Source organism: Seriola dumerili, unplaced genomic scaffold, assembly GCF_002260705.1.
Source record: "Seriola dumerili isolate Sdu_G_001 unplaced genomic scaffold, Sdu_1.0 BDQW01000230.1, whole genome shotgun sequence".
NCBI classification, from domain to species: Eukaryota; Metazoa; Chordata; class Actinopteri; order Carangiformes; family Carangidae; genus Seriola; species Seriola dumerili.
Window position 1 is genome coordinate 346276 of NW_019174485.1, and position 70893 is coordinate 417168.

General features: G+C 41.1%; 5 protein-coding genes across 8 annotated transcripts in view; 3 read left to right on the forward strand and 2 right to left on the reverse strand.

Moving 5' to 3' along the window:
* Positions 1–2287: 2287 nt before the first annotated feature.
* Positions 2288–7125, reverse strand: LOC111229293 (glutaryl-CoA dehydrogenase, mitochondrial-like). 2 transcript variants are annotated; one of them, XM_022755567.1, is made up of 12 exons: positions 7057–7125; positions 6423–6532; positions 6148–6180; positions 5876–6016; positions 5622–5684; positions 5236–5406; positions 4982–5111; positions 4276–4492; positions 4074–4177; positions 3743–3868; positions 3482–3642; positions 2288–3043 (listed from the first exon to the last, which is right to left on the reverse strand). In XM_022755567.1, the coding sequence occupies exons 2-12, from the start codon at positions 6523–6525 to the stop codon at positions 2970–2972; spliced, it is 1323 nt and encodes a 440-aa protein (XP_022611288.1). In that variant the 5' UTR covers positions 6526–6532; positions 7057–7125; the 3' UTR covers positions 2288–2969. The 2 variants fall into 2 exon arrangements, with proteins under 2 accessions (XP_022611288.1, XP_022611289.1); XM_022755568.1 differs by lacking the exon at positions 6148–6180.
* Positions 7126–9013: 1888 nt separating this feature from the next.
* Positions 9014–26951, forward strand: LOC111229302 (choline transporter-like protein 2). Of its 3 annotated transcripts, none has more exons than XM_022755582.1 (22): positions 9014–9177; positions 16054–16102; positions 16194–16267; positions 16954–17038; positions 17224–17308; positions 17393–17515; positions 17635–17695; positions 17789–17915; positions 19369–19452; positions 19776–19888; positions 20004–20135; positions 20221–20320; positions 21043–21135; positions 21300–21384; positions 21582–21844; positions 22156–22250; positions 22601–22704; positions 22787–22860; positions 23002–23072; positions 23197–23285; positions 23382–23466; positions 26064–26951. In XM_022755582.1, the coding sequence occupies exons 1-22, from the start codon at positions 9141–9143 to the stop codon at positions 26171–26173; spliced, it is 2139 nt and encodes a 712-aa protein (XP_022611303.1). In that variant the 5' UTR covers positions 9014–9140; the 3' UTR covers positions 26174–26951. The 3 variants fall into 3 exon arrangements, with proteins under 3 accessions (XP_022611303.1, XP_022611301.1, XP_022611302.1); XM_022755580.1 differs by lacking the exon at positions 26064–26951 and adding an exon at positions 23726–25204; XM_022755581.1 differs by lacking the exons at positions 9014–9177; positions 26064–26951 and adding exons at positions 13868–14003; positions 23726–25204.
* A 472-nt stretch (positions 26952–27423) lies between these two features.
* On the forward strand, positions 27424–33827 carry ccdc151 (coiled-coil domain containing 151). Its single transcript, XM_022755618.1, has 13 exons — positions 27424–27585; positions 27824–27945; positions 28100–28177; positions 28388–28579; positions 28714–28815; positions 29292–29417; positions 29873–29995; positions 30232–30381; positions 30501–30661; positions 30759–30915; positions 31052–31201; positions 32590–32677; positions 32766–33827. The coding sequence occupies exons 1-13, from the start codon at positions 27507–27509 to the stop codon at positions 32888–32890; spliced, it is 1653 nt and encodes a 550-aa protein (XP_022611339.1). The 5' UTR covers positions 27424–27506; the 3' UTR covers positions 32891–33827.
* Positions 33828–35649: 1822 nt separating this feature from the next.
* On the forward strand, positions 35650–53170 carry LOC111229425 (ral guanine nucleotide dissociation stimulator-like 1). The gene is made up of 18 exons (XM_022755753.1): positions 35650–35729; positions 36522–36777; positions 42555–42844; positions 44776–44820; positions 44969–45138; positions 45787–45941; positions 46036–46347; positions 46442–46545; positions 46778–46862; positions 48115–48189; positions 48798–48884; positions 48989–49021; positions 49159–49280; positions 49374–49469; positions 50123–50258; positions 50367–50621; positions 51307–51421; positions 52107–53170. Exons 2-18 carry the CDS (start codon positions 36589–36591, stop codon positions 52259–52261), a joined length of 2424 nt encoding a protein of 807 aa, XP_022611474.1. The 5' UTR covers positions 35650–35729; positions 36522–36588; the 3' UTR covers positions 52262–53170.
* A 10011-nt stretch (positions 53171–63181) lies between these two features.
* LOC111229386 overlaps positions 63182–70893 on the reverse strand; it is a 10102-nt gene continuing 2390 nt past the window's right edge. The window contains exon 2 of the mRNA XM_022755703.1: positions 63182–67212. Within this exon, the coding sequence (XP_022611424.1) occupies positions 64811–66676 (1866 nt within the window). The 5' untranslated portion in view covers positions 66677–67212 and the 3' untranslated portion in view covers positions 63182–64810. The remainder of the gene's footprint in view (positions 67213–70893) is intronic.

Below are 70893 nucleotides of genomic sequence, written 5' to 3' on the forward strand. Positions count from 1 at the left end.
TATTTAAGAGAAAATATTGTGCTTTATCATAAACTACATTCATTTGACAACAAACTGAAACTTGAATCAAATGTGTAAGAAGTTTAGAAATTATGATGAAATAGTACAGCAATATAAATTATACTTAAAATAAAATAAGACACCTAATGGGGCAATATGGGGCTGCACAATGGGTTTCTTCTGAATTACAACACTTTTACTTACTTTTTGGTGTCATTTTTTCTTCTACCACCAGGTTACTGCTCAGGTGAGAACATCTCTTCATTTTAACCACAGACTGTATTGAATTATATTATATACAGTTTTTGATTTATAGCAACATAATCTTAAAACGCTAAAAAATATAATGCAGTTCTTGGGACTTCGGCTTGTTTTATAAGTGAAACATAAAAAGAAAACCACGGGATTAGCCATCAAGACACAGTATGTGTTTAGCTGGCAAGTTAGCTTAAGTACAGCTACACTTAACCATCTGTACTGTCCTAATAACAGCTTTATGTCTGTAGGTAACACAATAAGCTATTTCAACGTACTGTAACTGTGCACGTTTTATATAAATATTTATATAACTATACATAACTATATATTTGTCCTGTGGTTTGCGAGTGTGAAGCTAAAGGAAATGGTACGTTTAGCAGGTTAGCTAAAGCTAAAGGTGTTGATGCTAGCTGTAAATGAAAAATGTGACGACCAGCTAATTTTGCCATATTATATTTACAAACTGTTAATTCTGTTCACTCAGATTATTTTTCCAGTAATGTTGTTCATGTGTTTCTAACAGGTGTGAATGTTTTTCTTTCTTTTTTTAAAATCCAGTTCAGATTCAGACGTGCAGAGTCAACCAGACCAAGATGGATTTCTTCTTTGAGGACCTCACATTACCGTCCACATCCCAGTCCACTCCCAAGAGCGGGCGTGAAGATACACAAATGGTAACATTTAATCATATAAAGACCCAGGTGTACCAAACATGACATTATCAAAAGTGTGAAAGCAAGATATGAGCTTGTGGGAGCACAATACTGCTGAAAAAACAAGATCCATACATTGTGTGAGCAAGTTATTATCATCTGAGAACAAGATGTGGCAGCATGACATGTACTGTTATGTTTTGTTTGAATAATAAGTAGATATGCCATGAATAATAAATGGAAAAAATTATCTTGTATTAATTTGTTCAAACAAAATATTGTGTATCCATGAAATCATACTTGTACAGTAAATGTTTATGGTTTGGCCATCTCCTTGGCAATACAGACAGAAGACACAGAGCATGACTCATCAGTGGGGAAGTCCTCAAACATGAGCATGGCTGAGATTCAAGAGGATCATACCAGGTACACAATCACCTACAGACCAATTCATGCACAGAAATAATAATTGATGTAGTTGTAGCTTCTGTTATGTTATGTGTGTTGTCCTGAGCAGCGCTGCTTGCTCACTTGCCCCAGGACAAACATCTCTGTCCTTCATTGTTCCATCAGCGTCATTTTGTTGAAGCCAAATTCTGCTTTTATGTCAACATTGGTATGCTAACATCTGATGTAGCTCAAGCATAGATTACATCAGCAGAAGAGTGCAGGAACTACTAGAAAAGATTAACGACAGCCGCACCAGCGACCAGAAAATGATGGACAGCTTTCAGGAAAAGTTAGCGGAGAAGGTACAAGACCTATTTAATGTATTTGTTTCTACTCAATATAGTGTTTTTGCCTGGTCCACTGCAATGTACATACTTACTAAACACACCTCTCATGACGGCCTGAGTGTACTTCATGTGTTCGGTATATATCCTGAACTATCTCTTACCACAAACTGTTCTGATCTGGTCAATTTTCAAATTATCTTCCTCCCCCAGGTGTCAGAGACGTGCCGGCAGATGAAGGAGCACATGTTCACAGTCTATGAGGAGAACGGTAACGAGATGCAGGTTAAGCTGCAGGAGCTGACTGAGGTGCTGGAGAGCTGCACCAAGCTCAACAATGAGCTCCTGGAGGCCAGCCAGGCTCTGACTAGTCTCAGAGAGGGTCTGACCATTAGCCAGACATCAGAATCCCTATAAACTAGTTGTTGTTCTGAATAGGTTTATGTGTTCTTGTGTTTATTATTATAATGAGCGTTCAGAATAGTTTACTATGTCTGCCAAAATGCTGCCATGGGTAACATTACTCATTTTGGTTTCCTCTTTCCTCTTCATTCTTCCTTTTTCCAAGAATACTCAGTTGTCTGTGTCTCTGTAGTTCAGGTTATAGCTCACAATTTCAGTCAAAGAATACAAAAACAGAAGCTGAATCCATGTTTTATTTATGTTCAGTTTCAGTATCTGTTGATTCAATAAATAAAACTACAAATAACAAAGACAGAATAAACCGAATTATTTGGCTCTGTGGTGTTAACATTTTATATGTTAGGTATCATCATGCCCTATTGTGTCTTTGGTATTTCAGATTGATACTGATACACCCCTCTTTAGTAACCAACATTACATCATAAAGTTTTAAGAACAGGTGATAATTTAATGTGATTACAGGTAGTAAGGTGTTTGCACATACAGCATCTTAGCTACACTTGTCTACATCTTTCCACTTATTCCAAACCATTCATTTACAAACTATTCAATTATCACAAAATAAACCAACTCATAATGCCACAACTTTTACATGCATTATGCCATACAAATGCCTGAAGTATACATCAGGCATTTTAACTGTACAAATATCTCATATCTCAGTTGGACCCAAAGCTTTGTACAATTGGCTTTACATGTACATCTTTTGAAAATACACTGTAAATGTGATGAGGTATTTGTGACGGTGGTATCCCACCAGGCAAAGCTTGTAATGTGAGGTGGTTTAATTGCACCTCAAGTTTCAACCAATATCATTATGTCCAGTCAGATGGTGTTTCTCAGAAGGTACATGAACAGTACTGTTCCACATCAAGTCCATTTCAAGGAAACTGGAAAAGCTTTACTTTCCAACAGTGAAAGACTGCAGTCCAGTGATGGCTCTGCCCAGGATCAAGGCGTGAATGTCATGAGTTCCTATATAAAAAATAAAATAAAACGTAATGAAAAAGTTACTTTCACATGTAGAGATATTTGAGTTATCAGTAAAAAAAAAAAAAAAAAATCACTATTAAAATGAAACTTTTTTCCTCAATTTACTCAATCCTCCTATATGAGTCCTCATATATGAGAATACACATTCTAAAAAGTGTTTTGACTTAAAGAAAATAGTTTATTAATATTTACTTAAACAATGTGCTTTACTTTAATTCGACTAAAACTGGACAGACTTGAGATAAACTGTGCCTCTCTACCCAACTAGTCTCAACCTGTACACTCTCTGCACTGCTGACCTCTGGTGGTGGACATACATAACAGCAGTCTCAAACCTATTTTCACAACATTACTGTCAGCTGCCGGTACTTCTGAAAATGTTTAACATGTAAGTAGATGTAGCCATTTGTGTGTGCCCACCTTCGTATGTGTTGACAGCCTCCAGGTTCATGACATGACGGATAATGTGGTACTCATCTGAGATGCCATTTCCTCCCAACATGTCTCTGGCTTGTCTGGCAATATCCAAAGCCTTGCCACAGCTATTCCTCTTCAGCAAGGAGATCATCTCTGGTGCCGCTCTATTAGGACGAGAACAATCACATTAGAGGACAATGCTTTTTTAGGAGAAGAGAGGACCAGTGGCAAACTTGAAAGAACAGACGGAAAGAGAAGACTCACTTCTTCTCATCAATAAGTCTTCCCAGGGCCAGACATGACTGCAGACCAATAGTTATCTCTGTCAGCATGTCAGCCATCTTCTTCTGCATCAGCTGGTTCCTAGCCAGTGGCACCCCAAACTGGATTCTGATTGGAGGATAGAAAGACATGTAAACTAATCCCTCTCTGAGGGAAGCTGAGGCTGGCATTACATGGGCAGACAGTATGGATATATGCAGTATGATAATGCTAACGTTAACACATTTTTTTACTGGATTCATATTTTGTTATGTCTGTCAGATCCTCTAACCTTGACCTTCGTGCACACTACAGCAGACTGAATGTCATGTACCTGTCCAGAGTGTACTGTCGGGCAGCGTGGAAGCAGAATTCAGCAGCTCCCAGAGCTCCCCAGGCAATGCCATACCGGGCATTGTTGAGACAGCCAAAGGGACCCTGGTTACAAGGGCCAACAACAAAACACAGTTACATTAATGTTGTTATATTAAAGTATTTGTTGGAGTTGAAGTTGCTATGACAGAGCAGCCACTTACAGCCAGACCAGATACGTTGGGCAGCAGGTTCTCCTGGGGAACTTCCACTTCATCCATCAGGATCATGCCAGTGGCAGACGCCCTCAGTGAGAACTTGCCCTCAATCTTGGGGGTGGAAAAACCCTTCATTCCACGCTCTAAGATGAAACCCCTCACCCTGTCATCCTCACACTTTGCCCAGACCACTGCAATGTCTGCCACGGGGGAATTTGTGATCCTAGCAGAGGAAGGAGAGTGAGGAACAAAGGAAAAAAGTCAGTCAATAAGGTTGCATGATTGCACATTTTAGTATTTAGTATTTAAGAACCTGATGCTTGGTACAGACCAAGTCTCATGTAAAGCTTCAAGTTTTTACTAACTTGATAAAAAGCTGGCCTGGCTCTAAGCTAACCCAAAAGAGAGGAGCAGTCTTTGTTTATTTTACTGCATCTATTTAGATTATTAGTCTCCAAATACCTGACCACTATTACATTTCAAACTAAAGTATGGTCTAAAACTTAAGTCGACAAAGGGACAGTCTACACTTCTCTTCATCGTCTATATATTTATGCTGAATTTCCCCTAGGGGCTGCATAAAGAAAGTAAGTTAGTGAGTGAGTGAGTGAGTGAGTGAGTACTCACTCTATCATTATCTATTGATCTATCTATCTATCTATCTATCTATCTATCTGAAAGGCCAATGCTTCTTGTATGTCTGTCCACCTACCAAGTCTTGGATCCACTGATGGAGAAGGTACCGCTGGACGGGTTGTACTTTGCCTTGGTCTCCATACTGCTGGGATCACTGCCATGGTTGGGCTCTGTCAGACCAAAGCAGCCCAAGATTTCTCCACGAGCTGCAGGGAAAAAAAAAAAAAAAAAAAAAAAAAAAAACACACACACCAGATTTCAGTAAAAGTACCTTGTGCTTCTGCTTTGCTGTTTGAAATGTCATGCCCATTTGTATAACACATTTCTTACCAAGCCTTGGCAGGTACTTCTCCTTCTGAGCCTCTGTGCCGTAAGCATTGATTGGGTGCATGACCAGTGAAGACTGGACACTCATGACTGACCGATACCCACTATCCACTCTCTCGACCTCTCTAGCAATCAGACCATATGCCACATAACTAGTGCCAGCACAGCCGTACCCTGTAGGGTAGACAGAAGGGAATTTAAGTCCAAATAATCTTACTACCCAGTGAGTAGTCTTAACATGACAAAAAAAAATCATGTGGCACTTTGACAAAGCAGATAGAAAAAAAAACATGAAGAAGATGAAGATCAAGCATTACTGAAAGCATTGTTCATTTTAGGATGGGACTATAACTTGAATAAATGATCATGTAGCTCTGTTTTTTGTTTACCTTTAATAGTTGGGCCGAGGACACCCAACTCTCCCATCTCTGAGACAATCTCACGGTGGAAATCTGTAGCATGGTGCATGTTGGGAAACAGACACTGACCGTCAAATATTGAGCAGAAACTCGATACCTTTGATAGGCAAGAACTGAAAATGTGCTATGATGAGATCTTCTCCACAATCTAGATGATATGAGATTTAATAAACACCTCATATCAGCCCTATATGCTCTGAATCATGGACATGTGTTTAGCTCACGTTCATGTCTGTTGGCCATCAGAATGCGGGGCATGAGTTTCTCTTGGCAGTAGTCGCGGAAGGAGTCCCGGATCATGGTCTCCTCCTCTGTCAGCTGACCGTCCAAGTTCAGAGCGTCCCGCCAGTTGAATGACACCTTGGCTGAGGGTCAAATCATGAACACACACACACACACACACACACACACACTGTGGTTATGTCACAGTCAGATATGGTAAGAGGTGTGAAAGAATCTGAGCAGACCAGGTTGAGCTCATTAAAACATCTCTTACCTGCCTTTGCCGGTTTTTTGACATCTTCAACATCTAAAAAGGGAAAAATATTAAAGTGTTGAGTCCTGTGTATAATTCATCCCCTTACACTAATTTAAACAACTTAACTTAGTTTTCATCTCCTGTGTGTTCTTTTTCTTTTTGGATACAAATGAAGACAGTGCTGTTTACCACATTAGGAGACTTATTTCTCTCATCAAAGACCGTACCCCCCAAACCTGATCCTACCATTCCTTCTATATATTTACAGAAGGACTGAAGAACGTCAAATGTACCTTTGTGAGCTGCAGCAGTTGTGCCCTGGGCTCTGGACGCAGTGACAGCAGCACATTTCTGGCTGTTGGAGAGCAGACGGGTGACAGCACCTCTGAGAGCCATATGTTTACTGAACATGGAGGAAAAGAAGAGGACATATATTTATTAAAGTTGTTATATTTGTAATAAAACAAAGTGTATGCACTTTTTACAGTTGATGTCACATTGTTATGTAACATTGATGCAGGTTGAGTAGCCAGACCAGTGAAAATCAAGTAAATATAAAGCACAATACAGAATTATTGACGACAAATTTATAGTACTTTTCAGGAAGCTAATAAACACATTATTTTTTGTATTGGACTATAAGTTATTATTATTATTATTATTATTATTAATATTATATTATCATCACTCCATGCAAGACAAACAGAAAGGGTTTGGGTATTGTTGTGGCACTGGGTTAGAAAATCTTAAAATCTTTTCTCAGCAACCAAACCGCAGCCTGTTAATGATGTACACATTTCAGAACAAACTCACAAACTGTCCTACGAGCAGTTTTTAAAGCAGTTAGACCAGCATTAACCTGCACGTGCAGCAATGTGAACATTTAGTGGTTTTTCTTTAGGAAACCTCGTCCTAAACGCACAATACCTTTTTTTATATCCTCTCGGTGAGTTTATCTGATGGTCCGGTGACTTTTCAGCGGTGATATGAGCTGTAAAAAAGTTGCTTAAGTAACAATTCTCGCGGTGAAACGTCACAGGGATACGTAACGCCAAACGTGGGAGCTCCTCTCCACCATGACAGTTGAGGCACAAGACGCTGCACGACTCGAAGTTGTGCAACAACTTCAAGTTATACAACTAACTTTGTCTGTCTGTGGCCGCAGGACAAGATGAATATGTTGAATACACATGGAGAGTTTGACTGTTGGGAATGTGAGAGCTTTGTTTCTGTGTCCTGTGTAGCATGTTGTTTAATTTAAACATGGGGTGTAAATGACATTTGTGAGAAATGTCCTCACTCAAAATGGCGTTCGAGGACTGCTGTGCGGCCGGGGTGTGGAGGGTGTCGGCCCACGCCTTTCAAGCTCATTGGCTGGTAAAATAAGGAGCGATGTACTGAATGTCTGAGCGCCTGTGCACAACTTTTATAAGTGACACTGCAGCTGGCAGTGGAGACACCTGACCACAGGCTTATACAACAACAACTACACCGACAATACACTGTAAAACTTAATGTGGTTAGATTGTGAGGATTTGTTTGTAGGCAATACAATTAAGGAAGAAAAAAAGCAAGAAAACTCCAGGAACTGAAAAAAAATTGGCCCCGAGCCCAAATTTTTTTAAACTGTTATTAAACTCATATTTTATTTCTAACCAGCTATTGCTGGTGTTTTTCCTGGATGAAACATTAACTAGTTAAAATTAATTATTAACATGAAATCAGCTGATTTTGTCAGGGTAGCTGTTACCAGTAGGAAGATGGGTTTGCTTGTTTGGCTGTTATTTTAGATGGGTAAAATGTTCTCATGATTTTCTTAGGAAAGCTGATAACATTTCATAACTTGAATTATTTATTACTTTTCCGGCACACCTACACATGACACTATTGCGGTCAAAGGTGGGGCAGAGCAGTTAGCTATCACAGTTCACCTTCCAGCCAGTGTTATGTAAAGATACATGTTGTCTCTCTATCTTCCAGAGGACCTTTTTTAAATTATTTTTTGCAAGAATATTATTGAGTTTTGTTTTATTTTTTCTTTCTTTCTTTGTTCTTGTACATCACAGAGTTGCAGTAATGTCTTCATGAGCAGAGTGGAGCTACACAGAAAATAGTAGACCAGCCTCCACTGAGAAATTTTGAAAATCAATGTCAGTGTAGCCTCTCATGTCAGGAGATGTAGGCTATCGCTAAAGGTTTTTTCTCAGAGAAATACTATAAAATACATAAGTTAAAGTCCTGCATTCAAACCTTTGCCTAAACCATATTTAAAGTAGCTTACAGAAAATTATCAGCAAAATGTACAAGAAGCATCAAAAATAAAAGCACTTTTTATGCAGCATTGTCATAATATTATGTCATTATTATGGGATTGTTATTATGAATACATGAAAGTATGAGCTACTACTTTATACTTTATATCTGAAAATACTGTATAGTTGAATGGAGAGTATAATATTTCCATTGAGTATATGAATTGGCATAGAATACTTAAGTGTAGTAGCTATGGATAGCGCTAAATCGAACTTGAGTATTTCTACCATGGCTATGCTCTTTGTGGACTATTTATTGGGGTGTAGTGTTATGGTAGGTTTAAATGGCCTAAATGTGTAAAAAAAATATAAATACAATAATCGTGTAAAGGAAGCAGGTCTTTTTTAAGTCTTTTCTGATGCATAATGCCCAGTATGCCCAACACGTTAGTCTTTACCAACACTTTCAACACATTCCACTGAGATAGCGGTCGGACAATTTGTTTTGGCCCGCTCAGGCGCCCTCTGATTGGCTGCGGCAGCTGTCAGTCACCAGGCCCTGCTCTCTCATTGGCTGTCTGTCCGTTAGCTTGGAATGCGCCGTGCTTCAGTTCGATTTGGGATGGTCTCTCTCACTGACTCTCTCGCTCTCTCTGTAGCAGTCGGCCACTGTTATTGATGTTTTTTCCCTCGACATTTCCATGGTAACTGTCCAGTCTAAGGTCTGATCAGCAGCGAGCAGCCGAGCAGTGTGTGAGAATGGAGCCGGAGGAAAAAAACCCGGACCCGAAATACGGTAAGAAGAGCTTTACGTGACAGTTTTCTCCACGATCTTTGATTTTTCTTTAAACGGGCGAAGAAATGGAAACAATGACTGTAATGGATGGATGGGTGTGGACCTCATGGGTCGTATGCAGATCTGGAGGCATCCTCATCCTCCAAAGCAGGCTTCTAAGGAGTCAACATCTTTAGCCTCGGGAAACGTGTATTAAATTAGCTTTTAATTATACACTTGACAATACACAATGAATGAAGGCAACGTGCTGTGCGTGGGTGGGTCTGTTTGGCTTGTTTGCCCTATGTTAACAATCTATAGCCAATTGCCAACCAAATAGCCCACAGCTCTAAATGAAACGAAAGCTGTATTAGTTATCCATTGTTGGTATATGGCTTAATTTGACTGATAAAGAAAAGTAGGTTGTCATCTTATCAAACCAAGGCTGTCTTGATTGGCTCATATTATGTTCTGCAGAAAAACACTCCAACAGGCCAGAGAGGAGGAGGAGGAGAAAACAGATGCATGAATAGTGTTTTCCTCTGGGCTAAAAAAACATTTGGATTGACAAATGTTTGTTTCATTCAAAGCTGCACATACTCACACAGATACTTGCACAAACACATGTTGTTCACACTGATTTTTTTGGATCCACATATTATGGAAAATTCATTCTCTATACAAGGCAAACTCATGACTCATCGCTGATTATTTTGTCTGTCACACATGCATTTTCTCCACCAGCACCAACTCAGCAGCCTACAGCAGCCTGCTGTGCTCCTCGTATGTCTGGGCTGTGGTTCATATAGACTGCTTAGTCATGAAGTCTTCATCATGGGTGTTATTCTTGCTTTAATACCCCATGTCAGTGTTGTTGCATGAAAGGAAGGCCATAGGCCGCTGAAATGCAAACCACAATCATCACACACACATTTCACTGAGAAGACAACACTAATGCTGAGTCAACGCTATGTCTGACTTTTGAGTTATTCCGTCTTTCATAATGTAAGATGCTCCTGACAGCCCACACCCACAATGTTAAGCACACATCCTGTTCAGTCCATCCATGGAGTTCCCACTTTGGAGCATTTCCTTGTTGCTTTCCTGTTACCACGTAAACAGTTCTTTTTCCTTGACTCCCCTCCCCCCATGAAGGCTAAAAGGTCAAAAACTGCAGCCTTTTAAACCAGAGCTAAAAGTTTATATGATGCAAACACACAATAGAAATTCCAGCTCACCAGTATTCTTAAACAGTAGCTTTTATCGGCAGAGTTTGACTGGTGAGACGTCCCTGGTCGCCTACTAATCCTACTCCTACATTTCCCACCTGTCTAGACCTGTGTGCATGCATGCAGGCAGGCTGCAGCCTGCACCGCCTGGACTGTGTTCAGCCTCGCCCGCTCTACCCACTCAGCAGACAGTGTCAAGAGGCTTCCAGTCAATATCAAGCTGGCAAACGCTCTGATGCATTACAGCACACACTGCATGTACACACACAAAGACACTACTGCTAAATGTTTCACAATGATCTCTTGTCGTTTGGAGTTTGCCTGTTGCTGATTTATCCAACCAGTGACTGGGAAGAGTAGAGAGAGACAGTGATCTGAGCCAGTGGTTGGCAGTTTTTATGTATTTAGCTATTCAGAAAGAGACTTTATTGTGTTTCTTCTTTTCCGTGCCTGTAGGTGGGCCAGTGACCTCATTAGTGGCTGTGATGGAGGAGTTTTTTTGATGCAGTGGCAGCTGCTTGATACAGTATTAGAACAGCAGTACATACAGTAGTTTCTGAAATGCTATCATATATTAATCATCTTTATCTACATGTCCTGAATAGAAATGTTAGGAATAAGAGCACAGGAGACAAAATATACTCATTGTCAATTTGTGTGCACACGCACACACACGCACGCACGCACACACACACACACACACACACACACATACACACACACACGCATGCACACACACATGCACACACAACCACAGTGGCCAGTAACCCATTAAGGTAGACAGGGAAGGGCTCATCTGATAACCCCTCTGGGCCCATTAGTGAATCAGATCAGTCATGACATCATTACTTCCTCTAACATACACACACACACACGCACACACACACACACACACACGCACACGTGACTAGAAAAACATATCTTATTGTCAGCAGAGGCAGAGATCTCATTATTCTGGTTTCAGAATTTACACTTAGGTTGTTTGTAAAGAATTGTTTTTCGTGATTTTACTAAATAGTTTCCAGTTTTGGATGAGGTTTGGCAGACGTTTTGAACTCCATAGGGAACTGAATGCAGACTGAAATTGTCTGGTAAGTCTTGTGGGCTTTCAGTATCAGGGTCTCTGGAGGGTGTGTAATGAACTCCTGTACCTAAGGGGCCCAGGTTACCCAAATGGGAAAAAACAAAACAAAACAAAAAATGTCTATAAAATGTGCAACCTTTTTTCTTTTTAAAGTTACTGCATGTACCGTAGTAGTTAATTTTATTAATTAAGCCAATTACAAAGACAAACAAGACCATTTACAAGACTTTTGGCAGCCTGTACGCAACAACAACAAATCTGCTGAAATGCTTTTCCGCACAATCGGAGATTGTTTCGTGGCACAAAACAGGCAAAGAGTTGCCTGTTGCTCCAGCACTAATGGAGCTGTGTCTCTCACAGTCACAGATGGTCCTACAAATGAAAGGCTGATGGAAAAATCACTTTCAATGTTTGTCCTTTAGAGTATAAAGACAGAGAAAATGTATACACACAAAGTGAAAGCAGGGCGTTGGAGTCAGACCAAACAGAAACAGCAAACCCTTTGGTTAACAAAGATGTGTCTGTGACTGAAATCTAAATCTCATTCAACTGTACAGGCCTGTTTTAAAACAATTGTTTCTAATTGTATGATTTTATATATTTTATACTTTAATACTAATATCATCAACTCATTTTAGCTCATCACGTGTATAAGTATCATTATGTTGAGCAATAAGAAACAAAAAATTGCAGTACAGAAACATATGTTTGAGCTTGAGTGTCTTTGTTACATAGTTTGTACATCTGAGAACACTGACAAGTTTGTTTCACAGCTGTAAAACGTCCTGCTCTGTATAGCTATAGCTTGCTCACTGTTCTTTAATAACCAAATTCAAGGGATGTTATGAAAATATTTATTTGTGCTATGTCTGCGTGGTAAAACATGAATATCGGCTTATAATCATTGTCATATTTTTAAAGGAATAATTTGATATTTATATATTATATTTTTTCTTGCAGATAATTAGTATGAACCTATTGCTACCAATCAGCTTAGCATAAAGACTGGAAACAGGAGGAAACAACTAGCAGTTAGCTAGCTAACATCCCCCTACCAGCACCTCTAAAGCTCACTGATTAGCACATAACCCCCAATCGCATGGCGAATTGTCATTTTTACACATTAGTTTTTGTACAGGTGAAACAAATGGGACATAGCCTGTTAATTAGTGAGCTTAAGAAGAGCTGGTAGGTAAATCTTGTTCTCCTGCCTGTAGCTTTATATTTATCAGATAGATATGAAGGTGGTATTGATCCTCTCAAACTCTCAAAATGTCTATTACTTTGTTCAGTGTTTTCCACACATTGATTTATTCGTGGCGGCCCACCACTGTAACACTGACCGCCACATATGTTGATATCGGTCTGAAAAGATCAGTATGTTAAGGGCTCCCATGCAGGTTACAGAAACTCGGTTTGCAAGGAGATGGCACTGTAACAAGCTTGTGTATGAGGTCAATAGTTGGTATTTCATGCATGCTGTTATCCCATCACATGGCAGCGAAGGTGGGCAGACCAGGCCACAGTCATGTGCCACCAGAGAACATGTAGGAAGGTCTTATATCTGATGTACAGTTCACTTCGTCGCCTTGTGTGTGACAACAGGCCCAATTCATCATAATCAAATCGTTGTCTGGTTGCATGAAACCATTTCAAGAGATCTTTGTCCACTGTTTAGGAAGTTTGAAAGCACTTGGAGGGGGCATGTGGTCCAAGTGCTGTAACAATCTGGAGAGTACAGGTACAGGAAGCTGAGAAAAATTTGAGAGAAGGCCTATCATCTTTTAAGAGTTAAAGAGCAAACCCTACAGTGGCAGTGTTTTATTGTACATTTTTTTTTTTTTCAAACCCCATGTTTTTTGGACATAAGACTACAGTGAGGTGAGAGCACAGGGAGAACATGCAAACTCCACACAGAAAGGCCCCAACTGGGGTTCGAACCCAGAACCTTCTTGCTGCAGTGCTAACAGCTAACCGTGCCGCTCTCTGCATGCAGTTACAAACTGTAAAACAGCTGAAACAAGGAAACAATGAACACAGTTTAGTATGTCAATATAGTGGATTGAGTTGAAGCCTATAATAACTGTTATGATGTTGGTGTTAAAGACTTTGGTTTCAGAACGTGTCACCCACCGCTGACTCAAACACTCCCTGCCGTCAGACATTTTAGTGTCATGTGTGTCTGTGTGTGTAAACACAGCCAGTTTTGGCAGCAGCAGATTCTCAGGCGCCATAAGTCTTTGTTGTGTTTGAGCTCCTCTCTCAATTCCCCCATCAATGCTGTTTTTGCTGCAATTCCCCTGACAAGCCCTGCGCAGAGAGAGGGACCAGAGAGAGGGAGTATGCTGACAGAGCTCAGAGTGCTCTGAAAGAAGGAAGTGAGGAGTTAGAGGTCGGACAGCTCAGACCTCATACGGGAAGGAAACGTATAGAAACAACTGTCATACACATCACACAGAGAGGAATCTATAAACGCGTTCATGACCGAAAGTCTGAGAGAAATAAGGACAGAATGACAAAATACGAAAGACAAGGTACTGTAAAGGTCACTGCAGCAGGATTTATTATAAACTGGAGGTTGATTTGTTGTTGAGTGTCTTGTGTACGACCGCCGCCTCTCAGATAGAGTTGACAAATAGCTCATCTTTTGCTAATTGTGATGGTTAATGGACCGACAAACTGTTCTTTAAAATACAAAGTGACACCTTTCAGTTGTGTCTGCAGAGGGTGTGTGTGTGTCCTGTGTATGTGTGTGTTAGCAGTGTGTGAAGCACTGTATATGATGCATACTGAATGTGATCACATAGGCAGTGACAACAAGTAGCTGGGCTCGCCTCTAGCTTTATATCTGTAGCAGAGCATTTACAGAAGAGTTAAATGCCACTTAATGATGTGAATTGTCATGAAGGCTGTGGCAAGCAGTTACAGTAATGTGACAGGATGTGTAAGAGCTCTGAGTCTGGCAACTGGTTTTCTAATGGAAGGATGTTGTTCGAGGAGACTGTGTTTACACGCAGCTGAATTCTTCACCAAGCTGATTTCCTGTTTAAAACATATTTCAAGGTGAAATTTAGAAGCCTGAAAATTACAGATGAATACATCCATGCTCAGTGTTCTTGTTCCTGTTCTTGTCGTTGCTAAAGTTGACTCAAAGTGTTAGCTCATGATGATCTCACCACAGACAGAGTGGGCTTGGTTGATGTTTCTCCTCTGCCGCGTCTGAGGTGTTTCCATGGCGGCTAGCGATGTCCACAGGGAGCTCACTGTCGCTAGGGAGCCATTTTGTAGGTTGCCGGGCATGACAGTCAGGCAGAAGAATCCTTTTGTCCTGTCTCTGTCAATACATGAGCTTACACCTGATGTATATTGTATATATGTGTGTCTCAAGTACACTCTCTCGTTTCTGAGTACACAAGTACATTCAGCTCTCCACTAAGTCAAGAAATGATTTGTAACTGTGTCTTATCTTAGTCACTAACGTGCTGAAACTGATGAATAATTTGCTTCCACTTTTGATTTTACAGAAGCAATTCGACTGTGCAACTAATTGCAATAGCATCCATGACATATTGCGCACTTCAAATGTACAGTGACAGTAAACCTAGCTAAACTAATGCAGGTTAATGCAGCATTCCTGCAATAAATCGTCCTTCATGAAGGTTCAGCTGCTCAGTTTTTGTTGAAACTGTGTTAGGGAGGTGTTGATTCAACTGTGTGATCATTGTGGAGGCTGTAGTTGAATCAGCACCACTTTAACACAGTTCCAACAAAAACCGCACATTGAAATCACCATGAGGGTGTTCATCTTAACCACCCAGCCACTAGACGCTCCACTGTTAAACTATGTTAGTGAACCATGAAGAGATGTTTGCCGTGAGAGGAGCCTTTAAGTTTTCGTACTGCTGAGGAATGAAAGTACAATTACTGTTTAACAGTGATGATGGGACTGTACATAGAGATGTTGGCAGTGAGTTAAACCCAATGGGTGATGTCATTAAATTGCTTGTTTTTGTCAATTCAGCAAAGCCAAAGATATTCAGTCTATTATTACATAAGACAATGAATTCTAATAAAGATGGAACTAAGGAATGATTATTATTTTTGTTGGAAAAATGTCTTTCTGTATGAAAATCATGAATCCATCAGAATAGTTGGCAATTATTTATTATTAATCAATTCATTGACTAATTGTAATTTTTACACATTTACAATTACTGTTGTAGTGTCCTCTCCATTTTAGCATATTTTTAGTTTCACTATGATGACAGTGACTGATGGTCACAGAGAAAGTATATACTGGCCAACAGGGACAAAATGTGACAACAGAAAGCTGACATAGCCCGTCAATAATTCAGAATTGCTGTGTATCGACTTTGAGTGGAATTGTATCATAATGATATAATCATACATCTTTAGCAGTTTCTAAAATCTAGTCATTCAAATTATTGATTCCAAGAAAATTACAAACTAACAAAATGAGTTATCTGTTTTAGAGCTTCATGAGAGTGAGACTGAAGTTAGAAGTCTAAAATTCAGTTTATAGGAAGCGGCAATAACAATCCTGTTGTCTCTTTATATCCCCAGGGGAGTCCAGAAAGTTTGATCCAAACTTCAAAGGGCCGATCCACAACAGGTGAGACATCTGTTTTAATCACTGATCATCATTTCTTTTCTTTCTATAATACAAGACAACAATAACAATATTCTGCCTCTCCTCTGCTCAGGGGCTGCACAGACATCCTCTGCTGTATTCTCTTCATCTTAGCCTTGTTGGGCTACTTCGCTGTGGGTATCCTCGGTAAGACTGAGCGTGCATCCCTACGATATTAGTACTATTTCATCGCTTAGACACTAGCATGCTTGATCGCATGAATTTAGAGGAAGCCTGTTTTTATTATTGTTTATAATTATGTATTTAAGACCAATCACTATTAAAATATGTCACACATCTCATCTTCAGTACATCAGGGTTTATTCACCAAACATTTCCAAACATTTTCATCTATCTTGCCTTTGTCATGGCAGTATTAGGTTGTTTCCAGTTTCCTTCTTTACTCTTATTAGATACATAATTTCCAAGAGAAATATAAATCCCCATCAGCACTAAATATACAGCATAAATTTACGAGAAAATTAGTATTATAAAAGCAGTGATCATTGAGTGTGTGTGTGTGCGTGCGTGTGTGTGTGTGCCTGCGTGCGTGAGTTGTTTACATCCTCGAGACATAATGCTTTGTCTATCTGCTCCTGAGGATGGCAAACGTTCTTCCACGTCCTTGGCACAGCACGAACACAGTCTGCCTTTAGGGGATGGGGTTTGATTTTAAATATACAAACTTGCAAATTTGTCAGAAAACAGTCTATTTAATAGATTAATTAACAGAAGATCTGACGCACCAATGGTGATAATAAGCATGAATATATATTGTCATTTCATTCAATATCCACATTTGTCCTGAGTGATTTTTATACTTCTCCATCCAGCCTGGTCTCAGGGTGACCCCAGGAAAGTGATCTATCCCACAGACAGCAGGGGGGAGTTCTGTGGACAAGCTGGAACACATCTGGAGTGAGTTTCATGGCAACATGAATGGTCTAATAGTGTAAATGTACCAATTTAGGTGTATCTTATCTTGTGTTCCTTGCAGATAAATATTATTGTAATCTGATGCCCCTCATTTGGGTCTTAGAGACATTCATTTATTATGTTGGCCTAATAATAGCTTTCTTTCACTGATGTTCCTGTTTCAACAGGAAGAAGCCTCTTCTGTTCTACTTCAACATACTGAAATGTGCCAGTCCTCTGGTTCTGCTGGAGTTTCAGTGTCCCACCACACAGGTCAGAAACAGGATCTGCTAATCTATCAGACTATATATATATCTAACAGTGTCATTAATTGTCATGATTATATGTCGTGTCCAGTTATGTGTGGAAAGATGTCCTGACAGACATCTTACCTTGGTGAAAGTTATCAAGTTGGGCAGCAAAGAAGACCGTGAATACTACAAACAATACTGCAAGGAGGGAGTGGACTTTGCCAAAATGGTAAATAATTTGATTATTCACGTTATTCATATTCAATACATGTTTAACGATTCTGTAAAACACACGATATGACAAGAAAAAATCAAAAACTACATTCAAGGCTGTTTTACATTACTCAGAATACTCCTGAGATCCTGAGAGATGGCTTGTGTCCTGCCATGTTGATGCCCAGTAAAGCCTGTAAGTGAGACGCTTGTTCAAGATTTCCCTGTGCTCACTTTTCACCCACCCACATAGAACCACATCCATACTGATCATCTCCTCCCTCCACAGTCACGCGTCGCTGCCTTCCTGCCTTGGGAACGATGAAAGGTGGGGTGGTGGTGGTAGGCAATGAAACCAGTTTTGATGCCGGAGAGGGTCACAATATCAACGCCACTGAGGTGCTGGAGGCATCAAAGTAGGTCCTATTCACTGTATGGAAACATATACATACATATACAGTACCAGTCAAAAGTTTGGTACACACTCGTGTAGTGAGTGGTACTGCACATATATGTTGTTTTTAGCCTAATGCTAGCTCACACTATGTAGCAGCAAATACAACTGTTTTATTTAGCAGACTATTTACAACATTAGGCAAACTGTAAGGACAGATAACATTTGGCTGTTGGAACAGTTTAATTTAGGATTTTTATTAGGGGTGGGTTTAACTCTAAACTCTAACCGTTTTTCCAGTTTCCCTCCCAAAGCATCTTTCAAATGTTTTCCTCATTGCATAAAATGATTTAGTTTTTTTGTCTTCTAAATCCTAAGAAGTCAAATGCATCACAGTGAAAAAATGCTTTATGTAAAACACATTTAAAATATTTAGGCAGGAAAGTTGGAAGTTGGCACATTGAGATATATTGATTAAATATTAGTAATTTAAAGTAAAATTTTCAAATTCAACCATATAGCAACTTTTCTGACCTTAACTCATTATTGAATTAACAACTTTTTCTGTCTAGTTAAAGTAAATTCCTTTTGGTCTTAGAGTGTTGGTCTGACTAAAGACATCAGTTTGTACTCTGAACTGTAAAGGTGGACACTTTCAAATGCAGAGAAAATGCTGTTTAGATGGGTAAATGATCTAGTTCTTGCCGGACATTCACGTCATGCTGAATTGTCATGCTGAATTGTGTCAGCAGACAGCTGGTATATCACATCACCACCATAACTCCCTGCACTGATTTGACAGCCTATTTAAAGGCCTTTATGCTCTCATTTACTTTCTACACTAGTGTGTGCTTGCTACAGCCTGCGTCTGCCTTGGTTCTGCTCAGTTTGAATTCAGCCCGGAGGGTCTTTATGTCAGTGTTTTATATCAGCGTTATTCCCACTGGGGACTGCTCCCTGCATGTTATTTATCAAGATGATGAGTATGCCTACTGTTGTTATGCTATATTCTCACAGCAGGCAGTATCACAGGGCTTGACAGTAGAGCTACACCACCAACTCAAATTATGTCATCTTAAGTTGCAATGTGCCTTGACCAGCCCAATGTAAAAGTTATTCTACATTTGATATTCATATTTTGAATGTTAGCCTTAGCTAGGAGCTAGCTGATAAAGGCTGGTGCTCAGTGTGTTTAGTTTACAATGTTTTCAGTTCATCTTGCTAACTACAGAGTCATCAGTTGCTCCACTGATGTTATACACACACACACACACACACACAAACACACACAGATTTTTCGCGCTACATTAATTATTCAACTAACAGTATTATCTAATAATGTGTTCAGTTATAGGCCTTTTTTTTCTGTTAAACTGTTGAAACATTTAGTCAGTTTCCCAGGTCTATAAATGGCAAATATTGAATTAATTTTAGACTCTTGTGGTTGGAGTTCATTTCATTTCCTTTTCTTACAGGAAGTCAAATGTTGTTGTTGAAGCTCGACAGGTGGCCATGAGAATTTTTGAAGACTACACTCAATCCTGGCATTGGATATTGCTGTAAGTCTGCCCACTCTGCACTGGTTACAGTCACACAGTGTTACTTAATTAATTTTCAAGTACAATTTTTTGATGAGAAGATATCGGTTTGTTGTCACTAGAAAGGATAAGTCACCTCTGCACTTGTCTTAACACAAACGATTATCATGGCTGAAATGTTCTCATCATTGTGTGTGAAAAACATCTGAAAGTTCAAGACTGACCTTCACTTAAAAACCACAAATGATGCACGACCATAACAGAAAGATCACAGGTTAAAATGCTGTAAGGCTCCTGTCAAACTGTCAATATGTTAAAATGTTTGATGTGTGCACCCTCTGTAGTGGTCTGGTGATAGCCATGGTGGTCAGCTTGATTTTCATCGTCCTGCTACGGTTCCTGGCTGGTGTCATGGTCTGGGTCATGATTGTTTTGGTTATTCTAGTCATAGGATATGGTAAGTCTTCAGCCTTTAAAAAATAATAAAGTTGCTATTCAAGACAATATTTTTTACTCCTTTTATGAAATGAAATTAAAAAGAAGATTAATAAATATTTAAACAATGTTTTTAGGTATTTTCCACTGTTACATGGAATTTGCCAGTCTGAAGGGAGAGCCTGGCGCTGACGTCACCATCCGTGACCTGGGCCTGCAGACGGACTTCTCTGTCTACCTGCAGATCAGGCAGACTTGGCTGGCCTTCAGTAAGCACAAACATGCTTTCACTCAGTAATCAAACTCTGTATTTACTGTCCATATGTCCTGTTAATCTGTTTCATTCACTTGCAGTGATCATCCTCGCTATTGTGGAATTCATCATCATCCTACTACTCATCTTCCTCAGGAAGAGAATCCTAATCGCCATCGCTCTCATCAAAGAGGCCAGCAGGTCAGTCTCAGTTGGGAATTTATTCAAGTTGTACATTTTGCAGCATCGTTTTCATATGTTTTCTGAGATGAAGTGGAAAATTGACTGGACCAGCTCACTTATTTTAAAGCTGCACCAACAAATATCCATCCAACAATGAATCATTTAACTGTGTGTTGTGTGATGAGAGTCACTCATTGTGACGAACTCTGAGAAAAGTATCATCCAGTTCTTCAGTTCCCCTCATCTCTACGAAGCGATTTAGTGTCTTTCAGCTCATTGTTTTGGTTTCCCAGCCCACAACTTTACTGTTTTGGTTCAGTCTCACAGCTCTCATCAGTCTTGTGTCCTGCCACAGGAGGCAGCGGTTTTCACTTGTCCACTGTACTCCACCTGTCCAGCACCAAATAGCAGACAGACACAGTTCTTAGCAGATCACTTAAAGAACCAGATATTTCCTTCTGTACATGGTGGAGACCAAAACAGAGCTAAAAGGAGGTGAATATTAGACTTCATCAGGTGGCCTGAAACACAAAGTCTCCTGGATTTGTAAAGAAGCAGCTGTTAAACACAACAACACGAGGTTGTGTTTGAGGCTAGCTCTGCCGACCCCAGCAGGCCAAACAAAATCAGTTAATGCTGCTTTAATTTGATTACATTTATTTTCATTACAGCAGAGAATTATATATATAATATATCTAAGCTTGTTAACAAAACAATTCGACCATTGTTTTCTTTTCCAGAGCCGTTGGGCATGTGATGTCATCTCTGTTCTACCCACTGCTGACCTTTGCCCTGCTGGCCGTGGTGATTGCCTACTGGGCCATCACTGCTGTGTATCCTTTCACTTCTCAGATGATTATCAAAGATGATTACAAAATAAATCTTTTACTTTACAATTATTCCCAGTGTAGCAGGTGTAGCATTTCCATATGAATAGATGATCGTGACCTTTTGAAAGATGTCCTCCCCTTGTTGTCTCCTTGACAGCTCTGACCAGTTTCTTGTCCACCTCTAATGAGCAGGTGTACAAAGTGTTCAACAACTCTGAGTGCGAGTACTCACGAGAGACATGCGACCCCAAGGTATGTCTCTAAATGTCAAAGTCCCATTAAATGTAGTGTTAGAAGATGTGTGTGGGATGGTAGAATTTCAGAATCTGCCAAAGAGCCAAACACGCAGTCTCTTAATATATGTCACATTTTAGGAAGAAGCAGTTTTATGCTGTTTACCTGGATAGCATTGCAGTTTTCATCACAGTTTACCTTCTCTCTTTCTCCAGACGTTCAACACCTCCAACGCCTCAGCTCAGTGTCCAGATGCAGAGTGCCTGTTTGCCTTCTACGGTGGTGAGACCGTCTACCACAAATATCTCATCCTCTTCCAGTTCTACAACGTCTTCCTGTTCTTCTGGTGCGCCAACTTTGTGACGGCACTGGGCCAGGTCACTCTGTCGGGGGCCTTCGCCTCATATTACTGGGCCTTCAAGAAGCCTGATGATATTCCCGCCTACCCCATCTTCTCCTCGCTGGGACGCGCCCTCAGGTTAGAAGATGGATTTGTAATTTATTTGTGAAAAGTCTGTGCACATGCATGTACAGTGCATGTATGTAGTTGTAGTTGTGTATCAACTCAGTGCTTTTCTAGCTATATAAAAACGGCAAGTGATATTTTTGGACCCTAATGGTGTTCTCTATTGCAAAGTCAGAATGGTGTTGACTCTGAATTTTTGGTTTGGGTTAATCTCTCTCCGTGTACGACAGATGGGAAGGTCAGTAGGTGGGTTTGCCTGCCTGTGTGATGGGAGAAGAGTGTTTGATGCTCACAGTCGGCCTCTGTTTCATCCTTTTGTATAGATACCACACAGGCTCCCTGGCTTTTGGCTCTCTGATCTTGTCTGTGGTTCAGGTCATCAGGGTCATTCTGGAGTATCTGGATCACAAGTTGAAAGGTCAGATGATTTAACATCAGAAGAAGACGACTCACTAAATATTGACTGACTGCATACCTTCACCATTGTCCTATATTCATCAGTAATTATGGTTATATCCATTTAGGATTTTGTTGTTACTTTTGACTCCTGGTTTTGGATGCATGCACCTCTCATACAGTGAACCTCCTCACGCTTCTATTCCACTGTATTTTCTGATGTATTTATAGCAACAGGGAAACTTTCATGGCATCACAGGTCCTTGTAACTTGGTTTAACCGAAATACGACCTGAACATAGCCAATAGTCAGATTATTCTTTAGTTTATGGTTGTAAACACATGCAGTGATAACATGGCTCTCATCCTCCAGGTGCTCAGAACAAATTTGCTAAATTCCTGCTAAGCTGCATGAAGTGCTGCTTCTGGTGTCTGGAGAAATGTATCAAGTTCCTTAACAGGAATGCCTACATCATGGTGAGTCCTTGCAACTGGATACAGCAGCATGATCGATGTTCTGTGTGGTCGGATTTTAAAAAGGCTTTTTTTTCTTCTCTAGATTGCCATCTATGGAAAAAGTTTCTGTCCCTCAGCTAGAAATGCCTTTTTCCTTCTCATGAGGAACATCATCAGGTGGGATTTCATTACATTAATATCAACAATGTTTAATTCTATAAGCTTTACACTACAGCTTTTATTCACTATTTAAGCTACTCTTAGCCTCGTTTCATTTGATTCACTCTCACATTCTGCTCTGTGCCCATTTCAACTCAGGGTGGCTGTTTTAGACAAAGTGACTGACTTCCTGCTGTTTCTTGGGAAGCTCCTCATTGTTGGCATTGTTGGTAAGGGAGGTTTTACTTACATTTTATTTTTAGACCCAAGGTATCTATTTTGTAAACCAGTGGAGAGTGATCAGTCTGGCTTTCTAGTTTAAATCCACAAATCCTCATTATTTTCTCTGTACAGGGATCTTCTCTTTCTTCTTCTTCTCTGGAAGAATCAAAGCAGTAGAGGATGCTGCTCCATCTCTGAACTATTATTGGGTGCCAATACTGGTAAGAAACATATAATAACATTATAGTTGTATGATTTAATCCTAAATTTTGAGCTCACCTCAGCACAGGTTGACATATGTGTTTTTCGTCACCCAGACATTGGTAGTGGGATCTTACCTCATCGCCCATGGTTTCTTCAGTGTGTACGCCATGTGTGTGGACACGCTCTTCCTCTGCTTCTGTGAGTAACATTGCCTTCATTTGTTAGCAAGATCTCCTGCAGATCGTCTCTCTTCTTCAAGGTCTCAAGCTGAGCTGCTGGTTTCTTCTTCTTCCTGCCATGTTTCTGACTCTTCTTCTTCTCTTTGTCTCGTTTCTCCCATTAATTTCACTTTACTTTTATTTTCACACATTCCCTTTATTTCATGTTTTCATTTCCCCCCTAATTTTCCATTAACCCAATCAAACACACTGCAAACGCATCCCCACACACTCAAAAGGTGAGGACTTGGAAAGAAACGACGGCTCGTCTGACAGGCCTTACTTCATGTCCCCCGAGCTGCACGAGATCCTCTCCAAAACAAAACGGCCGGAGGAGGAAGATCGCGACGGTGTTGAGCAGGCGAATTCCGCAAAGCAAGTGGACGAGGTGAAACTGGAGGAGGAAACACCTCTTCAGCAGCAAGAAGACGGAGAGATCCAACTGAAACAGCAGGTGGTGCTCAAGCAGGACAACGAAGAGGAGCAGCCGCTGCAGTCCAAGACAGACGCCGAAGAGCCAAAAGAGGAGAAGAGCGAGGAAGTCGATCAGGCAGACGAGGAGGCTGAAAAGAAAGAAGACGCCGAGGTGAAAGAAGCAGCGGAACAGCAGGAGGTAAAACAGGAAGAAGAAAAGGCGGAGGAGGCGTCCCCACCAGCTGTGGAGGCTGAGAAAGAGGAGACTGGTGAAAAGGAAGAGGAAACAGAGGAATCGAAGGAAGAAAACCCTCCCGCTGCACCACAGGAGTAAATGTCATGGTAAAACAAAAGTGAGGCTTGGTAAACCTCATAAAGCATAAAGAATGAAAGAACTGTCCCTACAACTTTGTGATATGGACCTGATAAATGTACGGCATACAACAAGCTAAAATTTCAGACGGCCTTGCTATGTGAGCGGTGTGACGTCCGGCTGGAGAAGGTTGTGAAGGTCGAAGCAGGTCAAAAGCCCAGTGCATCTCTGTAGCTTGAAAAAAACGCTCTCTTGTGTTGGTTTTAGAACAGTGTTGGTTTTTATATCGTGAAGATCTGTAGAACATTGTGAGTGCTGAACCTGTGCCTGATTACTGTCACTAATATTTGTTGTCTTAATCCTGTTGACAAATGCACTACAGAACCACTTGAGTACTGTACACAGTCGGAACAAACACTTCTCAGTCAATGGTGAACCTCTTTCACTGTTTACAATAATACCAGCTGACGCCAAAATGTTACAGACATGTTTGATATACTGTATGGATACTGGATCCTTTTCCCCCATGGAACGTGTATATACACAGTAGTGTATGTCTATGATGTATTTTTTGGCTTCAGTCTTGTAGAGATCCTCGCCAAGATGGGATCCCATGTATTGTATTGCCACCTACTTGCCTTGGTATTTCAGACTGACTGGCGTAAGTGCTGTGACTGTGTCTCCATGATGCAGCCATCGTGACCTCTCAGACTCTGCGGACTCCACCATTGTTTACTGACTCCAACTACCTTTCTCTGTCCCTGTCCTCTTTCTCTCTCTCTCGCTCTCTCTCGCTCTCTCTCTCTCTCTCTCTCTCTCTCTCTCTCTCTCTCTCTAAGTGCTGCATGGTGTTGACATGGCCTTCTGAATGCTCGCAACTAACATCTTCTCTGGATGCTTTTGTACCTTTTTTCTTGTTTGCCACTTTGTGAAAGTTGATTTTCCACTGAAAACAATGATGATGACATTCCATATTTATTGGCTGTAAATCTTAATTAAAGGTGATTGTATTTAATCATAGTAGTTCTGTTATGGGTAAATATGTGTGCATCATATGGTGGTTTGGCGTTCGGAAGCAGGTGAGTTTTCATGTCCAACAGAATCAGACAGGACTGATTTTGTCTTAAAGGGGCACTCCAACAATTTTGCAAGAGTCATGACTGAAGTACTGCTCAGTGAAACAGTTGTATATGTCTAATGGGGAGGAGCGCTCTGAAAATGTTTAATGAAACATCTGCTACAAACTGAAGGCTTGGAATTTACAAACAAAGGGACTGAGTTGCAGTATGGGAAGTGTAGTACTCTGGCTTTGTGCAACTTGACCCGTGTTAGGGACAATAATCAGGATATCTGAGCTTCTACAGAAAAAATAAACAATTTTTGGAACAGAATTTTTTTTTCCTTTTTTTTAACCAATCTCATGACCCCTCAAATATTTCTTTGCACCCTTTTCGGGGTCCAAACCCCAAGGGAACATCTGATTTAGAGCATTCTTTATTTTCTTTAAAGACTAACTTAACACCACATGATTGGTGTTTATCTTCTGGTTGTTTATCTTCTCACCATGCTGCAGTGATGCAGAGGCATACTCCAGGACCCTGTGACATCACTGTTGTATGTGGTTACAAGTGCAACAGAAGACACTTCTGACCACACCCAACAGGCTTTTTTAGTGTTAAGTTACTCCAATCGTCTCTGTAGTGCAGTTGTAAAACTGCCGGAGTGCCCCTTTCATTATAAAGTAGCTAAAAGACAAAATGGATCACAGACAGTGCATAAATACAAGCATGGTTAAATTACAGTTCAGTGTTACCATGTGTGTCCCTCAACTACATCTGTCCGTGTCACAGTGGAAGACCTAGAGCGGAACGATGGATCAGCAGAGAGGCCATATTTCATGTCGCAGAACCTGCTCACCCTACTGAAGAAGTCCAATGAAGAGGCCAAACCTATAGATTAAGTCACAGCTTTCTGTGTGTGTGTGTGTGTGTGTGCGTGCGTGCGTGCGTGCGTGCGTGCGGGGGTGCATGCGTGTGTGGTGAAAAGCAGAAGAAAAGGAGGAACTTTGTGCCATTTCCTGTGCCACATTATGTAGGTACAGAATTATTGTGTCTTGCTGTCAAATGGGATTCATTTATTGTGTCTGTACATTATTGATCGTTTGGTATGTTGTTATAAACTCTTAAAGTCATTGTCTCCCAATACCCGCCCAACAAGTGTGACTTCATCACAGAAGGAATTTAGGAGCTTGAGTTACAGACTATAGTAGATAACTTTCTGTAAAAAGTCCTGTTTTTCTTTTTCATCATACACTTTGGTCTTTGTTGTCTCTCTGTTCATGTGTTTTCTGTCATGCATTTTATTATGGAAGCTTTGGAGGGTCCAGGATCTTTCAATGATATGTCCAGTTTTTAACAGATGTAACCTGATACACGAGTAAAGCTGTGCTTTATCAGTTTAACTAAACATATTGCACTGTTTGAAATTAACTCACCAAAGCAAAGTTGCTAAATTGCAGGCAATTAAAAACTTAGTATATTTCTTAAAGCCTTTAGAGATTACATATGTAACATAACTTGAACTTGCAGTGCTTATTTTTATATGGCTTGTGTTCTTTTTTGTTCATAATCTCCACTTGATATAAAACATAGCCAGGATTAATGTATACATTTTAAGTCTGTAAAGTTTTACACTGCCTCTCACTTTGTTGTAAACTAATAAAAGTTTGTGTTACCATACCAGTGTTCAAAGAAAAAAAGACAATTGCTTCTTAGGTTTCTTTGGGTAAAGTAACATGTTAATTGTTTGCTTTTAGCACTCATGCTCATTTAAGGGAAAAATATTTGCTAATCCTGAAAAATAACATTTAAATATAAAATTATGTTATATGAATATAGATATAAAACTCTGTAAAGTGGTCATAATCGAGCAAAATATAGGCCTCAGCCTATAGCTTCCTGTATCTGTCTATATGGATCCCATTATAACTTACCTGTTAGTTTTTAACATGAAATGAAAGAAAGAAACTGTTAACTGGTGAATTTAGTAACTAAGAATAGACATATAGCCCTAAGTTACTGCTATAGTGTTTTCTACTTTTCACATAAACGCATCATTTTTCATGAAAACTTAAAGGTTACTGTTGCACCGGTGACTGTAGAGCTCCACCCACAGGGTTAAAGTGTACAGGTTGCTAAGCAACTACTGGAGTTCTACCTTCAGGTTGAGCTATCGCTGACTGTGGGTTTTATTTTCTTTTTTAAATGTGTAACTTTCAACAGTAAAAGAAAAAAATGCCGCTCAGTAGAAACGCAATTAAACCTCCGCTGCATGACCAAATAACGGAGATGCAGCGTAAAATCCAACTGCTTGGTAAGTTTGTTTCAAAATAGTCTGAGCGTCGATATCAGTTTATGCTAAAGGACATGTGCTCTGCTACAGTTAGCTAGCTGTTACGTTTAGGTTAATTTTATCACATTTCGTGTGACAATGTGTCCTGCCACCTTAACTTATCCCATGACTAAATCCAACAGAAACAGCACTTGGTTAATTGTATTAGTAGTAAATAATGAGACATATTATTGGTGTAACAATTAAACGTGTCCGCCAGAGGGCGACCGAGCTGCATACTATGAGAGCTCTCAGTCCACCATCAAGAAGAACAGAGAGTCCATCCTCCAGCTGAGGCAGGAGAACAAGAGGCTGTACAGAAAACTGGCAGAGGCTAATGCTGTAAGTTTAGTATATCCACACTGAATTGAGGTTAATTTTTCAGCTCTTTGTTTGTTTTGTTTTTTTTGTTCTCATTTATTTATAGCAACAACTAAACAGATCATAGCTTTCTCAGCAGTTACACTGTAATTCACTTTGGTGTATTGCCTCCTAGGGTGATGAACATATCATCAAAGTGGCCTTTCATAACAGAGGCATGGAGAAGGATGCCTACCGCAACATGTCAGGGAAGGTGAGAGGAAGGAGAATAAATATAAAAGACAACAAAATGTTTTCGGTATTACTGTCCTTACACCTTAGCCTGTGATGATAACTATGTAAAAACAAAATTTAAAATCTAATATGTCCTCAGAAAAGAGTTCTCAAACTAGTTTCTAACTTGTTCAACTCAATCTGTTTCTCTCTCCCTGTCTGTATGTCTGCCTCTAACACTTTTTCTCAGGTGGCCCTGACAACACTGGACCAAAGGGTGCTGTCAAAGATGAAGCGCCTGAATGCCCTAAAACACACCACCCAGACCTACCAACGGCGCCTTGAAGACCTTAAGATGGAGTACCAGAGAAAGAAACCAGAGGGCTGCAGTGGAGCACAGTCTGCTGATGCGCGCACTCGTAGAAAAGAGGAAGATGCCATAGTATTTACCTCTCACTGTAGAGATATTCAAAGCACAAAAAATGCTAATTTTCTGTCTTCTTGGTGACAGATGAATCCACACAGAGATAAAAAATCTTTGTAAACAATGCTGTGTCTGTGTGTGTGTGTCTTCAGAATCTGCGGGCACTGGAGAACAGTCTGGAGAAGACCCAGTTTAAGTGCAAGGAGGCTGAGAACATCATGACTAACTATCTGAAACTCAAAAGTCACCTGCAGGTTTGTCCAACATGCACATTTTTAATCTGAAAAAAATTGTTTTGCATCACACAAACTTATCCTCACTTGCTGGAAATGTTGCTGGAGTACTATTGGCGCTTTGCTGTTTTTGTGCATTATGTGGGAATATGTATCTGTGATTTGTAGATGTCGAGTGAGACATCCACAGTGGAATATTACTTCCTGTCCCAAGCTCACTTTACCTCTGTTTGCACTTAACTTGAGCTCTTGTATTCAAGAATTTATGTCAACAGATACTGTAGTTTCTTGAATACTTAAATGTCACACTTAAATTTCTTATGCTTATTTTTCAATATTTATACATTTTGCTGTTATGTTAACACATTAATAGCTTAGGCTTTAATTACAAAATCTTTTCTATTCTCACACATCTCCTCCTTCTCTCCTTCCCTCCTATACACATTTTCTGTCCTTTTCTCTGTCCGTCCCTCACTTTTCCACGTTCACCACTTCAGGAGGAGAGTCTGACTTTCCAAGGCCAGCTGGACAGTATGGAAGCAGAAATCCTGAACCACAGACAGGAGCTTCACACCCTGCAGGTCATGAACAATGATGCCCAGCTCTCTAAAGAGGTTGCTAAGGTGAGCCATAACTTACTCTACAAGTTGTACAAAATGCATGTTTCCAGTAAAGGCATCAGAGGGATGATTCGCTCACCATTGCTGTCATCACCACTGTCATAAGTAATATTGTATAATTTTTCTGTGTTCATTCACCTGTGTACTTTTAAGTTCACATACATTACAATATCCAATCGCTATGGATTGTTCAAACAACAATTTTTCTCCAAATCAATGTTGCTCCCTCTTCTGTCTTTTTTTTCTTCAAAATAAGAGCACAGCTAAAGACATGATGTTGGGTAAATGTGCAGTGTGAGGCATCATTCTTGTGTATTGTATTCTATTGTGTATCCTATACTTATGAATTATAGTCATCACTAATGCACTGCTATCTTACTGTGCTGGTTTTACTTCTCTCCTTCCCTTGTTTCCCTCACTCCGTGCCCATCACTCCTTCCCTTTCTTCCTCCTGCTAGGCCGAGTTACAGCAGCAGGAGGAACAACTCTACAAGGAGCGCAAAGAGAGAGAGCGTATTATTGCCAGCTACAGGAAAAAGGTTGAGGAGCGCAAGGCCCAGGCTGAAAAAGTTGATAGAAGGGTAAGATACACATGATATTACGTACTGTGCAATATGTGCAATTTAAGAATATTATTCTGGTGTATGCTTTTATTTTGAGGTTGTTCCCTCTTTTGGTTACATACTTGGTCACCAGCCATGTACACTTGTGATTAAACATGCAAATATCTGAATGACCACAGACAGGCCTACAACACTCATTACATGTGTGGTGAACATGAGTAATTTGGATTGGTTGTAAACTTTGCTACCTGCAGATCCAGAGAGCAAATATGCAGCCAGATGAGCTGAGCAGTGAGGCCCAGCGCAGCACCACCAGGATGGCAGGTGAAGAGGAGAAGGCCGTCTCCACTTTTGAAGAGGCCTTCCGCCGCATCAAGGAGGCCACTGGAGTCACAGATATACAGGTATGGATGTGGACACATAAAGATTTACTATATCTATTGTGTAATGCTTTTCATTGATACTTTTAAGACGTTACTATCAGTGTTTACATAATACATTCTTTCATGTACTCTGCATATAGGAGATAGTGGAGCGCTTTATCTCACAAAAGGAGACACACCAACATCTGGAGAAGCTGAAGGGAGAGAATGAGAATGTCATGCAGCAGCTGAAGGAGCAGAGGGAGCTCCTGAACCAACAGTTTCAGGATATGAAATATTCTGGAGAGGCCAAACTCTCCAGGTGAGACAGCGAGACAGTAGTAGAGGAAGGTGTCATGTATGCAGCTGTGCGATACTTATTCTCTCTCTGTCACTGTCTTTTTCTGTCGCTTCAAAAGTGACCAACAGATCCTGGAAGAGTGTGAGCAGCAACTGCAGGCTCAGCAGCAGAGGTGCGATGCAGCTAAAGAGCGCCTGGATTGGCTGGTTAAAACCCTCAGGACTATTCGAGCTGGAGTGGAGCACCTGGCAAACAAACTTCCACACATCGCACTGGTAAATATGACTTATACTATCATGACTATATTCTTTTCCCCCATTTTGATAACTGGTTGTTATTCCTTTCTTCTCAAAATTCCTGGTGCCAATCAAGCTTATGTCACATGCTCACTATTCTTCCATTTCTCTCCAGAGTGAGGACATAGTGGCTGATGTGTCTCCAGACTCAGATGAGTTTGTGTTGGAGCTGATGACCCAGTGCGAGCTGAAGTTGCAGTTACTGCAGGAGGAGCTTCAAGGCAAAGATCTGGCTGCTATTATGAAGGAGATGGAGAAAGAGGAGGTGAGAGTCAGTTGGCATCACACTGGTTTGAAGTACAGGTTCAGGGACTGGAGATTATGTCAAAAACTGGTTTGCATTTTGCACAGGTAGTCCTCATACACTTTTGCAGAATGTCTTTGCGTAGTTTTAGCAACAGGTGTGTGGGCGATGCGTAGGCACATCATTAGATGAATCACAACGTACACACTGTTCTCATTAGCAGAGAATGTTGGCACAAGGACTGTTTGAGTCAGCACCATCAGACCTGCAGCAAACACTGTCATTACTGCTACTGTAGCTACAGTAGGAAGGTCATCACATCCTGGTGGACAAGTGTCCATTTTCACAACATCTGAAACTAATTTAAATTAGATTATGAATTAGTTTTAATTGGTTAATCAATCCAGCCCTTGTCTGCCATTTGTTTGAGTACAGTTTTGCCTTAATTTAAGCAGTTATATCATTAGGAATTATTGTTATATAATGCTGGGAAGTACTGATAAAATGTGATAAAATGATAAATAATTCTAGGCCATATCAGCCCTACTGGTTTTCCCTCATACTGTCATGTATTGGCTGGTATAACTGTGAAATTGTATTAGTTTACATTCTGTGTGGTTTAAAAATGGTCTTAAAAATTGCAGAAACCACAGCTTCAACTTCCAGTGGTAAATGCAGTTCTGGAAAATGTTGGGGCTCTTGTTTAAACCTGCATTACACAGTGCAACGCATGAACACAGCATGGCTGAGCATGTATGCATGCATGCTGCTGTGCTTGCATAGTTTATCTGAATGGAAAAGCAGCCGTCAGAGCAAGCTCAAGTGTTTGTTCTTGATTACTAACGCTCAGCTGAACCTTCTCTGTTTGAGAACATGGGATATCAGAGTTTACCATAGCAAACACGCACCATAGCAAACAGTCTGTAGGCCACTTACTAATGACATTGGCTATTTTACTCTCAGGTCCATTTTAAGAGGCATAATCTGTATAACTGACGCAACTCTGAGCTGATAATTTGAAAATCAGCACGCCTTGTTTGCTTGACGGTTGCTGTTGGGCATTGCTTGGTTGTCATGGTCTTGTACGTCTATCATTAAGGAAAACCTGAAGTCTAGAAAAGACTGACCTTCTGGTTGTAGAAACCAAAATCACTCCAGGACTCAATGCTAATTATTATCATGATAACTCATCATAATAGTTGAATACAAATATGTAAATTTACTTAAAAACAGTGGTTAATGGTTTTTTGAACAGAACCTATAGATTTAAAAATTGAGCTGTATTAATAAATTCAGTTGCTATCGACAGATTCAGACACATCAGCCATGGTACGCTGTAAAATGTAGAAAATCCTTGTGTCACTGGTGCTAATCATTCATCATTGCACTCTGTGTGTTACTCTGAGCAGTTCTACATCAGGATTGAGAGGAAACTGCCTACTTGCAACACCCGAGTCAAGCTCCCTGAGGACCAAGGACTGGACCTCTTCAACGATGGTGAGTTCTGAACCACTGACATACACACACACACACACACACGCAATCTACATCTCTCTTTTTTAAATTGTCACTGTTTGTGTCCCAGAGGTTGAGAGCGAAGAGGACGAGGTTGACATCATCTCACGGGAGGAACTGAAGCGCCAGTCTCAGCTGATCATTGACTCTAAGTCCAAGAAGAAGCCTTGGAAGAAGAAGAAGGGCAAGTTCTGATCCAGCACCAGAGTCTCAATACTTTGAAGAAATAAGGAACAAAAACTGATTTAAGTGTAAAATTAGCTTATGTTGAGGAGAAAGAACTTATAATGACTTTCCCTGGTCTCACATTGCTATTTTAACCAATTAATGTTTCATGTCTACAGTTCCAGTAGCTTAATGCTGGTTATTAGTGGATTTGTTGTGACAGCAATAATGTTCTCTGTCAGGTGTCACTGTTGCACCAACACTCATCACTCCACCTCTTTTTCACTGTTCAGAGTTAACACCCTGCAGCCTCACGGAAAACCAATAAAATCAATCAGAACAATGCTCTAACTTTTTTTTGATAACTCTGTTTTTATGATACACAGCTGTGCAGTGTGTAGGAGAGATGACTAATCTAGTTTTTCTCTTTAAATATAGTGGATTTATCTTAAAGACATGATGCACTGTAGCCTGCACTGAAAATCCAACACCTGTGACAAACCCAGGTGAATCGCGTCAAAACTAAAGACACTCATGTTTTGTCTGGAATGTAACATAGGATTCAAAGCTGCACGTGAAGCCACCCCTGTGTGTAGACATGTAGCATTAACACCTGAACTATCTCTGCTATGTTCAGTATCTCACTAATGATTCTGCCTCTGCTCAAATGCTCTGCGGTTGTTAGAGCCAGCTCTTGGATGTTAGGTGGAGTGTCTTGTTCTATGAGTTTCTTGCACAACAATAAATATTCATACCTGAATGTCATAGAATGGTGTTCTCTCTCTGTAACCATCTGACAGCTCTGACTGAGTTACACAATGTAACCACAACTCTTGGCTGTGAACAAAAACTCTTTGACTGATTGATTGGAGCACAAGAATTAGGTGCTTCTTTGTGTGTGTACAGTACTAGGAGAGGTGAAAATACAGGCAGCTGTGCTTGTAGTATGTGCTCATATGCAGCTGGATTCATGTCACATTCATTCCCAATATTGGGGTTTTTATGCTGTTCTTGACAGATGGCTCTTTCTTTTTTTTGCTATAGGCTATAATACATTTTCAGTAGTGAACTTTTACCACCCTTTCATCTTCAGGAAATCGATACAGCAGCACTTTACAAATATGATGTTTCGAATGTGAATACAGAGGCACATTTGTGATTTGGGGGGTATATAAATGAAATTGCCTTGACTTACACAGCAGTTGTCTAAGCCTATAGTGGCCCATGTTTCACATATTTATATTCCACTGCTCCCACCCCAAATAATTGCAATTATTCAGTCAATGTTCAACCATTAACCAGTTTATTGTTGCGTATACATAAATAAAACTCACTGAAACCCTTTAGTTATTTAGACTAGTGGTTCTCAACTATTTTGCTGTGTGACCCTTTCAAATGAAGTGACCCTACATCATGTGTTTTCTTTATTTCTAAACAGCTCAGTATGAACTTGGCCTAATGATGGCTATGTTAGAAGATAGAGGTGTGTAAGTAGGTCAGGTTGTTTTGGGTTTTTTTTTTTCTTATGGGAGTTGCATCCATAACAATTCCACTGTCTGTTTGATGGACACACACACACACACCCACACACATTGCCATAGGTGTGTCAGAACACTGCCATGGTATTATATGATGGGTGTGGCATGTAAAATAAAATAAAGAAATTTGAAATGTTGATTAATATGGGTTTTATGACCAACTCTAAAGCTTTGTAGTATATTCTACAAGCTTTTTATTCTACATGTTCTTCAGGGTTAGAAGTCGGTGCATTCAGTGGGTTGTTTCAGAGTTATGAGTGGAACAAGACAACAATGCGTTGACATAAAATTTTTTATTTTTGAATACTTACATGGGCTATTTTTAAAAGCAAGGACTCCGGTATTATTACTTGAGTAAAAAATTGACTGAACAACTTTCACTTGTGTAGGAGTAATTTTTGTCCAGGAGTATTTATACATATCCACCTGTTTACTCATTATGTAAATAGTACATATAGCCTACCTTATTTTTAAAATATACTTAACATACTATAAAATTAAAAAATTAAAATTAAATTGAACATGTTTAAACAAAAGATTTTTTGGAAAGATCCTCCATGATATTGGACACCGACTGGCTCATAAACAGGTTTAATATATCGGCAGTCAATCAATACATCCGCGCGTATCGACCAATCATCGAGAGGAGGCGGGGCTGCGCTTCCTGGCACAGAGTTTGAATCGCTGCCAGCAGCGTGACAGCGTTTCCGTAACATCTCTCAATCAAACATGTCTGTGCGCTCTGTGTAGCCTTTACATCGTGACACTGTCATGGCTTTATTACGTTCACCTTGTCTGAAGAGTAAACTGTGACCCACTCGCAGGTAAGACGCATTTAAGATCTTATCAACAAACTGAATATCATCAGCCTGTCGAATTCAAATCAGTATATATACTGAAAAATGAATGGATTATTTTGAATGTGCATTTTCTTTAAGCAGAATCAAACCATCCTGATGTAGCCTGTCCTGCAGTGTTTGTATCTATGGTCCAGGTGAAAATGAGGGCAGTGTCTTATTCCAGTGAGGAGGTTGTGGCCTGGAACAATGAGATGTAAAATACAATCAAAACTGCATGTAATTATATATCTCAGAGTACAGCCAAACAGGGAGGAGGCCAGCCCAACACACACACACACACACACATACAAACATGCGCAGAGCATCACCCACCCACAAACACAAAGAACAATCCGTCCTCTGATAAATACCAGAGTCTTCATCCAAGTTTCACACTGTCTCTGCATGATTAGTCCAGCTGGAGAGACACAGCTCTGAACGTGGCCTTCATCAGGATTCATGAGATGCTGATTCAGGAGAAGCAAAATTACAGTTAAGTGATTATTTTCTTTACTTTTGTGGGTGTTTAATTTTATTAAAACAATTGTTTGAATGCTACGATATCCTGATTTTTCTGGTAAAAGAAACACTGGTAGGCCTACACCATAGTTATGATTGGTTGTGCTTTGTATATGTAAATGAATAATGTGAATTTTATACCTATAAGAAGTATTTTATGGTTATTGACCGTAAAGTTACAGACTCTTTCCTTGCAGTCTTCATGTTTTCCTTAAGTGATTAACATGCCACTTTAGCATACAAAATGTGCCAGTGCTGTCAATTCAGTAAAAGCAAAGCTGACATTTATATGCTCTATACGGTGTGTTTTTTATATTTGTTTGTGGCACAGATTGTTGCCAGCTATAAAGTTGTTCCAATTCAAGAGACAATTCCTCAGTTCATTAAGACAAAATAGGATTTTATAGGTTATAGGTTGTAGCTCCTGTCTGTAGTTAAGGGGTTTTACATGCAGCTTTTTTCTTATGAAGAGAATTATCTGAATTCAAATTGTTTATGTTATCTGTGCTGCTGGTAATTGGCTGAGCCATTTGCCCTGTTTCTAACCCAGCATGGTTAATCTAATTGTGATTTCATACTCATGTTTAACTGCCACTGACCCAGTTTTTTAGAGCTGGTCTGTGTTTAATGAAACCAGGGGGTTTTATAATGTAAGTTGCTAACGCTTTCAGCTGACCTGGACACTACTCTGATGTTTGGAAATAAAGAAAATGATAGTGCGAGGGACTGTGGCTGACTGTACTCACGCTCTCCTCCCTGACACAGATGAGGCAGCAGGTGTGGGAGAGATCTGACGAGGTGTGTGGGCCTGTAGCGTGACACAGAGCTGGAGATGAGGACCATTCTCGCTGTGTGTGGAGGCGGTGATGGTGGGGAGTCCCGCGGCCTCCGCAGCAGGATGGGCAGAATGAGGAAGCTGCTGTGGCTGAGGCCGAATCAGTGCGTGGACGTCCACATGGACACGGAGCCCGGCGTGTGGCTGAGGAGCTTCCAGATGTTAGACACTGATGCGCAATATGAGGTGAGTTATGACAAAACTACACAGGCTTTCAAACATCATCCAGAGAGGACTTCCTTCATCTGACATTGTTAACTGACATTCATTTTGTTGCATTTTACAAATTCTCTCGTCTCAACATCTTAATTAAGTTCAGTGATTTCTTACATCAGGGTTGTCAGAATATCATACATGGAAATAACAAAAAGAGGTCAGAGCATCAATATACTCATCTCCACTGTAAACACCCAGGTTTTTCCAAGCCTTTGGTCAAACAGGTCTGTAGAGGTCATCATGGAAACATAGAAATATTAACGTTTCTGGGGTATTCCACTTAGCACTAGGAGATATTGCAGTATAATATGATATGATATGATATGATATGATATAGAACATCCACTGGGAATTTGGTTATTAGAATTTCAAGATTTATATGTTAGTTAATGGATTAAATTAGTTAACGGATTCAAATGTCTGAGCCTGTTTGACTACTAGAGTTCAGTGAAAAGATCAAGTCACACCTTTGACTGGTAGTAATGAATCACTGACCTAAACGGCTGTAACAAACAATCATTTTCATTAGTGATTCATCTACAGATTTCTCCTCTTAATTAATGGATCTATAAAATTTCAGGAAATATTGAGAAATGTCCATATTGATGTGGACAAACAATCCAAAACCCCAAAGGATGTTGTTGAATTTGTTGATTGTGAATCAATTAATCAACTAATCATTCCAGCTCTACACCAATATTTGCATTTTCCTTGATAATTGATTTAAGAGATTAATCAGTTGTCAAATAGTGTTGTGTGTTACAAACCGTTCCAACATCAACACCAGTAACATGTGTTGGCATCCTACAAGTGCTACCCTTTAATCTCCCATCAGCCCCTTTAGTATAGAGGTAATGTTATTTTGAATTGTTGATATGGCTCTTTTCATTTGAATTAACTGTTTCCTAGATGAAGTTTACCATTAGATTTAGTTTCCTCTGTCATTTACAAGTCAGGAATCTATCACTATGAGGGCTGATTTGGCTGCTGATGCACTCACTGTATCTGTATCTGTATCTGTGATGGAACAGTCATATATTCAGTTGCTGTTTACACTGGGTTTTTCTCTGGGGACTTCCACCATTGTTCCCATTATGCTGAACATGTTTTCACTTGAGGCGTCATTCACAGCAGGAGCTATATTCTCGTCACTGAGAAGGAACTGCAGTGGACAGATCATATTCCTGTGGGTGTACTGTACATTTTCAGCTAAAAGCCGTGTGAAGTTTTGAGGAAGTTACTTCAACCAGCATATTTCGGCATCATCGTGTTTTGGCTCATTGCCTGCCTGCCACCTCATCACCCATTCATGTGTCTAATTAGTACTAATTGTGGGTCTCTCCTGGCACTGATTCTCTGCTCCTTTGTTCGGCCTCTGTAGAAAGGCCGGGTGGCATGGACAAACAGGGGAGAATGATGGTAGATTTTCAGTTCAGAGAGAAGGAGAGAAACTCATTAGAGAAACAAAAAGCTCATTCTTCTCTTTTGAGCTACAAAGGCAGTGGACGGCCTGATTAAAGACATCCCATTTTTTCTGCTTGTCAGTTTTACTATAATTTTTTGCTTCTAGTCAATTTAATGTAGGAAATTTTTCAGTCCCACCAAAAGCTCTTAGTTTACACATTTTTCCAGATACGTGCTTCGTTGAAGCCACAATGTTGACGTCGCTTTTTAGGAGCACGGCAGACCGGTTTCATGTGGTATGTCCCCACTACTCCCCGGTCACCATAGGCAGGGACATAAGCTAGAAGCTGTTGAGAAAAACTGTCCCGACTGGATTCTTTTAGATTCAGAGGCATTGGCATGCACTGTTCGTAGCTTCTAGTTGACAAAAATATCTCCATGAGAATCTTGCATTCAATCTCTTCCTGCAAAATTATCTGTGGTGATCTTGAAAAGTTGAAAATAAACATTTCCTGATAGAAAGTGTAGCTTGTTTAAAGCTGTCGGGCCTGTTCTTGATCCAGATAGACAACCTGAGCAAATTGGATTCTTTGAAAGATATCTCTTTAATGTTTGGCCACCAGATGTCACAATATTGTCTCTGCCAAAGTTTAGAAACAACATGTCCACAGTGAATTGAATAGAAAATCTATGACAGTCATGAGCTGGACCTAAAGTTGGGATACAACCACACTAGTAGTGGTGTCTTAGATTCGGTGTTTTAGTAGAAATTTCTATAAACGTATTCACATAATTCACCTTCACACATGGATGTTAATCCATCCACCTATTAGCTATACTGCTTATCCTTTGAGGGGGAGCTGGACCCAATCCCAGCTGACAAGCAAGAGGGGGGTGCACCCTGGACAGGTTGCCAGTCTATGACAAGCTAGACAAACAGCCATTCATATTCAAATTCACATGTATGGACAATGTAGAGTCACCAGTTAACCAGTTAACCTAACCTGCATGTTTTTGGACTGTGGGAGGAAGTTGGAGTCCCTAGACGAAACCCACGCAGGCACAGGGAGAACATGCAAACTCCAAGTCAGACAGCAGGTCCAAAACCAGAACTTTCTTGCAAACCACTGCACAACCGTGCCGCCCACATGGATGTTAATGCGCCATGAAAATAATAATAATTCATTATGTAATATGTGTCTTATACCAACACTCATAAGGCATAAGGTAGACAGTCAAGCCTCAGAATAATATCTCTTTTCTCTTTTTTGGATGAAAGGTTTCAAAGTCTTACAAAGGGTTATAATACGTGGGTTTGTGACTGCACATCTTCTGCTTCAAGAGAAGTGAATGAGTGTATTCATATTCTGCAGTCATACTGTCGGCCTCTAGCTGAGGCAGGATATGAACCATTATGGGGTTTTGTTGATCCTGACACCAGAGCCCACAGCCTTCATCTCTAACTGGGAATACTGGCTGTCCCAGGTCCACAGTCACGACACTGTTGGATGTCTTATCAATGACAAAACATCATATATATTTACATTTACACTAACTTTTACTACTGCACTGTACTCTTGAAGCTTTACGTTTCTTTAAGTAATATTATTTCAAATGAAGGACTTCTCTTCTACTGTTTGAGTAGTTTTTGCAATGGGAAATAGTTTAAAGGGTTTGAATACTTTTCCACCACTGAGCTCATAGGTTGACCCCATGTGTACGCTACTACCACCAGCTGTACTGTAAATAGCTGCTGAAACAGATAGAATAGTACTGATAACTGTAATATTAATTAAAGTAATAGGGACAAGCTATTAGGTAGCCCTCTAACTTTTTATTCGATTTAGTTTTGTTTTTACTTGCAACAATGTCAGCAGTAACAATGGCATTTATTTCCAGTCAGAGCCTCATATTTAAAATCTGCATAATATAATCTAAAACCATGTATCCTTTTATTGTCATTGGTCCATATTATTAGCCCCGCCCATACTTGACTCATTAGCCACGCCAAGTGAAGTGCTGCTCATTCCCTGTCCCTTCTCCGCTGTCAAACTGGTTCGTCCACTGCCTGTGTTCAACTCCTGTGCCTGGACATAATTCATCTTCACATTTTATCGCCTTCTCAAAAATGAGAGTGTCCGAAATAATTCAGACTGAAGTGAGCTGTCGGAGGACGCAGCTGAGTCCTTGACCACCGCGGTGCTGTTACCACAGCAACAGCAGCAGGAGTTTGGGATTTATTCACTCACAAGAGCGAGATAAACATGGGAAAATGGCATTTATCGATGGTAGGTTTAATGACGTAAAACTTTTTATTTGTTTTTCGGGTTTACACTAGTAGTAAACCTAATTATTTTCTCTCTGGCCACCAGCACAAACACAACGATAACATGACTATGAGTGGAGGCTGTGTAGATCCACCAGTCTCATTGTGTTTGGCAGCTAGCACACTGGTTTTTGTCTTGAGTTTCTGTCATGTGATATCAGGTGTTTTCAAGCATAGGCTGCTTCTTTTGTTAGATGTGTGCCAGATAACTCAGAGAGTATGAACACATGCTTTTTTACCAGTCCAGTCATAGAGCCTCATTCCAGGGCTGTGAATACTTGTTGAAGATGGACTGACAACCAGGTATTCTGCTCAGCGTCGGGCTTCATTTTCATAACAACTCTCCTCAGTCTGGGTCCTGTGCTTTGTACTTTCACTATTATTAGGCACACCTAGCTTTTACAGTCTAATTCAACAGCCCGACAATAAATCCTACCTTCACAACTGTACACATCTGTTGCAAGTCTTAATCTAGGCTAAATTTGAATCAGAACACTTTATTGATCCCCAGGGGGAAATTAGTTAAATGATTGATATTATTATTTCTCTGTTTTGATTAGGACTATCAGTTGTCTCCTGAATGAGTTGTAACCTGAATGACTTCTGCAGTCAGCACATTCAGAGTACAGGTGTAACGTATTATTTTTATAAATTTTCTTGAACCAACATCCACTAACTTGTCACATGACGTTACAGTAAAAAAACAATCTTGTATTAGTGGGGTTTAATTGAATATTATTGTTCATTTCTTTTTTTCTTTTTTTTTATGGGACCCCAAGGTCATTATTTTTTATTTTCCCTTTTATTGGTGAAATAGTGTGACAAAAGATGACATATATATGACTAATATAAGATGACATAGTAGACAAATGCTAACATATAACATTGGTGGAATAGTGTGACAAGCCAAAAAAAGAAAAAAAAACACATGAGATGACAGAAGATAGGACAAGTGCTAACATATAAGATCAATAATAGGCAAGCATACAGACAATACTATGAGGCTATTCATGTTTTCTCGGTCCTCGTGTTAAATGATTGCAAAAAAATCAACATTTGCCACACTATCAGATATTAGATATTATTCATGTTGTTGTTTGCAAATGTCAGGATTTTGTCCAGTAAAACACAGCATAAAATTATTTCAATTTCACTCTTTGATAAATAAAATGTTCTTTATCAAATAAAACACTCTGATGCAGAGCTAATTTTCCAATAATTGTTGTGATATTATAGTTGTCCATATCCTTGACACTTGCATGCCTTCACTTCTCCCCTTCAAGACCAGTTCAGAGCCAACAAAGACCTCCTGATCTCTCGTCACCACCTACCATTGCTTCTCTACAGTTTGTAACATGTGATGATATTTGAGGAGAAATGTGATGCTGTTGTTATCCTTAAAAACAAAAAACAAAACAAGTGTAAAGACAGAATTGAATTAAGAAAAAACTGTGTCATAGACGTAAACACGTCGGGCAGTGAAAGCCTCTCTGGCAAGTCATCGGTCCAGTCACCAGGTGTCTGTCTGCGTCACAGTTCAAGGTTGGGTCACAGCCAGAATCTCAAGAATGAGGTTAATTGACATTGAGTTTGACCCTTTTAATGACATTACTCGGTTTGAAGGCTTATTGCATTTGTCATGAGGTATTTGTTGCAGATATGTGAGATTGTCACAGTCATTCAGTTAAGCAGCCTGCGTCGAAGGAGCTTCATGACTGTTTAGAAAGCTATGAATTTATATAAGGTAGGAAACATACTGAGGATATTTAGTTTAGTTTCATTTCTGCAATGCATGTATTTGCACAAAATGAGCTTATATTGAGAAATACAAATGTGCACTTCTTCTAAATGTTCAGTGAATTATTGTTTTTCCATTTTGTTTTATGTGACACTTCAACTAGCTCTCAAGTGCATTATTTAGTAGCCTGTACTATCATAAAGAAATGAGGAAAATAGGCCATATTATGTATTTGGCCTATTATTTGCCAGATCTTGATGACCTTGTATTTCTTCGCAGGACCCAGTGCAGGAGTGGGGGGAGGAGGAGGAGGACGGTGCCGTGTTTGGCATCACACTGCGTAGGGAGCCCGTGATGCCGAGCTCTGACACAGCAGAGCTCCCCACAGCCTTCAGCTTCGTCCAGTACCACACGGTGAAGGTTCGCAGGCTCAAGGCTGCCACCCTGGAGCGTCTGGTCACCCACCTGCTGGACACCGAACACCAGGAGCCTGACTTCACCCGTGTGTTCCTCTCCACCTACAGAGCCTTCACCTCGGCCAGCACCCTCATTGAGCTGCTGTTTCAGAGGTGAGAAACTGTCCACACCGAGGCTCTGCAGAGTCTTGTTGAGCTGAGACATAAGTTAACAAAAACCATGAGGGCACAGTCAGCTGCTCTGTAAGCCCACATATTAGGTCATTGTTGATGTTTGACTCAGAGGGATCTGCTCCGTTCAACACTAAAGATTTCTCCTGACGGAGATCCTGTGTTCAAAAGACTAGTTTGACATTCTGGGAAAGTTGCTTATTTGCTTTCTTGCTGAGAGTTAGATGAGAAGATTAATACCACTCTCAATAAGCCACATATGATGCTACCGCCAGCAGCTGTTAGCTTAGCTTAGCATAAAGATTGGAAATGGGGAAATGGGTAGCCTAGCTGTTTAATGTGACAGAATCCACTTACAGCTTGCAGTTTTATGGGAGATTTAATGACCCTTGGGCAGAGACAGCTGACCGCTTCCAGTCTTTATGCCAAGCCAAGTTAACCAGTTGCTGGCTACAGCTTCATATTTAGTGTATAGACATGAGAGTGGTGTCGATCTTCTCATCTAACTCTTGGAAAGTGAATAAGTGCAGCTGACTTGAAAAACGGCCTATATTTTGTGCTTGGAAAAGTCTATTCCAAAGACTAAATCACATGGATTTTTTGATAAAATAATAAAAGGGATAGAAGTTCATGAAACAGTAGTAACAGTAAAACGGTTTTTAGGATTTGACTGAGTTGAACTAACTGACTAATTTTACCATATGAAAAGTGACATCAGTTAAGTGTTATTGGACCTTGTGACACCTCTCGTTATCAAAGCACAATACAGATTTGATGGTTCTAGTATTTGCGTCTTTACTTAGTACTCATTGATTTGTTATTCCGGTGTGTGCTACTCTTTAAAAAGTGTGTCACTGTATACAAATGTAAATAGAGCTTACTGTACGTGTAACCCAAGTTTTACAGCATGCCTCAAGGACAGGACAGGACAGCAGCGTAACACCATCTCTGTTGACCCAGGGCAAGTTTCTATGACAGGTCTTATCGTCATGAGTTGAACAAAGCACCCAGGAGCTTTGTTTCATTCCTGAGTTGTCATGATGACACCCGCCACACCCAACGGAGGAGCTTCTTCATGTGACTGAAGCTCAGATTTAATTTTGCAAATGTTCATCTGCAACTAATAAGTGTCACAAATAGACTCCTTGGCCATTAGCTCTTCCCAAGGGGCCACTTATAGAAATTAGTAGACATTTCCCAAGGAGGTTTTCTTTCTCTCTATCAGTTCTTTATCAGTGCTTTAAAGCTCACCTTTGCTTAATGTGCTACATATTGCCGCCTGTTTGAAATTGGCCATTAGTACTGTGGGGTAGGTATGTTATTTGTCAAACAGTCGCCCTCATATCTGAGGTGCTGGTGGCAACAGGTTTCCTGTGAGCTTGATGTGAGCTCGGCCTCAGGGTAACCTGGGAAGTGTGTTTTCCCTCCTTTGCCTTACAGGATTTTGTACGGGATGTTATGTTGCTGTCATTACCTTCTAAACCACCTGTACTGTAGCGTGACAGCTCCTGCGTGATTGTGATGTTGATGACGGTGATTGTTATTTTATAAACTCCAGACATAGCATTCTATCATTTGCTCCCTAAATGTGACCTGTTACTTTTCATTGTGCACAAGCACCTTCATTTTAAATTTCAGGTACTTTAGTCACATATATATTTTTACGATGCCATTATTAATCACTGAGGGTGACATTTGTCTGTTTGCTCTTCAAACCTCATAACAAGGCCACAGTGTCTCTTCAGGGATTTAAAGTGTTGCAGGACATTTCCACAGGAAGTGAACAGTCACAGAGGATCAGCCCAGTGAGCTTGGTTGTTTACAGGATGTTTTCTGTCACCAGGTCACAGCACTGTTCCACCACTGATATGTAGTTCTCAGATGATAGATAACTGTGTTTTCCTTTTCCACAGAGAGGACTTAAACGCCAACCTGGACAACACGGTCTGCCCTCGCAGGTAGGTGTCGTCACTCTTCTGTTTACAAAGATTATTTTGGTTTTGCCAAATTGAGTTTAATGTAGTAAAATCAAAGCTTAACATTGGCTCATACTACAGCAGCCTTTTATTACTGTCCTACTAACTAACCTCACCCCCCTCCCCTCAGTACCTTACCCCCTGTGATTCGGCTGTGGCTGGAGGAATACAGTGAAGACTTCCATGAGCCCCCTCCGCACCAGGCCCTCAGACTGCTGTGTGTGCACCTGCGACATCGTCTGTGCTTCAGACGTTTGGCTCAGACTGCTGAGACCCTACTCAAGAGGGTCCAGGAACGAGGTACAAAGAAATGAGAGATGCGGTCACATATTGTCTGTTAATGTCCTGCCACCACAATCCATGTACTGCAGCCACAGTGCTCTCACGGTGGTGTCTGTGCATGTGTACTCTAGATACATGATGTATTAAATACATGATCTGATGGAGTTTCAGCCACTTTGCTGCATAGATTTTCATATTAAAGGAAACATGGTTTGCAGACGATCCATCTGTTACACCACTTCTATTATAAATGAACCATCCTTTTATTCAAAGTAGATTCACTGCTCCAGACTGTCAAGGACTCTGTTCAACAGCTCTACAATTTTCATTCAGTGCAAACAAATTTGGCGTTAGAATGAGAGAATGAATAGCGAGATAGCAAGAAGAAAAGTAACATTATTTAGCATGAAAAGTGGCTGTGACTCTTTTGAGACAAATACTCATGCTATTCACTAAAACAGACTCCTGCAGATAACATGAAATACCTCATTAATTCCTCCTTTTGTTTTAAAAAAAACAAAAACAAAACAAATCATGGTAATAAAAAAGGACATTTTGACTCCACTTTCTTTCTCCTTCATGCTGTGGTGCTTTGTTGCACGTTCGCCCGTGTTCTCTGCTAAACGACCTGTTTTGTTGTCATTTATGATTGCGTGTGTTCGACAGATTGCAGCCACTCACTGCACAGGGGTGAATCACTGCAGCAGGAGCCCAGAGATCAGGTGGACGGAGGAGAGACGTCCGTTAAGGAGGAAGACAGATACAGCTTCATGGACTGCCCTGTCAGAGAAATAGCGGAGCAGCTGACCAGACTGGACGCCGTAGGTTTCAGTAACAAATATCTCAAAGCTCCCTTCCATGTCACCGCGGGTCACTCACTTATATCGTGTCTCCTTGTCCTTGTCTCTCCCTCAGGACCTGTTTGTCAGAGTGGTGCCCTTCCACTGCCTGGGCTGCGTCTGGTCACAGCGTGACAAGAAAGAAAACCGAAACTTGGCACCCACCGTCCGCGCCACCATCTCCCAGTTCAACGCCGTCACCAACCGTGTCATCACTTCGCTCCTCTGCCCGTCCTCACCCAGCCCTTCCACTTCCTCTCCCATCTCATCACCCGTCTCCTCCTCTACCTTCCTGTACCCCTCCACTGCCCCGAGCTCACCTCGCTCCTCGCACACCAACCCCTCCCACAGAGCACGCATCATTGAGAGGTGGATCGCCATTGCACAGGTCAGGGAAGAAAATAATTTGAAGTTACTGACAGTTACTGACATAAATCTTTTGTGAAAAAAAAAGCATAACAACTGTGCATATGTCTCTGCAGGAGTGCAGACAGCTGAAGAATTTCTCCTCTTTAAGGGCCATCCTTTCAGCGCTGCAGTCCAACGCCGTGTATTGCCTCAAGAAGACCTGGGCTGCTGTCAGCAGGTCAGCAAATGATTTCAAGACAGAACTTATAAAACAGACTTCTGTCAAATGAACCACTGAGTTACTTTTTAGGGCACGAAGTGATAAAAATGGAAGTGAAAATTGACTGAGAAAGAATAAAGATATTAAATCAATGGATTACAGTGAATTATTAAATGTTTTTGAGCGTGCCGAATATCGACTCTACAGAAAGAAAAATTGTCTTAACAGATTGAATATGTTTTGGTTTCAGGGAAAGCATGGCCACCTTTGACAACCTGTGTGAGACTTTCCCTGATGAGAACTGTGTGCTAACCACCAGAGAGATCCTTGTGGAGGTAAACTGGTGTGTGGGGAAATGTGGACTAATGACCATGCCTAATTAATGAGGGAAAGAACTGTACAGCTATTATTTCAACAAGTGAGCTAGTTGTTTCCCGAGGAATGGGTGGTAACAGGTTACTTCCTACTGTGCAGCATGGAAGCTTTGTTTGACTTGTTGATGCCTGTTTTTCCTTCATAAAAGGCTCCTGGGATTCTGCATTGTTAAAACTGTACATACAATTAGTTGACTGACAGAAAATTAATTGGCAGCTATTCTGTCAATTTAGTTGTGTAATCAATCAAAAATTTCAACTGCTCTCTGATTGCAGTTGATTTGCTTTTCTCTATTTTTCTCTAACTGTAAAAACACTGTATTTAGGTTTTGAGTGTTTGTAAGACAAAACAAGATATTTAAAGATGTCACCTTGGACATTTTTCACTATTTTCTGACATTTTACAGCATTCAGCTTTAATTCATTAATTGAAAAATAATCGACAGAATAAAGAATAATGAAAATACCTGTAACCTCAGTGTATTATGAAAAGTGTTCCACACTCATCAACCTGTCAGTATGATTCTCAGAAAAGTCCCTCTCTTAAACATCTGATAAATAATGTTTTTTGCATAAATGGCCTCTAATAGTTAATTAGTTTTCCTCTTTATGGCCTAATCTCATGTTTTCTTTTGTCTTTTTTTTAACAATTTAAATCTAAAGATTGGATGTAAGTCTCCAGTTCCCTTGCCACTGTGTGTCCTTTATCCCATGTGCAAAACAATTGATATGAATGTGTATTCAGTGATATCGCTGTTATCAGCAGCCAGGTTTCTATGAAACAATGGAAGAGCCGTTCTTAGTGGCCAAGACAAATAAAACCACAAATAAAAGTGGCACCGGTGCTAATCAAGATGTATTTATTTCATTGACTGCATGCTGTCTAATAGTCTCTTAGCGCGCACACACACACACACACACACACACACACACACATACACATACACATACACATACACACATACACATTCACATACACATACACACACACACACACACACACAGTGCACACCTGAGGGGATAAATAACACAACAGGGTGTAACTATGTGGATAGGATTGTTTGGAAGCCATAGGTTTCACACAGTCTCCCACACCCTGCAGCAGGTGTCAACTCTGAAAAGAACAAACTGTAAACTCACACCCAGCTCTCACATTAACATTCAGTTCATTTGTTCTATCAGCACTGACGTGACTGCCGTCTGTTTTCTGCAGGATGCGAGTCACCCAGACAGCAGTGCCACCCCGGGCCCTAAATCTCCGCAGCTCTGCTCAGTGTCCAGACAGATGGTAAGAAAATAGTCATACAGTTTGGAAATAACCTTGTTCTCGGTTTGACCGCCAGAATAAAGTGAACTTGTCAGCTATGTGAGCCAGTGAGAAAATGAAAGGCAGAGATATATTTCTATCTGCCTGGATCATCAGTTCTCCTTCCCTAAATGTCACATGTTTTCAAGCTAAAATAGACTTCAGATTTCCAGTTCCCTCTTCTTCTTTTTCAGTCTGTTCATTTAATGGAAAAAGTTTGCACAGTTACAACTCGCGTGACTGTTGGTGTTCTCCCTTACATAGGAGAGGATATAAAAGCTGACGTGTGTGCAGTGTTTCCCACAGTTCAGCGGTTTACTTAGTCTGGGTGGTGCTGTGTGTAAATGTTTTATAGCCCCCATAATCACTCTGTTTAAATAGTGATGGTCTTGTGCTTTCACTTGTGTGTGGCTCAGTTTCTTCTTGTATTTTCATTGAGTTATCTTAATATCCTGTCTGTGCAACTGTATTAAATTGACATATTGAATTAAAATATTTAAGAGAAAAATGAATAAGTTGATTCTCTCTTTTGACATTCAAGCAGTCATACTGACCAAAATGTAAACGAACGGCTTGGTTTTTGCCCTCAGAGCTTAAGCAGAGGTGTTGTGCCGTACCTGGGCACTTACCTGACTGTCCTCACCATGCTGGATACAGCACTGACTGACACTGTGGAGGTGAGTACACATCACACCCACAAACCCAACTTTTGTTTTGTTTTCATTTGTTCTATGGTACTTTAATAGATTTATGATGCCATATTGTTTTTCCTTTTACACAGGGAGGACTCATCAACTTTGAGAAGCGCAGACGGGTAGGTGTCGCCCCCTAGTGGTGTCTTATATGAATGACTACCAACATCCTCAGTTTATATTTTACACTCTGTCATTCTTTTCTGTTCCAGTAGTTTACCTGTGCCTTGTTTTATTATTTTTTTATTTATTTTTTTAGGAGTTTGAGATTCTTTCCCAGATTCGACAGCTCCAGGCTTCCTGTTCCCACTACAGCCTTTCAGTGAATCCTCACATCACTGCCTGGCTGCAGGCACACACACTGCTCACAGACCAGGAGAGGTGAGACACACACTGACACCCGTGCAATTCAGTATCGAGACAATTAAAGCTGCTGGCATCACATCTTAGTCTCTGCTTTTCTGTCCTCTGAAGCTATGAACTGTCCCGTGAGCTGGAGCCTCCAGTCGACCCCTGTCCCAGCTCTCCCAACTCATGGAGCAGTCGCCTACTCACTAAGAAGCTCGCATCGTAAGTCTGGAAGATCAGCTTCATGTAAAACCTGTCAGAACTCAGTGTGTTTTGGATTTATTCAAAAAGTTAAAGGTCCCATATTTTATGCTTTTCCTGTGTTTTATTTAAGTGTTGATCTATAAGAAATTATATTTGTGGTTTTAAGTACCAAAAACCTGGCATGGCTGAGAGCGGTGACTGCTTTGTCGTGTCACAGAAGTCCTGATGCTGGTTTTAAGGCTCAGTTTCTGAATACAGGTTGTGTGCATTTCTCTGTGGACTGAGCGCTTTGATACTTTCACAGTATTAATATAGAACCTAGACCTGCTTTATAATCAAATAACACATGGAAACCTCACTGTATACAATTTGGGACCTTTTAATGTAGTTGTGCATAATGATAGAATGATAGACACACAGTAATAGATAATTGTGTGATACATACAGTGTTTGAAATGTCCTGTTAATTAACAATTAAATAAAACTTAACATATGTTTTTAATAATAAATGGCTGAAGTCATGAACATAAAAAAGTCTCCTCTAATGCTGGAATCAGACACTAGAGGACTCAGTATTTGTTTACTGGTGTGTGATCCAGTGATGCTTTATAAACAAAAAAGTTTTTGGAAAAACAATTTCAGCCAACCTTCAGGTTGAATTGTGTGTGCAGGTTGCGAACAGCCAGTGACAGCTCCCTGAGGAAGACCCACGCTGATCAGATCAGTGTGTCATCTTCGGGCTCCAGCAGTTCAGACATGGAGGACCTCTCCGTCCCTCAGCCCTCCCCCCTCAGACTCAAACTCAAGGTATGAGCAGCAGCTGTTTGTTGTCAGCAGGGACATAGCTGGTTTAAAAAAAGGGGGGAAACTGGCAGGAACCAAATATTGATATTTTCTCCCGTGTCTTCTCCTCAGTCTCTCTCGGGCTCTCTTCACAACGTAGCAGAGGACTTCTCCTCCTCCTCCTCTGCCAGTCTGTCCAGCTCCTCCTGCAGCTCTTCTCATCCAGACCTCAGCTCCTCCTCTCTGGCGCTGAGCCCTGAGTCCTTGTCCTCCAGCTGTTCTCCTCAGGCCTCACTGCCCGTCTACAACAAACAGGTCGCAGACTCATGTATCATCAGGGTCAGTGTGGAGTCTGTCAGCAACGGAAATGTCTACAAGAGCATACTGGTGAGGACGGTGGTTTTGTAACTGTGTTTTGCTGAGCCAGCCTGTTGTTGTCTGATTTTAGTTTAACACTTTCTAAAAAAAAGGAAAGCAGAAGTGTGAGGAGCTGGTGTTGTTAAATGGCCAGCCATTCAAGAATATTTAAATCAAGGTTACTTTTGAACAACAGGATCAGAAATCTTAACAGTTTTTCAGTGGCATTTGTAAATACTGTAAAGTGATAAGTTGTTATCAGCCCAGGATTAATGAATGAATCCTTCAGCTTGTAGCAGTGAAGCAACATCATCAGTTAGGCTGCAAATGACAATTATTTCCACTGTCAAAGGTTTAAATAAATTGACTTGTTATTCTGTTACCCAATAAATGTCTTCAAATAATGACTGATGTTCACGGCAAGTGACCAGACTTGAAATTAATAATCCCAGTAAACAAAGATCGATAAATGACTGGAACAATTAGGCAATTATGGAATTACTGTTATTACTTTATATTATTATGATGTCTCTTTTTAGTTACAGCTAAGGGCATCATCACTGACATCACTCTTAAAGGCAGGAATAGCTACAAATAAATACTAACTTGTAATTTGTAAATTTACAGGCTTTCAAATTTGTCATTTCACGTTACTAATAAATATTATGGATGCAGATGTGATGTATTGACTCTCACTGTGATGTTTTCTCTCCAGCTGACCAGTCAGGACCACACACCTCAGGTGATTCAGAGAGCTATTGAAAAGCACAACATGGAGGATGTCAGCTGCCACGACTTCAGCCTCTGCCAGAAGCTCAACAATGGAAAAGGTGAGCGTCTCCTCAGGCCTCTGTCCGTCCAGTCTTCTCTGAGTAAAGGTCTAACCTGCTCAGAGCAGGATTATTCCATTGAGCAGGATTTTCCTATTACGTTTTTTTCTATATTATGTTTCTCTGTACAATACAAGATACAAAAAGCAGGTCATCTAATGACAAGCAGTATTAGAGGCGGATCCTGTCCTGTACAAAGCAGCATCAGACTCACTTAAAGCTTAAAAACTTTCTGTAACTTTGAGCCTAACAGGCAGGAGTCATTCCTCTGTTTTCTTTTGCACTGAAAAGAAAAGTCAACCATGAACATTTCTGTGTAAACTGTATAAACTGGCTAAATGAATGCCAATGTTTGATTTTAAAAGCAGGAAAAGTTTAATGCATTAACAGTAAATGGCAGGAAATCCACTGTAGAGGAAGCAGAGATCTGTTCCTTCACTGACACTGCCTGTAATAAACCACGATCCAATTCAGCCACGAAATGGTAATGTTTTTTAGAGGGGGTATAAATTCTCAGTTGGAAAACAACTCTTTCTCTTCACTGCCTTCAATTATGTTATCATTCACCCTAAATAGATTTAAAATGGAGACATTTCTGAAAATTGCTCTCCATGTAATTCTCAGAAATGTAGCAAATGAAATAAAAGTGGGCCAAGGGAAAATAAATGTTCTCTTTCTGCCTCAGAGCTCCTGATCCCCGACAAAGCCAATGTATTTTATGCCATGTGCACCACCGCCAACTATGACTTTGTCCTGCGGCAGCACTGGAGGAGCCCTGGGAAACACCTAGGCTCTTCCTCCAGCCCTGGAGCTCAACCCAAGAGCCGCCACGCCAAGTGATGAGCCTCTGTCCTGACTGGAGGTTAGCAGTCCAACTATACAACAGCGGAGCTGCTCATCTGCACCAACAACCAGACAACAAAACCTGTGGCTGCTTTGTATCCACTCATCACCACGAGGGTGTCGCTGTGCAGCAGATATGAGCCGCTCCGCCACAGAGACCTGAGAGCTTTGACTGAAAAATAACCTGAAGGGGTTCTCAGCAAGAAGTCGTCTTCACTGGGAGCAACACTGAAATGTGTGACACCACAAAATATTGTAGTAGTGTTGGAATAAAACTGATGAAAATGTCCAAGTATACAGAGGAGAGATGCCAAGAGGAACCATTTTGTATTCTCCAGCTGTTCTCTGACCATGTTTGGATTGATGAACCACATGTAGCCAGGACCTGTCTTCCTTAGATAAACACACTTGGATTACATTTTGGATCATATTGAGTCATGAATCCCAATCCACCCAGGGAGAAACACATCAGCTTTTACTGCAGCCAACTATAAGCATCAGGGGCAGCTGGTCTGACACAACGGTCCTGTGTCATAACTCTTCAGGGGAACATGATAAATGTGGACTGACACACTGGGACTTTTCCATCAGCTTGTTTGGCTGAATGAATAACAGGAGTTCCCCAACGAAACAGAGCATGATGAAGAAACGCCAGACAGAATGACTAAATATGGAATGGAAGATGATGAGTAGCTAAATGATCTGGATCAAAACGCGTTTGAAAGACTGCTTGGACGAGGCCTGTTACCTCTGACGTGGAGATTTTATTTGTACAGAGAGTTAGTAATAAGTATTCAGATGTTCAGTCGTCTTCTAGATGAGAATTTAAATGAGAATTTTATCAACTTAAATTATTTAATACATTTCAGTATTTACTTTTTAGAGCAAAAGTGGCATGATAAAAATGTTTGTGTTTTGTTTGTTTTTATGTTTCACTTCATTTCAGATCCTCTCTTCAGCCTTCAGCGCTTCACTGTTCTCAGACATACATGTCCTTAACTTGCTTTGCATCTCTGAAGCTCAACTCTAGATTGCATTAGTTACATTAGAGACTTTGTATGTGAGCATAATATGCACACGTTATAAAAGTTCATATTCAGTTGTCTTGCCTGGTCTGTGGCGTTTCTGTCATTGGGTTCAAAGAGGAGCCGAAATGTTGACATGGCGGTGTGAAGGCTGTGATTCAGGCGAGGCTGCTGGTCACTTTAATGGAGAGCAACTTAATTCAGAATGATAGAACAAGAACAGGCCTTCTGCCATGAATGGGATATAGCTACACCTGCCTACGTGCACTGCTGCGAATGAGATTTACCTGAAGAAAGGCTCTTGTATGTGAAAACGAAGCGTCTCAGTAAGTGAATTTATGTGACATATTTGATCATCTCAGTGATGTGAAATCCTCCACAAAACTAGCAGGCAGCTTTCTGCAAGTACTAATATTGAGTATTGGTGGTATAGTCAAAAAATATAATGAAGTCACTGCTCTCCAGTCACTGAAAGATGTGCACACAGTGGTTCACATCCCTGTTTTAAATTGCTGATTTTGTGAAGAGTTTTGCATCACTGAGTTCAGCTTGAAAACTGCTGAGGTTGGTTAACAGTGAGGTTAAAGGTTGGTAATGAGGTCTGGCAGCTGCAATATATGAAGAAGGAGTCTACAGTTTGTCTGTCTGTCGACTACCATCAGTCGACTTTCCTGTCAAATATCTCCTTAATGTTAAAAATGTAAGTGAAGTTGTCGACATTATGCACGTGATAATTTAAGCCGACGTACCTTTGTTTTCATTTTATTTCAACAGATTCTTTATTTTAAAATTTAATCTAAGCACTTGCTGTTTATAATTAATATTATATGTCCACTAATAAAGCCAATTTACAATTTATCATTGTGCCACAATTTGTAATTTGTATTTGTGTTCTATTGCTTAGAGATTTATGAATTTCTTGAGTCCAGAAGAAAAGGAAAGGCTGTTGTTGGGGCTGCTGGTATCAACACAAGGTCAACTGTTGTGGTTAATATCAAATTTAAGCTTCAATTTATAATGAAATTGAACTCAAATGAACTCAAGCCTTGTCCACCAGCAATGGTGTGACAGTTGTTACAACTGAAACTGTCTGGGTAAATGTAATGGTTGTGGTTTGACCACTAGGTGGAGCCAGACACAGATACTTTGAATGTTTTGTCATGTGCTTTTCATCCTGCTCCTACTCAAAAAACAAATAACTGGTCTTTCCAGCAGTGACCTATATTTTGGCCAACGTGAAGCAAGTTGGAGCAGTTGAGGAAATAAGATTGAGATGAGGGGGAAAAAAACAGATACAATCATCCTGACTGAAGTCCAGCAGAAATGCAGCTAAAATAGAACAAGGAGACGAGATTGGGGTCAGCAGGGTTGCTCTCCAGCCTCTGCACCCTGATGAAGCCTCGAACAATGCAGGAGTTCACAGTGACAGATGTGTGTGGGAAATTGAGACCTGTCTTTCCAGTTCTGCTGCATGTTTTCTGAGCTCTATTTTCCATATTTTGAACACACTTTTCTCTACTTTAACACCTTCACTGTCAAGAAGGGTGTGGTAAGATTTCTAACAGCATAGTGTATAAGTGTAGAGCTGGTACAGAAGCCACAAATGATCTTTCTTTTTTATTTCGTCTTCTCTGTTTAAACCATCCTTTTGACTCCTTTCCTCGGCTCTCCCTTTTATCTGCCCTAAGATTACTACTACTACTTATCTACCCTGTGTTTACCTGTATGAACCTTTTATGTGGTATTGCATTATGGCTTGTATTCAATAGTATATCTACAACCTTATCTTTCATATGTGTGTCATCGCCTGCACAGGATGTCAAGGCAACACTTTCACTCCCATGCTGCCCTCACCCTCATCTGACTACCCATATTACATTAAGGCGTCTGTGTCTGTGTGCTGGAGAGAAAAAAAAAAAAAAGAGAAATAACCAAACTGTGACTTTCCCCCCCGGGGGCAGAGCAGTCTCTTTTTCTGTGCTTGTGGTTGTGGTTCCTTGTTGTCATCCTCTGCTCTATGGCCTCGTGCCTAATTGAGTCTTAATGACTTCCAGTGTGCTCTGGGCCAGATCAGGCCTCTTTCCTGACATGAACTTACTCTGCACAAACTGTTCAATCAACCAACAGGCTGACTAACATTTGGGGAACTGGTATCATGTGAGAGCTTAATATAAATTGGTCTCAGTTCATCCCAGGTTGACTCACAGAAGATGCACTTGTGTTTTGTGGAGTGTTTGTGCTTTTTAATGGAAGAAATGAAGCCTAAAGCAAAAATATAAATCATTAGGAGTTTGACTCAGACTGTGATGCAACAAATAGATACACACACCCATCATTGTGTCCATCTATCAATGCTGCATAATCTAGGAGGTTTTTCATCTGCATCAATATAGTTATTTTGGAGAAATGGCCTAAATCATGTCTGGTAAGATGAGGACTTTGTGCAGAGATGAACTGTGCCAAATTTCAAGCCAAACTCATGACTTACAGCCATAGATTCATGTTGTTCCAGTATCACAGATTGATGCAGTGCCATCAAACCTTGGAGTTTGTTTTCCACAGCAAAACAGCACTAAAAGGCCAATATGTTGAGATGTGCTTTTGCTTTGATCCTTCACATGATTTATGAGTTTTATTAATGGCCAAATGGTGGCGCTATCTGTGCCAAAAACTAAGCCAATTTTCCTTTTTTAATAATTTTTGTTCAGTAGATTTTTGCTCACGAGCTGAAAAACCTGACTTGCCACTGTGTATGAGTACTGAGATACGCAGGGGCAAGGGAGTGTCAAGGTGAGGGTTTCACGTCCTCAAAAATAATCATTTCTTTTAATTCAATCTATTTTTTATTGTTTTGTTGTATGAACACAGATCATAAAGAATATCCACACTCTTGTCCCATGTAGCCATCTGTAGAAAAGTACAGATTTGGTTTGTTTTGTATTTAATTTTCATTTTTTTCTTTAGGCCTCCATCAGAATAAATTAAATCAAATTTCACAACACCTCAGTGGAGAGACATTTATGCACCCCGAGTTTCACATTCAACAGTGTCACACAGTGACACACTTATACATTTAGTCTAAATCCCTCCATACGGTCAGCTATGTCCAAAGTCATGCGTCGCTAATTCCACCTTGTTGTGTCAGTACTGTACATGACTGCCATGTCTCCTGTTCACTCAACTGAGAATAATAACCAACGACTAATCACAGATTAGTGTGTGGGTGCGTGTTTTATTGCATGTGAGACCAAGGCCGCTGTGTGAGCGTGTCTACAGTAAAATGTAAATATGTGATGTGAAAGAGCATTAGTTCAGTGTGTGTGCATGTAATGTGTGTGTCCAGTCACGCACAGAAATACAGCGCAGTAGGTCACTGCGAGAAGATATGCTCATGTGCTCCCCAATATATTTCTGATGCCTCTTTTGTTGTGTGTGTGTGTGTGTGTGTGTGTGTGTGTGTGTGTGTGTGTGTGTGTGTGTGTCCTGGGATGGTTTTACAGTAGCAGGTTTGTGGTGTAACAGTAGACAGATGGGAGAAATGGCTGAGACTAATCTAAAGGGGTTAATCCACTTAATAACAACCATGAAGGACTGCAGGTTACCTCACTCACCACACCTCCAACATGCTGTTTGTCTGTCATGCTGATGGAGTTTCCATAATGTTGGCTTATGTGGAAAACGCCGACAGTGCATTATTCCTGATGAAACAGCACAGTATCAGCTGTGTGCACTGTATCTGCAGGAAAGCATCAACTTGAGATAGATATGTAAGTTAAAGGATAGGTTCCAATTTTTTAAAGTCTATCTTAATATAATGCTCAGATGCTCATGTATAAGATTTATTAGTCGTTGTAATTGTTGTTCCTGTCCATACTGACTGTGGTGAGATCACTTCCTAGCATGACGCCATTCTTACATGAGGCTTATTCAGCACTCTGAGATAGCCAAATCAAGTTGGTGTCTTCCAAATTTACAGGCTTTTTAGTACTAAATTTGGTCTTGGTCGTGTTCCCCTGTAAGAGTTTCCTTGTTGAGCGGACCAGCAGAGTGCAGTTATAGTAACACAAAAAGGGAATTTAGTACTAAAAGATCATGATTTTGGAAGATACCCTCTTGATTTGGTAAACCTGGACCACAGAAGTTGCATATTAGCTTAGCTAGAACAAGGACTGTGGTGTGTGTCCCCAACTTTAACACATTTTGGGATTCTCATGGTCAAGGTCACATCCAGGCTGTTAAGGGAATGTTCCCACACTTATAATGACACTTGACTTGCTGCTCATAATGCTTTATTAGTAATTAACAAGTTTATTGGAAACAACATATAAACCCATAATGCCTTCCTGTAAAGTGTCACTGGAGTTCCTCATAAATGCAGGTAGCCCACCTCCACTCTGTGTTTAATTAACTTTATTGATCTCCAGCGATGCTCCAGTTAACAATGTGGCAGCTTGGATTTAAAACTGTGCACTTGAGCTCATGCGCTCAAGGGCCATTAGTCTTCCTCTGATGTCAGTAAAATATTTGCACTGCACACATACAGCTCACAAATATGAACGTTTTTATCTGGAAGCCAGGGAGAGGCATTCGTGACACCTGAGTCATAGCTCTCCAACAGCTACGTGGGAAACTTGTGTGTCTGGACTCAATTAGTATTGGTGACTGCATCATGTAACTTGAAGCAAGCTTGTCTTTGGTTAGTAATGTGAAACTTACTGTAAAGCTCAGCTGAATATAGAATATACAAAACCTTAAGCACACATACTGTTTTTATGAAGTAAACTGACTTCCCTGCTGATTTCTGTTAATTATGTGGTGCATTGATTGTTAAAACAAGAGAAGAGTAGATAGTTTTTAAAGGCATAGTTTGAGATGTTGGGATCTCATTGATATACAGTAAATATGTAGTTGAAACCAGTAGCCAGCTAGCCTAGCATAAAGACTGTAAACAATGGACAGCTAGCCTGGCTCTGTCCACACTGTTTCTTGGCTGGGTGCAGTGACCAACTGGAGTCTTGTTGTCATGTGGAGGTTGCCAGGCAACCAGATTTGTGCAAAGCTAAACTAACCAGCTGCTGGCTTTAGCTTTGTGGTTACTGTACAGACATGAGAGTGGTGTTTAGTTCATTTTAAATGGTTAAAATTTAACGTTTCAGTTGTTTAAAAAGAGTGTTAATAGGCTACTTAAAGGTGCTATTGGCTATGTTGCTAAGTTTTCTCTGCAGCCAAACATGGTTTCTTGCAGGGAGCGAGTGGTGGTGATGGCCGCTTGCCAAGAGCTTCAGTCACTGTTGCGTTTACAAGACAAGAGGTTTAAATTGGCCCCCTGAGCGGCACTACTTCTCATGTTGAACTGAGGGCGGACTGGATGCTAGCTACAGTGACTCATTATCAGAAATTGCTAGCCGGCTAGCATGCTAACTTCAGTAGAAGAAAAGAAGTGATAGAAATTGAAGCAAAATAGGAGTTAACATTTGTGTAGCTTTCCACCACTGGAGACAGCTCTTGATGAGTAAAGAAATGAAATTTGATGCTGAAGTCGTCTTGTTTATTCTTGACGGATAACTAAAAAGCTAGTTATGCTAATGCTGGCTATGTAGCAATAGCAAAAACTTATATAGCCCCTTTAACTACATAAAAACACTGATAGGGAATGTGTTAACGTGTACTAATCATGAATTTGTCTGCTCTGATTCTGACCAAAAGTGGACTGAGGTAATTTTGCAATATCTTCCTCATATGGGATCATGTACAGATACCATGTTTACAAAACAAAACGCTGTCCCAAGCACATTTTGCACAAAGCAGCTGTGAAGGAACAATTTGAAGACAAGTGAAGGTCCAGCAGGCTGACAAATTCAACATGTAGATGATGGATTGCTGAAGTCAGTAGCCAAAAGGATATCACTGTCTGTACCCTCCATTTGGACACACACACATGAACACACACCAACAAGCTACTTCCTGTAGCACAAGGGCACAAGATATGGTAATAGGACCCAAGGGTGGTTTAGCATTGCGTAACATGGAGCTGATTCATCTCTCACATACACACACACGCACACACAGTTATTCCTTGTGGCCTACTTTCAATTCACAAGTGCACAACTTTCTTGTGGCCTAATTCTATGTTGTGATGTAAATGCATCAGCATTGTCTGTGTGTGTGTGTGTGTGTGTGTGTGTGTGTGTGTGTGTGTGTGTGTGTGTGTGTGTGTGCGTGCGCGTGCGTGCGTGCGTGCGTGCGTGCGTGTGTGTGTGTGTATTGTAGTGTGCCACTGAATTTGGCGGTCCTCAAATCTCAGTTGTACACACACATGTAACACTCACACACATACATTCTCTGACCTATTTTACAGCGTTGTGTAGGGCAGAGGCAGCAGGGATTGAACGGATCATGACAGGCAACATAACTCTCTCCTGAACCACAACCAACCAAGCATGTCCAGCAGAAGATGTCGTTCCCCCCCTTGCTCTGCTCTCTCTCTCTGTCTCTCTCTGTCTCTCTCTCTCTCTCAGGCTTCCTGCCATCAGAGGAATGTTTGGCTTGATTCGGTTTTATTTGAGATTGTGAAATTGTCATGAGGGCAAGTTAGCAAACTTCTTGATATACAGAATTCCATATCTATAAATACCTAACCTAAACATGTACTGCAAACATATCTTGATACTGAACTTGCAGTCTGCAAATTGGATAGGAATCAGGAAAGAATCACAACACCACATATTCAGATTATTACAATCATCATCACATGATCCTGAAGTTTATGAACAGTTCTAATAAATCTCACTGTGGGACGTTGAGGCTCTTGATTAGTGCCAGGCCCAGTCATGCTGCAAAGCATTTAATAATTGATTAACTGCATTCCTGAGTGATTTATTCTTTAATTACAGAACTTCTCAGTGTCCCCTCTGTGTACAATGTTAGGATAAAATGAGATTATTTTCATCATGATTAGCATTATTTTGATTGCTTTTTTCAATTTTCCCAGCATGACAGGCTTCTGTCCTGACTGATATTAATTCTTAATGAAATCCTTTTCTGACGAGTGTTCACAATAAAATTTATTATCATTTGATATGAGATATCAGTTGAAAGAATGCTTAAAAATCTCCTTTCCTTTCTTTTTTTAAAAATGTTTTTCCCACGTCAGAAGATGCAAAACATCATTATTCAAAGTTTATGGGGACTGGATTGTGTGTTAAATTAATTTTCTAAATTTAAAGCTGGGTCAGTTTAGGTTGATTGCACAATGAGTTTCTGCTGCATCAAGCCTCTGATGATTTCCTCCTCTCAGCTTGTGCATTTCAGCTCTTTCAGCAGAAATGTCTGCAGTGAGTGCAGTGGTATCTGACATCTGCATGGCATAATATAAACTGCACATTGTCTGTATGAGGAGGACCAGCTAAAATGACTCAAACCTGAAATTCAGAGGTGTGAACATACACATATATCTACCAACACAGAGTTTAACACACACACACTCCTCAGCTCCATCCTCCTTACCCCATCCCTGGCTCTCCCTGTGCTGCTGACCTACATACTGCAGCATCCCAGTTACATAACGAGCCCGGGCTGTTGATCACCGCAGGCAGCACAGGGCCAACACCCCCCTTCTCTCTATCGCACACACGCACTCTCTTTCTTATGACCTACCAGCCTTCATTAACTTCTTCATGTTGTAGGAAGTCACCATCCTGAGGCATACCTCTGCAATTGTGCACACACCTGAGAGACATGTGCCTTTAAATGGTGTGTGTGGGCAAATATTGACAAAAATCCAAATTAGGTCAAACTGCCAGTTAACTAAAATCATCAGAAAAAGCTTCAGTATTTGACAAGAGGTCATTAAATCTACACAGAAACCCATGAGAATATAAAGAATGATAAAAACAATAATGATCTATAGTATTATAGAAATGTCATAGAGCTTTACGATACATAATTCAACAAGCTCTGAGGAATTAATCAGTGTGGGTGTGTTTTTTTATAAATGTCAGTTTGATGCAACAGCAGACTGATTCGTGCGTGTGCACCACTGACCTGCTCCCTCATGCAGCAACAAGAGAGAGCTTCTTTCTGAGTAGTTTGCTCAAGTTTACACTGTAGAGGCATGTGACGTAACCCTCCCTCCTTCCCTCCCTCCCTCCCTCCTCCTTCCCTCCTTCCTCCTTCCCTCCTTCCTCCGCTTTCCTCTCTTTTTCTCTCTCTCCCTTCCACTCTGTATAACCCCCTCCTCTCCTCACCCCTTCCCCTCCCTCTCCCTCTTATCCATCCTCTCCTATCCTTCCTCACTGACCTACTTTTACTCTCCTGGCCCGTTTTCACAAGCCTCCGCACAATACAAAGCAGCTTTTACAGCTCAAACATGGGTTGGGAAAAAAAAGGAAAAGGGAATGAGTGAGAGAGAAAACAAGAGATACTGAGAGGAGGGAGGGAGGGAGGGAGGGAGGGAGGGAGGGGGAAAAGGTATATGAGAGAAAATGAGGAAGGCATAGTGCACTTACAAAGCACTGCGGTTTTCTCAGGAATGTCACCTTGTTATAGCTGGCTGGTGGGTGGCATATAGTGCAGAAGTGAAAACACATTAGAGTAGCACATTGCTGACAAGAAGTAGCAGGTCTGTGTGTGGTCAGCTGTTTACACACACCTACATCCTTCCTCTATCTATTGCAGGAGATGCAAGAATAAACCTCTGTATGCCAAAAGTGCTGGGGATGCATTTAATTTGCATCACAAAATTGTACTTCATGAAGAACTCTGGTAATAAACTCTGAGGATGAAAACATGCACAAGTGGTTTGATTGCCTCGCCCTCAGTTGTTGACATTTCCAGTCCAGAGCTGCTGCTCCTGAGATTTTCACGAAACCTGGGTGTTTCCTTGAAATTGCAACACCTCTGTATCTGAGGCTCTCCTCGCTCTAATGGCTCTTATATAACCCTTGTCAGTGGCACACTCTGCCAATGCCAACTTTCTGTTCCCATCAGCTATTGTTCCATTAACGGCAGGGTCAGATGCAGGCTGCCACACTTACCAGTCTGACGCAGTTTTTCTCCCAAGACAGTTGTGTAACTTGTTTTTCCTTGTTGCACTCATTCTGTGATTTTTCTCTTCACATTTCTCCAACTAAGACAGATTGGGTCATGATGTTGAGCAATTCCGAACTAAGGTAGAAACTGAGAGAAAAATATGTGGAACTACTGTTTTTTGACGTGACACTACTTTAAATGTGGTTGTAAAGCTGTGAGGTGCAGCAAAAATAGTTATCTTAAATGCACCCCTACTTTAGTATTTTCTAATCTAGATTAAAAACTCTCGTTTTCTTGTGCCATTGAAGTCAAACCAAGTTTTGACTGTTATATTTTATTGAGCAATCCCTTTCTATTTGAGTTAAATACTCAACCTTGAGAGTTTTCATTAAGTTTCCTATCCAGTGAATAGACTCCTTTGAGAGTTTGTTTGTAAAATATGAAGTGTACTTTGTTGTTTATACTGGAGCCATGTGTATTTTGTGTGTTAGTATAACTATAAATATAAATATATGACATGAATATTCAGGCTGAGGTTAAAACTGGACAACAGATTCCCCCCTGTTCTGCTGTACCACACAGTCTGTGTATTGTTGTGATTTCATTTCATTTCAGAGAATCCCTGCCAGTGGGCAGCAGGCATGACGTGGTGAACCAGTGAAGTTTTTCTGACTGTGTCGGCTCACACTGAGCTGTACTGGCAGACTGGGATGTTGCTGTCTGCGAGCCGTGAATCAGCTAGTTGGTCTTCTGCTAGAAAAGGGGTTGTGTGTGTGTGTGTGTGTGTGTGTGTGTGTGTGTGTGTGTGTGTGTCTGAAGGCATTTCATAAGAGTGACTCAAAAAGTTCAAAACAGACGAATATAAATTCAACAACCTTTTTATTTTTTCCCCATTTTGAATCTTTCACAATCAAAAATGAGTCTTTTTTTGTAACCATTTTGCATATCCACGTGAAGTATAGCAATACATAATCACTTCTGGACAAGCCTTACTCAATTTTTTTTCCATTTTGGAAAGCCTTTCGGCAAACAACAAAGGTTATACAGTAACACGTAGTACAAATGGTAACTGGGGCAAAGGGCAGCAAGGGTAAATACACAGCACAACCAGGAAGAGCATAGAGCAAAATGACACAACAGGATGACAGAAAAATACACATAATAATTGCCAAAATAATAACAGAATATAATAGAAAATAACAATATTAATAAAATAATAATAAAATAATGACAGCAGTATACAAGAGATAAGAGAGACAACTTTACATTTATACATAGTGACCAGAGGCAGGCACCAGGAAGTGAAACAGTTAAACTTGTAAAGACTGTATGATCTACTGCAGCTACTATAGCTAAAACAACTCAGTGCGAAGGTGAGTGGGATCCTTAAGACATCGGCCAATGTGGGGACAAGGGACAACACAATAAAGAGGCACCTTATGAAGATAGAGCAGCTTTGCTGGTTGCGACTGGAGAGCCATTTCATTTATTAGACAGACAGTTTTTGTCTGGAATATGAAGATGTATTGATTTTTGTTGAACAGCTGGCAAACAAGGCTCGCCTTGTGCTTGTCAGGTTTTGCCAACAGCAATGTGTGACTGCATAGCCTTGATTGATATGAGAATAACTGGCCTTGACTTCTTTTTGACAGCTTTGAGTGTCAAAAGCTTGGCTCACCTGAACAAGGAGCCCGAGCAGGAAGTCTGAAAAAAAATGTACCTTTCTTTCTTTCTTTTTTTTTTCTTTTTTTTTTTTTACAAGTTGTGGCTCCCACTTTGAGTTAAAAGAACATCTTTGAGGCATTTTCTAGACAAAGAGGGACTGTACAAGGTGTCTCAACAAGAACAAACTGATCACTTTAAAGTCTACAACTTCCGTATCCCACTGTTTTATTTTTTGTTGTTTTTGCCACATTTTTTTTCTTAAAATATATATTCCATATATGCAAATTTATATGTCACAGTAATATACAATCTAAGTGCTTCAGAAGTGAAGAGGACTTGTGTGCAGATGATGAGAAGATCAAATGGTACAGATGTGTTCAGAGGGAGGACGAATGTAACTCTTTGCCAGGAAAGGGAGATGCTAAAGGAAGGATGTGTATCTTTGGTCAAAGGAATGTTCCCATAATGCCACAATAAACGCTGGCCAGCCACCAAGGCAGTTTACAACAATGAATAATTGAATAATGTTTGAATTTTCCACAAGGGAAATATCCCAGACTCCAGCTCTGGAGAGTTTCATTCTGTCCCCTCCCTCATTAAGTGATCTATTATTTTAACTGGAGGGATGGGTGGGAGGTAGGAGAGCGTAAGGGGAAGGGGAACAGGTGACACAGTGAAACTTGATGGTGAAATCACATCCTAACCACACCTCACACAGATCACTGACTTCTTGTAAGGTGGCGATGTGAGTCATACTTGTAGTTGTCTGTCTGCTGTAGACAACAAAGAGGTGATAGGAAAATACTCCAGCTACTCCTATTTGTCCTTAGTCTCGCCTCTTATTTCGCCCACCTCTTCCGGCGCTGGATCCCTTTTTCCCTCCCTCCTTTTTAGACTCTGCCCTTTCATTCACCTGAGGCTTGACCTCCTCTGCATAATCAGTCTCATTGTCCACCTCTTTGCTCTCCCCATTGGCCTGGCTGCTATGAAGGTTGCTGGGTAGAGCTAAGTAAGGGTGCTGTGGCAAGGTGGGAGAGGGTGACATGGAGGTGCTGACAGGGCCCTCTACCTGTGTTCCTGCTCCTCCATTGGACAGTGCTCTGTACTTGAGGCGGAGCTTGTGAGGCAGAGCGGTGGCTTTTACCTCAGCTTGGCACTCTCCATGCAAACCAGCAGCTCCCGCCGCCTTCTGGTGGTAACTGCTGATGTCTGAGGAGGATGAGGAGGGGGACTCGTCATCTGTGGAGCCCTCCTTATCAGAGCTACGAGGGTCCCCGTCACTGGAGGAGGTGTCTTTAATGGAGGAGTTCTCCTGGTAGAAACCACCAGCTCGGGGGCCTCCCTCGTAGGTGAGCACTGGGGGCTCTTCGTCCAGTGTGTTGAGGTAGCCGTTGTGCTGTGTGAAGGAGGACTTGCCCTCCTCAGTGTTGTGGATCAGATTAGGGGCAAAGGGGTTCTGGTGGCTTTCTGCGTGCTGAAGACTGTTCTCCTGACCCTGGTAGCTGTAATGATGATGGTTGTCATGCTGCTGCTGGCTGTTGGGATTGTACTTTTGCTGCAGCTCATCTGCTGACTCAGCATGATCATTGGTGTATTCATACTGGGGCGAGTCCATGGTCTTCGTCCTCTCTAGCTTCTCAGCGACCTCTGTGATGGTCACTGAGCAGTCAGAGAACTTGGAAGTTGAGGTGTGCTGGCCATGCTGTGGCGGTCTGCTCTGCTGGGACAGCTGGTCCTCCGACCTCTGGCTCTCCATGGGGTAACAGCCACTGCTGGAGCGGTACAGGATGACGCTCCTCTGTGCAGAAGTGGCCTGAGGAGCGGGGCTGGAGGCCTCCATGTGGCACTGCTGCTGCTGTTGGTGGTGCTGGTAGTCCATGGCACTTTCAGCCAACTGGGTGCTCTGCTGGTGAGGAGAAACCAGAGCGGTGTGGCTGCCATGATAAGCCCCAGTTGACATTCCATTTGGTATCCCATCGGGAATCCCGTTGCTTTCCAGCCGGGCCATCTCCAGACTTGAGGGCTCCTTCTTTATGCTGTAGCCCATGGGTTCTGGGCTGTCTCTGGAGGAGCCGTCAGACATGTCGGAGACGGAGCCCCGGGGAGAATACTTGTGTAGCGTTGTGTGGCGCTCACCACGGCTCGACTGTTCAGTTTCAGATGAGTCTGAATTCAGCATCACCTGGGACGCACTTGAATAACCGCTGCTTGAGAGGTAGGCGTTACTGTTCGGGGTGCCGTTGGTGCTGCTCCCATTGCTACCAGTGTTGCCAGCTGCAGCACTGTTGGAGATCTGCTGACTTTTCTCCATGTAGGAGGCTGTGCTAATGAGGCCAAAGCGCAACTTGAGCTGAAGGAGTTCTGTCTTTAGACGAACGTTCTCCTCATTCAACGCCATGACCCGGTTCTCTAGCACCATGTCATTGAGGCGGCGCTTTTCCCTTGAGCGCTTGGCTGCTTCATTGTTCTTCCTCCGTTTTTCCCAATAGGAAGCATCTTTCTTCTCATCAGAAATGAACTCTCGCTTGCGACGGGAAGTCACAGTAGGCTTGCTACCTTTAGCCTGGCGGCTGATCCGCGCTCCACCTTCAGAACCAGGGGATGGGAGGCTCCCACTGTAGGGAGAATAAGTTTCTACCTCCATGGTATTCTTGTTGCTGGTAGATGGGAAGTGTAGACTGAGACTTTCCATTTTTTCCCGACTGGGGGCCAGAGTGTGACTCTAGCGAAGGGCAAAGGGGGAAAGGGAAAAGATGTAAAACTATATGAGCCTTCTGCTTTGTTACTAAGGAGTGTGACCTATGTCGCAGGATCGGCAAAAACTTCTGGATGAGGTATTTGTGCTCCTTGAGAGGATTGCCTCATTGATTTCTGCTATGTATTATTCAAGATCAAAATGTTCAAGTGTCCAAATTAGCCAGGAAGATTAAAAAGAGGTGGAACTCCACAAAAACCTCAGACATTGAACTAGTGTTGTGAACGAGGAACCTAAAAAAATAAACAAGTTTGTATTTTGAGCAGAGAGTCAGTTGTTCAAAGCAGTTCCTGGAGTCTCGCTGGAGGTGATTTTGAGTTTATCTGCGTCTTCCTCAATCTTCAGCAGAGCTGTGATGCCTGTCAGGCCGCTGCTCTGCTTCTCTCAGTGTCTTACACAGGATGTAGGTCAGTCCGTCTACTTCGGGGCTCCCTGAGGATCTAGCTTCAGTGCTGCTGTTTGCTGACCACTACCTGGTTTATGGAGAGAGAGAAAGAGGGAAGGGGAGAGAGAGAGAGAAAGCGTTAGATTAGCTGTAAAACCACTGCCGTTCATTGTGGTATATAAGGTCCCTTTAATGTAACCTCTAAGGCTTGAGATCAATACGCACTCTGTTTATCACAATTCAACCTGCGCTGAAAATCTATTACATAACCCTCAAAGTTTCACAATGTTTATCTTTCCTGTCTTTGTTTCCTTGACTTCACAGAGCAAAAAGGGGGTGGGTGCAGAGCATGAGTAGCAGCACACATGAGTACACAGGGCTGCTGCTGCTGAACTCTTGTGTAAGACAGAGCCACCGTCATAGTCACATAACAAGGACTGAGGCAGGCTGACCTGGTGCCAGCTCTGCAGAGACTGACAGATAAAAGGCTGAGGGAGGGAAGGAGTAGACGAGGATACATCTGGTGTATCATCCCACTTATTCTATGACATATTACTGTAGATATAGCATGGTTTGTGATGCAATATGACACAAATAATGTATTACAACCTCTGCTTTTATATTTTGTTTTCTGAAATGCATCACAGGGAAATCACATGACATGAGAGTCATGAATACTGAACGAAATTGAAAATAGGGCATCACACTCATTGAGGAATGGCTGAAATGGGCTTATGGGAGACATCACAGTTACTGACATATCTGGACACACATCTGTGTTAGGTTGTGTGCATGTGTGTGTCTGTGGGGGAGGGTGAGATCTCCATCACTGCCGTAATGTCTCAGTTTCTCTGGTAGCCGTCACACTGTCTGAAATCACACAACACCACAAGCTGCTGAACTTCCTTATGTTGTGTCAACATTGTAGCTCAGCAGGAAGCGTTGCTCACACAACATGTCTTGCACCATAAAGTTAACAACAATGCCCAATGGAGCACGGAGCGGATGTTGATGGGAGTCCAGCATTATGTAATAACTAGATCTGCTCTTTGTTTTAGGTCTGATTCCTCTGGTTCTCTCACTGCACAGCATTACACAGTTGATATGCAGTAATTAATAACACATCATTACACTGAGCCCCCGTAGTCCATTACAAACATGAAAACATCTTTTTATGACACACTCGCACAGGGAATGCTATAATCTAGGTCACTGTGCCTGTGGGTAACAGTGACTCCTCTGGTGTCACTTTTCATCCTCAACGCTGGAATTAAACGGAGCACAAATATGAACTTCTATCATCACAAATGCCTTTACTAGCCTTGTGTTTCCCTGATGTTCTCTATTACTTTTTTTTTGGTGAAACCAAGTATCAAACACTGGAAACCGGAATCGCAGTTTCACAGTTTAATGGACACTGAATCAGTCGACTCAGTCCGGTTCTGTCATTTTCAATAGTAAAGCAACTTTTATTTCAGACTTTCAAATCTTTCAAATCAAATGCAAATAAGAAGCACAAGTATGCAAATAACATGTTGGTGTAGGAGTTGTGCTAAGGGTTTGTGTTATGCAATTGCAGCAGCAATGACTGGAAACCTGAGGATATCTCTGGCAACTTTTTGACTGTGTACCTCAAAAGCAGCAAAGGTCGGTACTGATATAGTAAACTGTGCGTCAGTTCAAGTGTCTTATGACAGACTGTGTTACAGCTGCTACTGCTGTCAATCCTTGTTGACGTCATGTAGGGCAAGAAATGTCACTTACAATCAGTAAAGACATCTGTAGACAATTTCATTTTGAAAGCTCTAAACTTTTTTTTTTTAACTCTAGCATGCAAAGATAAAGTCAGGCATGGAAAGATATAGGCTATAGGAATTTTGGGGTGTTGCTGAGGGAAAAACAAGCAGCTCCTGGTCCCAATTCATGCTACTGTTTTTGTCTTATGTTCCCTCTGTATAGTGAAGTCTGGAAACTGAAACCAGACATGGCACAAGCAGAGAAAGCAGACTTGAACAAAGAATCTCCACAGACTGTTCCCGTTATTTAAACCATGATGATGTCAAGAGGGCAAAAAAAACTTGCTCAGTGCAGTGTGTTGTTCCCTCATCACAAACCACTTACTTCACACCAGACTCAATGCCAAATAACAATTTAACCTGGTGAATATCTATCTCCAGACTGGTTAATGCATTTCTCTACCCCCCCCAGTCCTGTTGCATAATCTCACATTCAAAAAAACCAACAGTGTGACCTTGAAACAACATGACTTACAGCTCAGAATAATTAACCATTTATTTACCCATGCCTGTGATGTTGTAACTGAGGGGCTAAGTCTAGATATGCTGCAGGCTATTCTTCAAATTGAATTTTCCTCCGAGTGGCAAAACAAGATTTCGTCCGTCTTTTGTTTTTTCGCTTTTTCTTGAAGAACTGGAGTAAAACTACACTGAACAGAAAGGGATTTGGACACAACCACCAACAGATGTGGAAAAATGTAGGATCAGCCCCCATTTTTCTCTCCAACCCTGAATAATTTTCATAAAGACTTGCAAGGGAGGGAGGGGTGGCGCGAAACAAAGGCGGTGCAATGAAGGACGCGCGCATACGTCTGCGCTGTCCCACTGACCTAGAAACGACGCTAAGCAGTAAACACTCCTCCTGTCTTTGACGGTGCGCCATAAAATAGGTCAGTGGGACTGCATGGGAGGGAGGGCAGGAGAGGGAAAGAGAGTATTAGAGTGCACTCTAAAAATAGAGCGACAGAAAGAGGTGAGGGAGGGAGGGAGGAAGCAGAGGAGCGATGGGGTGACGGGAGGAATTCAGTTGGTGGAAATGAGAGGAATTTTACAGAAACTGCAACATGGGGAATAAAAGAGACAAACTTGCATACGCCATCTGCCCAAAATCGGATTACGAAAGACCCAGTGATTTCCAACATTAATTCCTGTTCGCTCTAGAAACCCTGCGACGCCTTATGCAGCACATAACAATATGCATCAGTAGCAGATGAAAAACGATAGGGAGAGATAGGGAGATGGCATTGACGTCAGAGCACACACCCATCTCTGCAGCCAAATTCACACATAACAGGCTGCCTCTCTCAGGACTGCATGGGGAGGGGCTGCCGTTGGTGCTCGTAACCTACGTGCTCTGAATCTCTCTTGTTGCAGAGCGAAGCTTGTGTAACACATGCATATTAGATAGCAGCAGAAGCTACAGGTTACTGGCTGTGAAAGCCTGAAATCTCCCCTTTCACTATCCTTCTCTGTGCATGTTGTTCCCTGAATCAAAGCAAAGACCGAAGCTAGAAAAGAGATGGGTACATTGTGTAATTAGCTCTCTGTGCAGAGGCTAATTTCCCATTTAAAAAAAACAACAACAACAAAAAAAGGAGGGTTGGCTGCAGCTACTGTAAGCAGTGTGTTTCTCTGTATTTTTGGCTGAGGAAAACTCAGCTAAGAAGTAGTTCCCAGGCACTTGCCGCTCAGGGAGGAATGCTTCACCCCTGACCTCCTCTGAGGCAAGTGTGAGTAAAACGCATGGTATCCTCTTCCCCTCCTCCATCCTCTGAGTGATCCAACACCACACACGTGGAGGGGCCCCAGCTAGGAGCCTCAGTCTTGCCCCGTGGTTTTGTGTAAAGAAACAAAACTAGGACACAGGAATCCAGACATTTCAGGTCAGTTAGTGAGACCTATATGACTGTGTGCCATTTAACACTTCTTCAGAGTAATAGGTTACCTAACACACTTCAACTTGTACTGGTGGT

Bases quoted from the DNA above. Each gene is read 5' to 3' on its own strand.
- LOC111229302 (XM_022755580.1), top strand. From the start codon at position 9,141: ATGGAGCCGGAGGAAAAAAACCCGGACCCGAAATACG. The intron at 9,178-16,053 runs GTAAGAAGAGCT...TTATATCCCCAG, and splicing joins AAACCCGGACCCGAAATACG to GGGAGTCCAGAAAGTTTGAT. The intron at 21,385-21,581 runs GTATGTCTCTAA...CTCTTTCTCCAG, and splicing joins GAGAGACATGCGACCCCAAG to ACGTTCAACACCTCCAACGC.
- LOC111229425 (XM_022755753.1), top strand. From the start codon at position 36,589: ATGAGGACCATTCTCGCTGTGTGTGGAGGCGGTGATGGTGGGGAGTCC. The intron at 45,942-46,035 runs GTAGGTTTCAGT...TCTCTCCCTCAG, and splicing joins AGCTGACCAGACTGGACGCC to GACCTGTTTGTCAGAGTGGT. The intron at 48,885-48,988 runs GTGAGTACACAT...CCTTTTACACAG, and splicing joins CACTGACTGACACTGTGGAG to GGAGGACTCATCAACTTTGA.
- LOC111229293 (XM_022755567.1), bottom strand. From the start codon at position 6,525: ATGGCTCTCAGAGGTGCTGTCACCCGTCTGCTCTCCAACAGCCAGAAA. The intron at 6,017-6,147 runs GTAAGAGATGTT...TTTGACCCTCAG, and splicing joins CAAAAAACCGGCAAAGGCAG to CCAAGGTGTCATTCAACTGG. The intron at 3,869-4,073 runs GTACATGACATT...TCCTCCAATCAG, and splicing joins CGACAGTACACTCTGGACAG to AATCCAGTTTGGGGTGCCAC.
- ccdc151 (XM_022755618.1), top strand. From the start codon at position 27,507: ATGCCGCTCAGTAGAAACGCAATTAAACCTCCGCTGCATGACCAAATA. The intron at 27,586-27,823 runs GTAAGTTTGTTT...CGTGTCCGCCAG, and splicing joins GCGTAAAATCCAACTGCTTG to AGGGCGACCGAGCTGCATAC. The intron at 28,178-28,387 runs GTGAGAGGAAGG...ACTTTTTCTCAG, and splicing joins ACCGCAACATGTCAGGGAAG to GTGGCCCTGACAACACTGGA.